The sequence below is a fragment of the Gavia stellata genome, chromosome 3 (assembly GCF_030936135.1).
Source record: "Gavia stellata isolate bGavSte3 chromosome 3, bGavSte3.hap2, whole genome shotgun sequence".
NCBI classification, from domain to species: domain Eukaryota; kingdom Metazoa; phylum Chordata; class Aves; order Gaviiformes; family Gaviidae; genus Gavia; species Gavia stellata.
The window spans coordinates 75384894-75456982 of NC_082596.1; positions in this window are offsets into that span (position 1 = coordinate 75384894).

A 72089-nucleotide genomic window follows, 5' to 3' on the forward strand; every position below is an offset into this window, starting at 1 on the left:
ACTGATCTCTGTGACAGCTCCTGAAACCTTGAGACTTGGTGGGACTTGCTTTGTTGTAATATTCAGGGTACTGTTTCATGATCCTGCACTCAACAAACTGTCAATCATTGTGAGCAATACATAATTATGTATTTCTTAAGAGAAAAAAGTGTTTTTTAACCTTAAGATAATGTAAAACACTTAAAAGTAATTGCTAGGGGTATGACATTTTAAATAGAGATGCTGCCTCAGATGCAAGCAGTTCAACTGTAAAATAAGTAAAAGATAATAATAAGAACAAAGCAAAAGCAAAACTAAGTACTATGGCACTGCCTGACAAAGATACAAAAATATTGCATAATTACAAATCCGTAATTAATGAGAGACTGTGTCATGTCATAATTCTGGAGTCTATACTTTAAATCTGATGACACATCTGACAGAAACTTTGGAGGTCTTAACTGCGAATCATCCTTAAATATCACAAAAGAATATGTTTCATACCCCTACAAGCAGAGTGTCATGAGATGAGCAAAGCAAAGCAGAGTGCATTTATCAATTTTCCCAAAGGAACAAGAATAAGGTAGGAAGTTGACATTGCACTGCTTTTATATTGTAGATGATACAACTCTTTCTGTCACTCTAGTGGTGCAAATGAGACATGAATTATTCCAGCAAAACGTGAAGTTGGGATGTGGTTTTTGCATAGCTGTATGTTTCCTGCTCTGACACTGGCCCTGACCCTGCCATAGGAGGCATTTCGTTATGGGCCAGAGCTGAAGAGGAGTTTCAAGAGACAGCAGTGCACAATATCCCACCTCTCCTGTGGCAAAGTTAGTGCCCGCAGAAGTCTATTATAAGTCAAAGAAGTTCAAAGAAGCCCTGAGGGTGTTAAAAAAAGAGGTTTAAGGATGTTTGCCTCAGAGCTGGACCTGGCTATAAAAAGTATAATTGTGCTTATCTCACCTTCAATGTAAACAAAGTGTTGAAAAGCAATGAAAGCATGTAGGTTTGATTTTGCAATATGAAGAACCATGTTAGGCAAAACACAACTTTTTGCAAAGCATTTCCAGCTGGTCATTTTGGGTACCATTTGTCTCACTTAATTTTAATTGGCAAAAGTGCAGGCATGAATCAGCCGAGGCTCGTTCCACAGCCCGTAGAGAGAGCAAAGCCCACTGTGAGGGTGCTGTTTATTTGAACAATGTAGATCTCTGCATTAGGACGAGATGAAGTGTGCTCTAGACACCACTGATTGGGTCTCAGTGCCGCAAAGGGGCCTTGGGTGACTTCATAAAATGTAGAGAACTGCAATCCAGACATCTTTGTTCAGTAAGATGAATGGGACTCTTGACATCTGGTTATCATATAGATGGGGGGAGAGGGGGGCTGGAGCAACCTCTAATTTACTCCAAGACCTTTTTACAGTTGTATTGTGTTGCTTTCTGCAATAGCCCTATCCTTTCCCTCCCTGGGAAAGGCTAATTTACCCCACTCTGGTTCTCTGTGAGTGCAAGGCTCTGGCCCCTTGCTTTGTTCTCATTGTGCAGTGTTTGTCTTTCAGCCTCTCATGTTCCTGAGGGCCATATTTCCAGCTCTTGAAGTTCTGGCCTCAGTCATTTTTCTGTTTATTGTTCACCCTCTCATAGCACAGACCTTTTATTCAGTGCAGTAAAAATCTATTTCTACAATAATACATTGACCCTGTAACATACAACCTGTTGCACCAGCAGGTATGATTTGGTACTCAGCATAAACTGACACTTCCAACCTCTGTCTTCCAGGAATAACATTGTTAAGGTCTGCAAAAATTTCTCATCTAGCAGTTAAGCTCTGTTCTTACTGTCTGTAAGCCACCACCTACAAAAAGAAATGCTAACTTGGATGAACCTCCTAACTCATAGACAGCAAGCCTAGCCATGAAAGACTGAATGCCAAAGGATACACTCTTTTAGAGGCAAAATTAGTGTAGTCAACTAGTGCTGAGCGATGCCAAAGAAGTCATCCTTATGTTCAAATCAACATGCCATTAAGGGAAAGAAACAAGGCATCTTGCAAGGTGTGGACTATGTCCTTTCTAATCTTTCGCTTTCCTCCACTAGCAAGGAAAAGAGTGGCTCTTGGAACCTGCTGATATGAATACAGGGGTAAAAGTCTTGTTTGAACTTAGCCACAGATAAATTGGTTTTGTGAAGAGATTTTCACGTTTGTGTCTATTGTATTGCCCAGAAAGATGCAAACTCCCCAGAGTTTCATCTGAAAAAAAGAAACTTTCTTCTTTTTTAATTAATTTTTACTTTTTCCATTTTATAAGGTTGTGTTTTGGTTGGTGTTTTTGTTTTTGGGTTTTTTTGGGTTTTTTTTTTTTTGGTCTTATTGGAGCAGTAAAGTAAAAAAAGGGAAAGTAAAAAAAAATAATTATACCATACCAGTTAATACCCAACCCCACAAGATCTGGAACTACTTATTTTCCAACATTTTATTGAATCTTATAAGTGTTAGGTTTCCTTGTTGTCCTTTCACCTACTTTCTTCTTCCCTTTCCTGCCTCTTTCCTACTTCTACTTGAATTATAGCAGCTGAGGGATATAGCCTTATGAGAAGGGAGTAGTGATAAAGTAAAATTGTGAACTGTGAAGGCTATGAAAAACACAGCCAAACTATTCTTCCTGACTGAAAGCCATTATGAGCTTATCACCTTTTCTTTTATGGAGAATTTGTAAACAGTTCCTCTTTTTCATCAGACAAACCCACAGAGGATGTCAACAGAAACTAAGTTAAAAGGAATTGGCCTCTCTAGTCATCGAGTCTTCAGTGAATAATTCAGATAAATAATTTTGAAATCTGAAGTCACTCAAACTATTCACTTGTCTATAGTATTTCTTTCTACTAATTTGGAAAGTGGGGCTGCATATCTAAGTTAAAAGGTGTTATATCTATTCTGCTATTATAGATCAGAGAGAGCTTTAAGAAAACAGAGTGAATACAGAAGTACACCAAAATGCTTGACACATTAATGAATACCTGTTTATTCTCTCCACTGAATGTCTATCTTCAAACTTACAGCTTCTTGAAACAATGTGAAAAACCCTGCTACTGTCCTGAAAACACCACATCTTTGTACCCCCAAATACAGCTTCACTTCCTTCCATTTTTGCCTAACAGACTCCCCCACTCTTCTCTTTCTGCCTTTCTTTCATAAAAATATTATCGTGAAGAACTAAAAGCTCTTTTAATCTAAAATCATATTTTTAATGACATGTCCTAAAAAAAGGCTAGTATAGCTTTTTTTTTTCCCTTGGGGTTTGCCTGTCAGATAACTAGAAGGAAAACTGAGAGCTTTTTGATAACATTAGAACTCTTTCTGAAATGCGGAAAAACACCTCCAATGTTTACCAAAAATCCCCCTATGACGGTAAGTGGTAACCAGCTTTCACTGACGAGCTGTAAACTGGTTCTTGCTCACACTACTTGGAGGTGGCAGTCAGGCCACACTGCTCCATGTAAAGCTCTCTAAGAGATGGTTTATTTCATGAGGAATACCTCTAAGCAGAATGGAAGTTTTGCTATTGACTCATGATATTGCCCAGAAGGACTATAGCAGCGGCTGACAGCTGTGCAGGTGCAAAACAGAAAAGAAGTGGCCTGGGACAATCTGTCCAAGAAAGAAGCAGATATTCCTCAGTATAATTAAATTTATATGAAATTTTCCTGTAGAAAGAGAAGAATTCCCTAGAAATACTTTGCAATTACTGCTCCTGAGCTTTCCGTGTTCGGAAAGGGATTTTGAAGCTGGAAAGAACAGTTAGAGGAAAAGAAAAGAAGAAAGCAATGAAGCTAGGGGCAAAAAGGGAGGAAGCAGACAAGATGCATGTTTGGAAGTGAGTAATAATTTTCCATTGAGTAAGAAGATGCTAGGATTTTATGAGCAGGGTGAAGACTGGTGAGTAACAGAGGGAAAGTATCTTGCAGCCTGGAGAAACACGTTTACTTTGCATCAAACACATGTTGTGTGAAAGCTGCCAAACTTTCAGCCATCATCTATTCCTAGGCTGTAGATTCTGCCTTGTAGAGGAGGTCCTCCTCATGCTATCACCAAAATGATAATTCCTGGCAGATGTGGGCATTTCCCGCGATCCCTCCTCTCACTCTGCAGGAGTGATGGTGGCAGTCCTGCGTGTGTGACGTAGCAGTGGCTCACCAATGGCTCATGTGGTTGTCACCCATACTGATGGTGCCAGGGACAAGGCAGCAGAGTCATGCCAGAACCCCTTTCACTGTAGAGAATGCAGCAAGGAGTTCCTCAAGTTTGACATTACCAAGTCACAGCTGGTGGTTTACTGGTCTGAATGCCAGCCCGAAACTGAGCCCCTGGGAGCCCTTGTCGTTGCTCACTGGTGAACCATTCCTGCAGCTTATACTTGTCTCAGCTCACATAAAGGACTGTGTGTCAGCTACACGAAGATTTCAGCCTGTGGGACAACCTTATAAATTTTTAATAAGGTGAAGGAAGCAGTAAAAATAACAAAAATGTCCCTCCAATATCCATATCCTACACTTTTATATCTATCTAAATCAGCAGTTCCTGTGCGCACATACAACATATTCTGTAACGCAAACAAGCACTTAAATACACCACAAAATAGACAATAAACATTAACACAGTCCTGTTTATAGTTGCCATGCAATTTAGCATAAAACTAGAATTAATTCTTCCACAGTTCCATTTTTTCTTTAAAGATTGGTGACCAGTAAAAAACCCAGTGTTCTGGTGCTTGCTAATATAACAACTACAGTCAGCTGAAAATTTCTGGTTTTCCTGTCCTTCAATTAAAGGCAAAATAAAATGAAATCTGAAAAAAAATCATCAGATTAAAGTAACACTCAGATGTCAAAGGCAAAGCACTTAAAATGTATTTAGGATAAGCAGAGAGTCTGCTGTGAGGCTATGGCTGTCTCCAGGGGAAAAAGAAGCAACAAATGTTTTAAAAAGTCAGTCTGGCACATTACTTCACCTGTAAGAGTCTTATTATGATTATATTAAAGATTGCTTGACTCTTCCCTTATGTCAATCAAAGGTCAACCAAAAGCAAGTTTTCTTCCTGCTTCAAGCTAACTAAGTTTCAATGGCTTGCTTGACTTATCAACCTAAAGAGATGTCTGCTTTCAGGCCAGAAAAAAAAAGACAGTCTTCACTATTTTGTAATTATAAAAATCTATTTCAGAACATCAGCATTTAAGTACAGTCATGGAGAAGGAAGGAAGGAAGCAGGGCAACAGGGGAGACTTGTTGCAACACTTGCAAGGCAAATATACAAAAAGGAACTCTTTAAAAGAAGACAACAAAGAGCAACAATCAATTCAGGAGTCCTTTTTTAAGAATGGTTAAGAAAACATTAATATAGGAATTATGAAACAGAAAGCTAAATTTAAAGAAAGGGAATTATAACTTGCATAGCATGAAAAACAAATATTCTTTTACCCAGGCACGTAATTCATAATATTGTGTTTTCTCTCATATCAAAGATCAATTCTCTCATTGCTCAAAGGGGAATTATATTTTTAAAATTATTTCTGTATCTAGTCAATCTTCTCTTTTGGCAAAGATTGTTGACTGAGAGATCCAAAGTCAAATGCCTAGCCACGCTGAAGTAAATTAAATGTGTTAATTGTTTTTAACAATTCCATTTGCCCTTGTCCCACAGAAAAAATCAACTTTGCACTAGTAGATTATTTTGTTCAGTACAAAATGTGACAGAAATCAAGGGACAGAGTAAGCAAGGCAGAATCGTCACCTTTAAAGTGTTGCACAATATAGAAACCATCTTATGCTAAATTATATTGCGTCATGAGAAATCTATTATATAGATTTGCGTGTTAGCATATATTCCTACAGAAGTCAGTAAATACCTAGTACTCAGCACTTCTCAGTAGATGGTCAGCAAGTTTGAGGATTCAGCCCCTTATTCCCTAACCATGAAAGTATAGCACAAGTCCAGGTCACGCTGGAAGGCACTAGATATTGTGGCTGAATCCCTAGTTGCTGGGATTTGCACTGTTCTAGATAGCTATTGGTATTGGGTTTTTTCCTGATGACTACAGAGATTCTGAGTGCCATCTTCACAACAGCATTTTGAAATTGTGGGATATTTTCTCTCCATACAGAGTTGTAGTGAGCTATCGAGCTGTAAAGGAGATGAATGCAGTGATTTACTTGTGATCCACCTGCTCAGCACCTGGGATCAAACCCAAGCTGCACCTGTCATCATTTTAGTCTGACAGGGGAGTCAGTTGGTCATACCCATACACTTTCACCGCTTTCCATCACATTGATTGTAGGAGGAAGTTCTGGGGTGAATTGCAGGAAAGAATGCTCTCTGGAGTGGAAACATTCATGAGTGAACCCCATACTCACATTTATGAGGGAAAAAACATTTTCTACCAAAATTATGTCCCTTTTTTGAGATGTAAGTATGTCTCAAATCTCTGCTCAAAAATGCTCTTTTCCTGGAATGTGAACAGGGCTTTTGGTGCTATATTTGAGCCTAAGCAGGGCTACGGAGCTGCACTTGTAGCCATTGGCAGTGAGAATCAGATGGGTACTATATCTGTACAGCGGTATGAATTGGGGTTGTGTATGTCTGGCTGAACAGAGCACTGCTGTCACTCCCTGCACACTCCCTTGGAGGAGTGGATGCTTCTTCCTTCTCCCTTTGGCCAGCCACGGTGTCACCCTTGCTTGCAACATATTGCACCCATTCACACACAGAAGGGGTGGAGGCAGAGGCCACACACGCAAGGCTTCTTCCATGGTGATGTGTCTCTGCACTGCTCTCTGGCAAGGGCAGCAGCTCATGAGATTCTGGCTCACCCAGAGTTTGTATTCAATACCTGAGAAAGTATAAGCTGCTTTATTCCCCTCAGTCAGTGGGCTGTAAACCCTATAGTTGCATTTACATGGTGAATGGGAAATTCAAATTGGAAGTGCTCAGCAGTGGTAATTTGTGACTGAGGAATGAACTGGCATGGAGGGCAAGACAGCCCAACTGCAGAAGGGGTTAAACTGGCTGGGAGCAGGGATGCCAGAGACAGAAGGACTCCTTGCAGGTGAGTGAAGTTTCCTTTGGTGATGAGGTAAGAAACAGCCTCAGCATTGTCTTGTGGCCATCCTGGAATGGGAGCACTCAGGGGCCCAAGCTCAGGGGACATCTTTTTGCTGCAGAGCTGGGCTGGGGGATGGAGACAAGGCTGGGCTAAGGTGCCCCATGCAACCTCTCTCAGAATTGGTGCTGGTGCAAGTTTATGTAAGGAATTGGCTCATGACACATCTTTGCCAGCTTCTTGTAGAAGACTGGGATTCTGCCCAATGCATTGTTCATTAATACACTTCTTTTACATTTAAGCACAAACATTTGTTTAATTTGCCTCAAGGGGTAGAATAAAAATTCCTCAGCAACGGAGTCCAGTGTTTTCCTATGATGTTCCTAAGTATAACACTTCCATCATGACCTCAATGATTTTTTCCAATATTGTACCCAATATTGCACCTTCCACTTACCAGCCCTGCAGGCACCTGCTTATAACTCTCAAGAGTTCATATTCTTTGTGCTCTTCCACTGAAGCAAGCAGGCAGCTAGTCCCTGCTCATGCTCCATCCCTTGTCTGCACTGGGGGATGTCCAGTCCTTGCTGGTCTTCTCTCTGTAACCATAGGGATGAGTCACATTCACATTTATTAACACTTAATGAAAGGGAGAACAGACGAATGTGATTGCAACTCCCTGAAACCTGTTTCTAACTTCATACTTTCCATTAGTGATGACAAACTAATCAAAACAAATCAAAATCAAATGAAATCAAACTCCAGAATATCCAGATTGCCACAAAGCCCATAGAAAGAAATAAATTATTTTAGAAAGTACGTAAAAATGCATATCCGTGAAGCTTGTCTGGTAATGTTATCTCTATTGTAAGAGAAGCTTCATTTTCTTCAATCAGAAGGTGGACACAACCTAATCGTCAGTAACTGCATCCTGTCATTGTAATACTTTGCACCACAGGTAGTCTGATTGATTGTGTTGGCTGTTCATAGCTGGCTTTTTTCTTCCGGGATATAATAGAGTAGGCTGAAGCAAATTCACACTTTATATTTTATTATTTTTTAATTTCTTGGAAAATCTAGGAAACAAAGCATAAAATAGTATATATCCCAAGCATTAAAATCAAGTAAAATATATAAATATAACACAAAACTGTACCAAATATTTCCTTCACTCACAAGGCAAAACATTTTAATGAGTGAAAGTATTTCAATCACATTGCGAAAGAGTTTTCAGAGGCTGTTTCTTCCTTGAATGTATTGCCTTAGAGAATATGTAACAATTAGGAGAAGTATTTTTGAAAAAAACCTGGACCTGAATCTGCAAAGTTCATCCAATAAAAAATCATGCAGCCTCCAAAACAGCTCAAATAAGAAGAGCTGCAAAAATAACAAGCAAATGATTCATATCCAGGGGAATGAGTGCTTGGTGGTTTGGGGTTTTTTTTTCCCTTTTTTGATAAAGGTACAAGTGGGAATTGCAGCCAGCACTTTACACTTAGGTTTCAACTTTGCTACAGACCTTCCTGTGATAGTGATGCAATCTCTTAAGAGTGCAGTTAGTGAGCACGTATTTCTTTGCTCAACTACAAAAATGTTTGCAGAACTAGTTACTTCTGGCAACATGGTGCAACTGAGAAATGGAGTTTGTTTTATTTTGTCGGAAGCAAAGGTAGTGGGGGGTTTCAGATGCAAAGAAAATGTTGAGAGCTTTTAGTTTTCTGAAGGTGAAGTTGCTTTTTGGGTTTGGTTTTATTTTAATTTTTTGTTGCAGAAAATAGCTAACAATTTGACAGACATCTCAATAAAACTAAACCAAAAAAAAATCTTTAAGAGATTGGTGCCGAGTTTTAGGAGGGACTGCCAATGTATTAAAAAAGAACTTCACCCCCTCACCCCTGAGGATGAAATGAGTTATTCAGCATGACGTGAAGCACAAAAATTGTAATCCTCACTTTAGGGAATTTGTAATTTAAGACCAGAGACTACAAATTGCAACTTTATTATATTATGCGGTTTTTTTGTTTCTGTCGATCTGAGAAGCCCCAGCTGAAGACCAAGATCTCCGTTTCCCTTGACACTATGTAAACACAGCAAAGCTGTGATGGGCATGATTCAGCCCAGTTCAACTGCACTGGATGTTGAAAAGACATCCATTTCCCGAAGTCTGTTCATAACATGCCTAACCCCCATGGCATGGATATCGATGGGCCAAGACACCTCTGAAACGCATGCAGTACAACCCATTCCCCTTTGCAGCCAAGGGCTCCTTGTGCACCCAGCACAGGCGAGGCAGCACTGGGATGGCGTAAGGTCACTTTAGTTGCCACAACCAGCAGCAATACTTGCCAGCATGCTCGCAGCCCATTGCTGCCGCTTAATGCCAGCTAGACAGTGTGGAGACAAGGTGGACGTGGGTGCCAGAGCACTTTGACCACAGATAAGTGCAATGATGTTCACGTGTTAATGCTATAGCCAGGCAGGTCCAGTGCATGCCAATAACCACACCCAGTTGGTACTGGGTGTTTCTTAGGCATCTAGAAGATGTGTAGGAAGAGTTTTAGGGAAGGATTTGAAGAGTGTAAAATATTTTTCTTTTCCCTAAATATATCATAGGAATGTAAAAAATCACTCGTGTTTTGATTTGCATGTTTGCAAATCTTCCTGTGGCTTTACCAGCCCTCTGTCTCTAACAGAGGTTGTCACAGCTGCTGAATAGCAGGAGTGGAAATCAGCCACTTGACTCTTTTTAAAACTGGGAGCATACACACACGTTTCATCCAGGTTGGTAGAAAACAGGTCAGTAACAAGATTCCTCTTTGATTTATCATTTGCCCAGTGGGTTTCCTCTGACCATGTCTTAAGTCTGACCCGCACATTAGGGAGAAATGCATCCCACTCCAGAGGCAGCACAAGATTAAATCCTACTCCAACATTACTGAAGTCCACAGAGTAGCTTTAAAATGTGAGGGGCTTTTGCTCCACAGTGGTGTCTGTTTCGCTTGGACAATCTCCTTGAGCTCTGGTGGAGCAACAGCTACCATCCCCAACTCTGGAGCTGAAACTGCATGCACTGCTTTCGGCTGCCATCTGCATGCAGCATATTTCAGCTGAAATATTCAGCATCCTGAATACTAATATATAGGCTAACATTGCTGTCCTCTACAAACAGCAAAACCATTTTATTAGGATTATTAATTGGACAGCAAGAGTAGATGACATGCAGGTCTGGTTTATGTGTGGGTTTATTGCATTCTGCATAAGCAGGAATGAATGATGGCTCAAACTGGGTTTACTGGGTGCTGGAAGTTACTACGTGGTAGCTGCTACTTTGGCCCTCCAGGACACATTGGCTGTTGGCTTACAATACCGTTAACAGCTGTTTTGGGGGCGTTGTTAGAAGGCATTTCAAACTTATTATAACTCTGTGAAAGGACAGCAGGAAAAAATAAAAAATATAAAGGCTAAAACACCTTTAAGTGATGCAGAAATTCTTTTCCAAAAGAGAGTTTTTCATTTCTTTCTTCAAATATTTTATAATGCATTTCTCCCTTTCTGGACTCTGCTAATCTTTAGTTGTCCAGCTCTCTCATCTTTCACTGATCTTGGACATCTGTCTTACCTACCATTAATTCTTGGAAGGCTGAAGCAGTGTGTATATTCATCTAGAGCTATTTCACTCCCACTGTTTTACAACTAGTGTCCATCTGCTCCTTCTCTGTCCACATGCCTGTAGAAAGCCCAGTCCTTTGCCTTTTCAAGTAACTGTATTAACTGTCCTGCTGTTTTTCATTTCCAACTCCCTTCACTGAGCTGCCTGGCTCTATCATGTCACGTAATACTTTTGTCTACATACACAAAGTAAATATAGTAATCAGTAAATAGGTGAATAAGTAATCCACAGCATATTAGTGATTAAAGATAGGCATATTTTCAGCAACACAAGAGATAATACTTAATGCCAGAATAAAATGTCAATGTTTTAAAATTACAGACTTTCCTCTTCCCTAGTCTTAATTTCACTTATTTAATGAAATTTGCATTCCAAACTGCTCCATCCTAAAATCACATTTAAGGAGGAATATACTTTTTGCAGGGTGACTTAGTATATCTTCTAGCCAACTTCACCAATGTAAATGATATTCCCAGAAGAGATTCCTCCCCCCACAGAAATCTATCCTTGCTTTTAGTGAACAGATTTTCCTTCTCAAAAAAAGAAAAAATAACCTGTTTCTTGCTCTGCGAGAAAGCAGTTTGACTCACGTTCTGTATAACAATTGATGCTTGGTTTTACAAATTAATGTAATGAATTAATGATAAACCATTACTCAAGTAATTAATATTTCAATCCTTATACCGCATGATTCTACACACAGAGTTGCTCAGATAGCCTGTGACAAAAAGGACATAATTGCAGGTGGCCCTGCTTTGCACTTATCTCAGATACTTCATGGTTTGATCCTAAGAGCCATATTCCTCCTTATATCTTCTTTATATTTTTCTTGAAAATAACGGTTCAGATTTTTGGCCTTTGTTGTTCCATGAGCCTAAGGATTTTTTCATTCTTTCTCTGCAGGCATAAAATGACAGTTCCTTTAATAAAGAAGATTATAAATTAGATTTTGTTTTGGTTTATTTTGTTTTGACAACAAGACATAATGTATGCTGTTGTTTCAATTTTAATCTTCCTTTTGCCCATGGGTGATTAAGCTCTTTTCAGAAGTTTGTTTGTCAAATACATATTTAGCTAATTTAGAAATGAATGGTGGAAATTAATTATATTAACATATCATATATTATTTACCAGAGACATCTATTATCCCATAAATATGTATTTACTAAACACAATTTGTTTCCTCGATAATAGTAATTCTCCGGACAAACTGTAGATAGCATTCATTTTCTCATCTGAGGATCTCAGATTGTCTTTTGTATGAAGAGGCATATGAAGTCTGTTAAAATAATTTTAAACATGCTTATTACTGCGAATGCATGGTTCATTTTTCTTTTGACTCAGCTGTTAAAAAAAACTCAATTTTTTTCTTCAAAAATAACCAAATATGTTTATAGTATGACGAGGTCATGGCCAAATCCGAAGACTTGCTCCTATCTTCTCTGAAAGCAAGGGAGAGATCATGTGTGGCTCCTCCTATGTGTCAAGCATCTATTTGACCACAGTGATTTTTCTTAGCACAGTGAGGTGACAGTTCCTCTGAGTTTTCTCTATGTTTTGTCATTGAGATTCAACTAATTGTGTCACTTACAGGAAAAGTTAGCTAGTCAAAGGTTGTTAAAAGAGACTCTGACTAAACTGACTTGAGAATAATGGTCAGGTACATGTATCCTGTGATATTTTCATTGCCTTCCTTCTATCCCGCCCTTTTGCTTTTTCCTTCCATAGATTTTGTCACTGATGAGCTACCTCTAAAACCTAACAATGTTATATTTTGTTATTTTAGGTAGTACAAATCATTAATAACATCAATGATTACATATTCTTATATCTTGGAAAGATACACCAACTATTTTCTTTATTATTATAATTATCATTATTATATCTTATGTTAGGAAATATCCCAATTACCAAATGGTCATGAGGCCACAAGAAAAAAATGTAACATATTTAAAAAAATTGTCTCTTTAGTCATGATGCTGGATGGATACTTTACATATATTTGGGCCAAACAGTGACAGCAGCAATTTAAAAAATAAAGAAAACTATCCTATCTCCAAATAAGCTTCAGTAAACATTATCATGATCTAAATCCTCCGGACTACATAAATATTATTTTTCTTAGCATCTGAATATTTCATCAAATACCATTTTTTCTGTATTCTAATGAGGTGTGAGAACTGCAGCAAATGAGGTTTTAAAAACTCTGATGACCCTGACTTATCTAAACTGTAATTCTGACTTTTTTCCTCTAGGTCTTTGGGTTTTGGGTATTGTATAAAGCATTTAAAAATCACCTGGAATGTCTCGTGGAAAAAATGCTGAATAAGTCATGACACACAGGCCAGCCAGAAGTCTCAGTCTTGGTTTGACATTAAGATCACATGCAGTAGAAAACTCAATAGATTGTAGGAGAAAATATCCAATTTTAGGTGGAAGACATCTAATTTTAATCTTTAGCAGAATTATTCACTTGCCTAGGCCAAAATTTTGCAAGTAAACTACAAGAATCTATGATACTCTTTGAAAATAAGGTTCCCATTTCCGCATACCGGTTCTACACTGATGCCATTTACCTGACTCTGCAGAGTTATTCCAGGTCACAGCATTCTTCCAAGCTTTTCTTAGAGTATTTTCACTGTTATATGGCCAGATACACAGGGATAGCTGGAAGGCAAGAGAAAAGTAGAAAACTTTCAAACGGAAGACAGAGGCTTTCAAGAATAATTTCAATGAAAAAGAAGGGTGGGTTATATAAATTGGGGGTTCAGGTGTCCTTCTGCACACAGATGTGAGCTGGCAGCTGCCCACGCCATGAACTGATTAGATTTTAACCACCTCTGACTGGCACCTGAGCTTTATAAATGGTGCTTTTCATCTCAGACCAAGTTTATGCCCATCCAGTTCAGAGTGCAGGCAGATTAAGTTCATATCCATCTACAAAGGAGCATTGAGCTAGAAAAATGGAGAGAATATGGCTGTAAAGAAGGTAAGAAGAAGGTAATGGCAATGACTTTGATTTTGCTGTAGATATATCTGACAGATTACTCACTGAATAGTATTAAATTTATTAAATAATTTTTCTGGGTGAAGTTGCCAGAGCAGCACTCTGAAGGGATGCACTGGGAGCTGGATTGGGCCTGTAACCTCATTAAAAAAAATTTAAAAAAGAGAGTTTTCGTGCATATCGCACCTGAAGCTATCATTCAAAGTGATTATAAAAATTAGCATTTTGAAAACAAAACTCAAAAAACAACACAAGAAATTAAGTGATTCCTTACAGTAGTGAGCTCATTGCTTGATTTATGTATTCAGTTATTACTTGTATCTGTCTCCCAGGAGCAGGCCCATTGAGAGATATTTTCTTCGAGACATCCCGGGGCTAACAAGACACAAGGCACACATTTTAACGTCAGAGCATTCACCAGTATATTTTCTTAACAAAATGAAAAGACACATTTCCTGGAGCATTATGGACCTCCAGGGGCTAAGGAAATCCTTGTAGAAGAATAACCAAAGCTAAATTACACATCAAATATCATGATCACTCTTTGTGCAGTAACTTTAATGCCAAAACAATATTAGTTCTTGTTTATATGTATTGTTAGACTTTTCAACGCCATCTGAAATAGATGGAGCCAGAAAATCACAGAGAAGTAATGGATAAAAGACATTCCCCTGGCTTTAATGAATCCCACCACAGCCTTTAGAAAAGTTCACCGTATTGAGTTATTTCGTCCTTATTAGCTACATAGCTAATGAAAACTTGCACACTGCTGGCGTTTGAGTTAGAAAGAAGTCAGATCCTGCAATATTTGGGGGTATTCTGCATATCTGTTTCTTTGTGATCTTCATTAACGCAGCTCTTTAGACCCCAGCAGAACTTTTAAGTAAGGACTAAGTTTAAATAAGGAATAAAACCCAAGCCATCCCTTGGGATTTCCATGTTCTCAGAGTGTTCTCGTCCCTTTCCTAGCCATGCCCCAATATCATGGGTGCAGAAGATAGCTGCTGTAGGAGGAGGTTCTAACACCTTCATCAGAGGAGATTTCATTTTTGTCAATGTTATTCTCCATTGACTATTTCTAGCCACTATAAAAACAGCAAATTTGTCTCCATGGACTGGAAAAGTGACCATATAGGTAAAGGATTCTTAGTGTTATATTCTTTACTTTGTTACATTCCTGCAACTTACCTGTTTCAATTACATTTCCTGGATGTACATGAGATCACGGTTTCCTACTTGATATCTTGAAATTTTACTTATGATCAACAGATTGGACAGAAAAAGGTAATATTGATATTTTCATCAATAATTGATGTTTATTTTCTTTAAACAATGTCTAGATAAAATTCAATCACAGTTACACTGTTCATCATTTATTTAATTTCCTTTTATTAATTTTCCTTATATTATTCCTGAAGGATCAAGCATTTAGACACTCGTGGTATTTTTTTCCTTTTCTATCACAGAAAATCCATGAGTTTTCCTTACCTGCTTTAAAACAAATTTTGTACAAATAAATTTTCTATAAACATTATTACCTAGAAAAATATAAGAGGTTTTATTCCATTAAAAATTCCCATGTATGCCATATTTTTGTAAAATATTAAACAAGAAGGTAATTTCCCACTAATTGATGTGAATTTATCTATGTGCTGTACTCAAAAAAAAGTGGTTTGCTTTGTGAAATAAAATTTAAAAAAAGATAGGAGTCTAAACTATATTTTCAAATCCTTATGTAAAGCTCCCAGTTTCCAGTTCCCTAAAATTGAGGGCAGAGGACTTTCTGAGGGCAGAAATAAGAACACAAAGTAACACTGATATTTTTACCCTACAGTCTTTTGTAGGAAGACACTATACTTATAGAGAAACTCTGTTTTCATTGTGTGTTTATGGTAACAGATTGATTGCTTTTGCATGTCTCACACCATTGTAACAGTCATCTTTTTTAACTCTATGTGAAACATCACAATATTCTCAGTTTTTCTATTAACATGCCAATGCATTAGTATAGCAGCAGCATCCAATCCAGCTAGTCATATGGAATCACACAAAAAAGACTTCCATGCAAATCAATAGCTGTGGGGTGACAACCCAGCATGATTACACTAGCCCTAGCAAGGCCACCCAGTATTAGCCTCTTAAAATCCAGTTTTAATATTAAAAAATGCCCAACATTTTGGCCTGTGTATGACATTAAGTGTCTATTATTTCACAGGAAGGAATGAAAATCGCCGTCAGTCCCGCATCTGCTCAAACATCCCTCATTCACTAATTCCTTATATTATTCTGACATTAAGCTACAATATGCCGTCTATAAAATTTGCATTCAAAAAATCCAAAACAGTCCATGAGCTAGAAGAGTTTACGTTTCCCAAATACATTATTCTGTTAACTCTAAAGCTGGGAGTTCCATCCTGACCCAAAGGCCATTGAAATCAAGGTCACAAATCTCACTGAGTACAAGGGATACTGTGCAAATCTTTCCTAGATAGTGTCCCTTAAATGCTGCTGGCTCATTTACCATCTTTGGAGAAAAATGTGGTGATGGATGAGGCATCAAGATGATGTGCCAGCCCTATTATAAATGTATCTGTAAAGTCATGAGAGTGGTTGCTAGATGATCCATTTTCAGCTTTAAGAGCCGGTACAGACAAAGAAAAGCAAAAGAGGTCCCTCATCTTTCAGACCAAAGACCAGGGAGGGGGATGAAACTGTAATTTTTTAAAATTCTATAAATCATGGCAAGCTCAATTTTTCTATTTATATATTAATGCATTAACATTACATTCTGGGCACAATTCTGTTAATTACACAGAGACCTCTGAAGACAAAGTTCCAGTTTAAAGTTCTAGCACTGAGGGCTTTACCAGAATACTAGCAATTTTTCCTGCAACATCAAACAATGTTAGCATCCATCAACTTCCTTTTGCCAAGAAAAAAGAATAATTTCAGTTGTATTTCTCACATGTCGCTTTTCATTATACCTGTTATATAAGTAAGGGAGTAGCATAAAAATCCCCAGAAACTAAACTAACAATAAAAAGAAAGAAATAAAATTGCAAGCAACATTTTAAGATTCTGCCTTAAAAATAATCACAAAGCTGTTATTTTTATCTCTTTTTTTTTTTCTATAGGTAATATTTTTTTGTTTTTTGTTGAAATTGGCATAACATTTTAAACTCCAAAATTTTTGCCCAGCTCTGCTAGAATGGGAGCAGAGTGACAGAGAAGGTTATTCTCCAGTCTGATGATTGAAAAATGACCGCTGCTAAAAGAAGGAAATTGTCCAAAAATTATTACACAAGTCAGAAGCAAAGACTACATGAAAGTACAAGTGCCATTTTCCAGCCTGACTCTGAAATAATTTTTCCTTCCCTCTTTCTCAGGATTTATCTAACTAACATGTGAAGAAGAAGAAAGCTTAGAAATGCATTTTTTGGTTTTGGTTTTGGTTTTGGTTTTGGTTTACCAACCACAAAACAGAGTTCTTTGAGGAGAAAGAAAGCCTCACTACTTTGAATGTAAATGCTCCTATCCTTAGTATTCAACTTACTGAACTGAATTATTATTGAAATACTGACAAATGCTTTTACCAAAAAGCTACTTCAGTGAATATGTCAGGAGTGGATAGGTTACAAAGTATTTTATTTAAGGCACTGGGGTGCAGCATCTCAACTGCTTTGCACAGTCAAATGTTATATAGAGGTTTAATGTCTAAAATTATCTCTGATTTTTTTTTTTTTTTAACCATTCCTATGTATTTAAAACTTTGAAAGCCACTTTACCAAGCCATTGAAGTCCAGATTCCACTATGAATCCCAGAGGCTACTGTGTTGGTGATGCCAATTGATACATGACAACTTTAAAGTCACCACCATGCGTTACTTACTCGTTTGCAATACCCTTTGCAGCCTGAGGAAAATCTAACCTTTTTTTTCTGCGCCATCTGGTGGCCCCATCTACAACCTAACTGTCATTTTATCCTGGGGCAGATCCTCCCACAGCCCTGGTTCATGGGATGCACTCCCTCACCTTTGTTCTGTATCAAAGTACGGATTGTCCTCAGTTTCCTTTGGAAGAAAACTAGGTGGCAAATGAGAACGAGCCTACCTAATGGAGCAGGTGCTTGCCAAATCATGAATACTGAGCACAGTGGCCTTGCACTGAAGAAACAGTGCAAAAGCTCCTAGTAAACATTGGAAATTGGAGCAGGCTTCCTGCTTCTCTGTAGTACACTAGAAAAATGACCTAATGAATGTGTTAGCATATAAATCTAATTTTAGACTCAGTCATATTAACACATGAAAACATCATATGTTCCCAGATGTTAAACAGGAGAAGCAGACTTGTCTGAAAAAAGAGGAAGCAGGGCTTGTTGGAAAGCCCTTATGATGCTTCACTGAAAACAAAATCTTGCAGAAAATGTAACCAATTTCGATGCTACTAGTTAGAATTAAATCACCAATGGAAAATATATTTACATAATGAGAAAGCCCTGCCCACCAACATTTTGAAAATAAACATTTTTGCTTGATTTCTGGTTTTCATTTTTTTGTTGTAGTGGTTAGCTTTGAGATAATTTTTCATTTTCAAAATTAATGTGCCAAAAATAATGAAAAAAACAAAACAAAGAACACAGTTTGACTAACCTTAAATGATTCACATTTAATGTTCATAATCAGATTTTTTTTTTAATTAAAAAAAAATTTCATTCAGGGAAGTGTATTTCAAAGTCTCATCATTTTTTTACTGAACCAAAAGTCTGTTTTACATTCACCTCTACAACAAATCTAACCCTTTCTTTGGAAGTTATTGTTTCTAGCACCTGAATCAGGAAGAAAGCAGAATTATTTTAAATACATTTAAATGAGAGAGTCTGTAGAAAATTTAAGAAATATCATGCATAATGCTTCTCCTTTCAGAGAAAACTCTTTTCAAAACACTGAAGCTAAAAATCAATCATGAGATTAAATGCATGCTAAAGAAAGAGAGGATATAAACAGCTAATGGAGTAAAAGTGGAAAGAAATGGTACACAAAGTTCACATAAATAAAAACAAACAAAAAAAAAATAAAAACAATGATTAAATATAAACTCATGCATCTATGCAACTGAAGAAAATCAAGCCGACCATTGCTGAATTTCTTTGACTATTAAATAGTGTGTAATTAGGAAAGAAACAAATAGATGAGGAAATTGCATTTTAATGCCTTTCTGTGTTAATAAATAATAGATATGACAGTCAGAGTGACTGACTATGGAGCTCAGACACATGGGAAAATGAAAGGCGATGACAGGAATGAAGCAGTGATGCCCTCATTATTAGCAGCGATTGTGCATATTAGCATGACTATGTGGGAAAGCTATACATTCTTTTTCTTTCAGCAGTGCACTTTAAAAAAAGTGAGTCTGATTAGTGATTTTGTTTCAAAGTCAAGTGGAATAAAAAAGATTGAAAATTCTTCCTGATTTTTCTCCCCTTGTAAGAGAAGCCTTATATTTTTACAGCAGTGGAACACGAGATTCCAGGAGCTCGTAGGTTGAAGGGAGGTTTTGATAGTGCCTAACTTCAGGCACCTAACTTTGGCGTGATAGGCTTCCTAGATTCCCTGTGTAATTAATTGAGCTAGACGGGCTCCTCCAGAGGGTGATTCAGAGCAAGAACCTAACCGAGGTGACCTGAATTGTTCTCCACAGGAGCATCTCTGACTACAGAGGGAGTTCAGGTCATTTCCCAGTCAACTTCTCTGGATCATTACGGTGCCTAAAGTTAAGATCCTTGAATATCTCCCCCTCCCCACCCTAGATGACCAGACACCAGGCTGTAGGACACAGAGAGGCAGCATGTACCTGCCTGCAAACACACAAAAAGGAGCAAGAGGGCAAGGCTAGGGAAGGGATTGGAGCAAAACTTTCTGCAGGGGACCAAGTGAATTCCCAGACTAAATTCTGTTTTCTTTGGGTCTTATCTTCATCTAGGAAGGAACAAACCGGAGAGATTAATTGGGAGTTGCCTTGAGATTCCTGTTGTCAGGGGGCAAGAGGAGAGGGACTGTGTTGGAAGTCAGATGCTCTACGGGGATGCCTGGGATTCCTGGGGACAGGCGGCATCTGGGGGCCCAGCTGAGTGCTCCCAGCTTGCTTTGCCAAACCATCCGTGAAAGAGAGATTCCTACAAAAAATTTTCCCTTGGTCCATTAAATAAAATCTATGTACCGGACAAGGGTCTCAGGCACTGTAGAATCTATTTGCTTGTGTACCCGTTTAAAACACACGTGTTTCTCATAGTTGTAACCAAGAGCGAGGACATTTAATTTGGTAAACAAGCTTAGACTAGATGCATTCTCTGAAACTGTTTATAGTTTGTTCCTGTAACTATTGCAGCACTGTGTTTAACTTACGGCATCTTTAGATGCAACTGAAGACATCCTAAAAGGACCTGGGGATTTTCTTCCCTGGGAAGTATTTAGAATTTACTTGCCAAGTGCTGCAATCAGCAGCATTTGCTTTGCTCATATATTGCTATGAAACACAGGGATAAACCAGTTCTGGCAGGGATGATGGAGCATTCTCTAGAGAAGGCATAAAATAGAAAAATCTGCTCAAATCTCGCCCACCATTCCCTTTCAGTTCAATTGCAGAAGCTCCCTAGAGCACTGTAGGCCAATTCTATACTGCTACTTCAGCAGCAGTGCCAAGTTCAGATCCAGCTTTGCCAGCTAAGCAGCTTGAGACAGTTGCATCTGCATTGCCTTAGCCCATCTCTGGCTCTCATAAGCTGTGCACCCACTGTGCTACAGTTGGAGCAACTTGACCTCTCCAGATATCCTACAATCCGTGTCCTCTACCTGTCTGACAGGCTCTCCTAGCAGATATATGTTCCAATCTGCCTGCCTCAGGCTTTTAGCATCCACACAAAATATGCTGCTCGGGAAGCCTCATATCTGCAGAAATGTGAGGCAGGTTCATGACAGTCATTTTAGAGCACACGGTTCCTTCTGTGCTCAGGTCTGACACACCAGGAGTTGGAGGTCCCTTGGCTCTTTCTCTGGTTTTGCCACCAAGAATGACTGTAGTGTCCCTGGGTGGGAGACATCCTATTTAAACCAGTGACAAGCCTTTAGGAAATTGCTCCGTATGACCAGATTATAGCCAGTCTTCTCTTAGCAGTGAGAAGGGACCGGCCTCTGCAGTCTGATCTAGCTTCCACCACTGGCAAAGCACCAGCTTGTCAATGTCACAGTAACAGAAGGAGGCAATCAGTCATGTGCTCTTCCTATACAGAGAACATCAAATGTGTTGTCATTTGTTCAGTGTGCCTGGCCTGAGGGTTGCTGCATCTCTGACAGATCTTCTTGGAGACGGGAGGAGCGTGCTGAAGTGATTCTAAAGGATCCTGACCATCTGGCAGCTTTGTGGGCCTTCGCTAGGTATGTGGTGTCTTTGGTGCCCAACGCAGCTGTCCAGCTCCTATAAAACTAGAGTGGTCCCTGAGAAACAAAAGGCCTGGCCCCTAAAGGTGGCAGAGGATGAAGTAGCTGAGCAGTGGAGGAGGACATGCAAGGACAGTGGCATTTAGTAGGACTGCATGGCTGCAGGGGTATCTTTGGAGGAGAAAGAAGCTAGTAGGGTACCAGTCACCTCTGTATTGCTGATGAGGAGAAGACTCTGAATCAAGAGTACCTGCCAAGGGAACCAGCTTCCTCACTCCAGAGTGAAAGGGTAACACAACACATGACTAAGTTAATGTGATTACATAGCTATGCCAACAGGTGTCCTTCCTGGCTGCCACCCCAAGAGGCCTGCTTGTTAACTTCAGTTTTGAAATGTCAGAGGAAAACACTTTTCCACTGTGACTGTCTATTGACTAAGGTGATCACTCTTTTGGATGTCACATTATTAGCTTACCTCCACTCTCTTACAACATAAGCCCTTCATAGCAGAGAACTGCCTACCTTTTATTTCTTCTTCCCTTTTTTGTTCCCCCTGCATTTTTCCCACTACAGGTGAGAGAGAAACAAGACAGATAATTGTGGTGGGTTAGCCTTTGCAAACAGTCAAATGCACACCCAGCTGCTCACTCACTCCCCTTTCTCAGTGGGGTAGGAGGACAAAAAAGGATAAGAAAGCTCATGGGTTTAGATAACAACAGGAATATCACTTACCAATTACCATCATGGGATAAACAGACTCAACTTGTGGAAAAATAATTCAATTTATTGCCAACTTAAACTGGGTTCATTGTGGAGGCAGCTGGAACTGGCTGTGTCCGCCACAGGGCAGCCTGTAACCTCCTCCCACAGAAGTCATCCCTGCAGCCCCTCTGGTACCAAAACCTTGCCACATAAACCCCATACAATAATACTAAAATAATAAACAGCACTTCAACTTGCATATCAAGCTGAAGGCATTCAGATCTAATATACCTACCTAGGTGCACCTACCTTAGGGTTTTAATTTGGATCATCTGCTGATCTAAGAAAATCTCCATCTGGTTCCCATGCTATCTTTTGGTTTGCATCACAGGCTGGTCTCAGAGCACATGAACTGTATTCCTTTTCGATGAGGCTAAACTGGAATATGGTTTTTAGCAGCAAAACAAATACACTCCAGTTGCAAATGGGCATTCAGTCCATGCAAACAGTCCAGCACTGGTCTGAAGAAAAAATGTCTTGAAAAAAGTGTCGTGCAGGAATCAGATCCCCAGCATCAACTCTCTTGCCCTCCATATCTGCTCTTACTGGTCTACACTACTTGACAATATAGGTATAGCCTATGTTGTGTGACATGTGTAATATTATTTTTATTTAAAAATTTAGTTCTAACTAATCTTTTGGTTTTAGCTTTTCCATTATCACAGTATTTTCAGACTGTTATTTTCCTCTCTCACCTAAATAAACAGAACAGCCTCTATGAGTTTACTCAAGAGTCACACTGCAGGAAATTTAAATAGGATGCTTCCTTCTTCTTTGTTTGTAATACATGTCATGGTCACACCTGTGTCCACCAGGCATATACATTGGAGGTTAGGAAATGGAGATACTAGGGAATCTGTAATACAGCTTAAATTATGTTTCCTAATCAATACTGTAGGAGAGAGATAGACTCTGCTGAGGAAGGAAATTTCCTTCTGCACTAGAAATGCACTAGAAATCCCTATAAATCTTTCCCTAAAGCTATAGCATAGTGTAACATTCAGGGAGTGATGGATCAATATTCTTATTATGCTCCACATGTCTGTACAGGAGGCATCCACAGTCCATGGAAGAGACTAAATTAGTTTGCTAAGTAAATGAGTGTTTATAATACAATAGCACCTGGAGGTCTCAATTAATTATCTCACTGTAAAACACAGTTCTTACCCTAAATACCTTAAAGGAAGATTCTGAAGCATCTTTTTAATTGTCTTAATTTCTCTTCCACTCAAGCTGGAAGGCATAAGAAGAAAGCCAAAGCTAAATTCTGAAAATCTGACCCTGTGTCTTTTCTAATAAAAAGAAAAAAAGTGCAAAAATTATCAAAATTGTCAGAAGCCCTTGTGTCCTGTCTCCCAGTACTAATACCGTAGCCATTAACTCAGAGTAGGGTATTTCACAATAAGAAAAGTGGTATGAATACTTTGTAGGCAGAGATTTCCTGAGAAGGCTTTTCAAAGACTTTTTCATTTGAAACAGTCTTTGGCTTTCCTGGTTAAAAAGAAATTTATGTTACAGAAGCATTTTAATGAATTGCAGATACTTCATCACTGGAAGAGACTGTTTAGCAATGTCCAAAAGTGCTGGGAACTAGGTGTGAGATAGAGAAATGATCCGAATTCTGTTTTGTATAGTGACAGGTTTTGTTCAAGGGATACCTAGAAACCCCTGAAAGCACTGCTGCTGCTGCTCCTGTCAGTGAAACAACCAAACCAACTGAAACCAAAACAAGTTGCCTACAGGAGAAAAATAAATGTGAAGTACATGAATGCATAATGAAATATATGGCAAGAACTACCTGACTATCTAAAGATAAGAAAGAAAAAGTATTCAGAGCTGCAGATGCTGACAAATCTAGTCAAAACAAATTCAAATCATCATTGTCTGTAATGGACTCATCGCTAGCCTCAAATTAAGCCTTTTATTATCCCAGTTTCTATTTCACATTTAAACTCATTTATGAAACCTGGTATATTCTGACACTTTCCCCACACTAAACCAGTAACCTACTCTGCCTGTAGCCCTTGCTGTAAGCTTTCCTCCCCTGCCAGGTGTTTGGCAGCCCTGGGCTCCCAGAGAGGCCAGGAGCCTTTCAGGAGCAGCATAATTGGAAGATGGGTCACTTCAGCACGGCTGCTGGTGGCTGCTGAGGCCACCAGGAAGTCTCAGGAGTGCTGAGCAATTTTCCAGTTCTCAGTGTATGGGATTTTCTTCACAGTGAAGGGATTTTCTGTGCATGGTGATCCCCAGGCTGGAGATAGAAAAAGGACTCGAACTTTTGTTGGGAAGTCATGCAAGAGAAGGTTTTCACATTTTAAGGCACCTTAATTTTAGTCAAAAGGAAAAGAAGGGGAAAATGGTCATCTCTGTCTACTACCTTGTGTAGAACCCCATTTTCAGAGAGGCTTCTTAAAGAGCTCACTCTTCCCATCAGAAATTTGACTCCAAGGTTAAATAACATTCTAATTTTAAAAAGGACTTTACTGTCTTACTAAGGCAGGCAGCCTTTCTTGGCCTATGTTTTTGAGCAGTATAGCCCTTAGTGGCTTCAGACAGAACACTTCCATTAGTCTCCAGCTCTGAAGTATCCCAATTAGACCTAGAAGTTAGGCAAAAATTAAAAGGAATACTGCTCCTCCCTTTGCAGAAACCCTCTCTTTAAGATCCTCTGCTAAGAATATAAATACACTTGGATTTCCTGATAATTAAGGCTTTTCTCTTTTTTTTTTTTTTTTTTTTTTAAACTAAAGGGCTGCAACACACCGCTGTCTGCTCCCTTTCTTCTTACAGCAAGCATTTTACTTTTTCTTAAGTCAAAATAAAAACCAGGGAGATCTGGACCACAACCTCAAAGACAGGGCCTATAACTTCCCACAAATATGGATGATTTATGTCCAGACCTGTACCAAGCATGTACATTTCAAAGCAGTTGGTGAGACTTTGTGAGCTTAAGCACAAAGATAGAGGCCCAGGCTACCAAGTCTTTCTCACACAGAAAAAAAAAAAAAAAATTGCTGAAATTCAAGTAGAGAAGGTTGGTCATTATGTAGAATCTTTACAGGAGATATGAATATGAGAATATGAGAAGAGCCATTAACACACTCCACACATTAATTATTCCACAATGTAATTCAGTATAATATAGTTAATTTCAGCAGAGGTATGCTAGGTTATGACAGCTGCAGAGTCAGCCCTGCACGTTGGCTTACCGACCCGGTGCAAATGATAAACTTATCAGAAATATAATAATGCATTTAGAGAGATATAATAATCATTTAGAGACATGGTGCTTCTCTCCTCCAGTGAACAAAATGCAAGTCCTGGGAGCTTTCTGAAGCAAGGATATTGCAGGGAGGGCAGCAGGGCCAGTGTGAAGGAAAGCAGAGAGATGGCACTGGTGTCACCATAGCATTAACATTTTGTGTTAGCTTACAGTAACAAAACAATTGTCAGTCAGTGTATAAAGGCTTGGGCAGACTGCTAAGAATTGTGCCTTTATATTAGCCATTGCATTTGTCAGATAGCAAGTGTCCAAGATCTTTGCTATTTTGGGAGTAAGTAGAAACATAATGATGGGCAAATGGGACACTAGTACAGCATGGATATGGTATACCAGAGCTTTATTTTGACGTACTTATTCATCTTCTATCTTTGGGATATTACTGGAAACAAGCAAGACAGTGATACGCATCATGGTATATCATAGCAGCACAGGAGAAAAGAGTTCACTGCAGGTTGCAGATTGATGACTGGGGAAAGGGAGAAGAACAAATGTGTATCACTCACACAACTGACAGAGCAGAAACGCAGACCTTAGCCAAAACTTGAAGGCAAGACCAAGTAGGTCAGTCAGTATAGTGTAATCTGAGCACAGCATATGCTGATGTCCTCTGGATTCTTTGGAGGTGGCAGATGTCTTTTCTCTAGGTCAAGCAAATACCACTACGGCAACAAAAAAAGACTCAGATGGAAAAAAGGTAAAATTTAGTTATGTTTTATTTCTTATGCACTTTTTCTTTGTTTTACAGATTTTCTCTGCACCTCAGTATTCCTTCGTGTTTTCCTTTGTGTACCATAGCAAATAACCCATGTACTTCAAAATGCTTAGATTTCCTTCTCTGTATGGTTTATTTTGTGATCTAAAGTGAAGAGAAAGCATTAAAGTATCACTGCTGCATGCAATCTTTCAATGATAAAAAATGATAAATTAGAAAAATGGCAAAATCACTGCTTCAGAGAAAAAAACATTCAGAAATACAAAACCACTGAGGATGGAAGAATTTACTTTAAGCTCATGGCTATCTATATTCTGTAAGACATCATCTTCACTCCAAAATCAAGTCATCAGTGGTGCCTGGTGCAGCACTGCTACTCCCATGTAGTAGTAAATGATGTTGCCTTACAAAAAAATCATTCCCCATCCCCTATAAGTCATCTGTGCATCCTCAAAAAGGGATAAGAATGTATTCTATGACATTGTTATATGGAATTTAGAACCTCTTATTGATGAAATGCATGAACTATGATGCTTGCAGCTATGATAGAGAATAGAAACTGTATGACTAAAAGGGAAAATGAACTAAAGGCTACTACAAACTTATTGCAAATAAGTTGCAACATATTCTATCCCATCTTGTTTTGAAAACTTGATAAGGGTTTCTACAAAGGAAGCAGAGTGCATAAAGGACATCTGATTGTTCAAACCTGAACAGTGTTTTCCATGAGGAAAAAAAAGGTCAACGTTTTGCACACACTTTTGGGATGTGTGTATCATTGTCCAATCAAATACCCAGAACCTGATAAACATGTATACGGCCTTTGGCCCAATTTCCCAGAAAAACAAACCAAAGTGAACCAAACCAAACCGAACAGCTTCCTTTTTCCCCCAAAAACAACAACAACAATCAAGACAGTTTTTTTGGCAAAATAATCAAAGTGCCAAAAATGACAATAGAACATATTGATGTTCTGGTAGTTTTAAAGAATTTCTTTCAGATTTCAGTTTATGCTAAACATGTTTTGGCAATACATTATAGGTTAGCTTTGGAAATATTTAAGCATCTGAATGCATCTACCTGAATTACTATAAGAAGAGGAATTATCAGGAGACCGCACACTTGAAAGTACTGTGCAGATGACTAGGCAGGCCTATCATGTACCTGACGCGTTAACTGCTGTTAGTTGAATCAGATTATAGACTATGACATAGGCAATCGTCACTTCTCCTGAGTGGTAAAGGTCAATAAGTATACAAAATTAGTGTCTCTTGAAACTTGTGTGGTCAGCAGTGGCAACTAAAGAACATGTCAAAAGTTGCCTATCGAATGGAAGTCTCCTGTACGTGCTTCATATAGACGCAGCTAACAATTCAATGAAGGCATTCAAGAAGCAGACCCAAAATGCTGGATTTTACAAAATGTATAGTAAATTGAATCCCATTTAGAAAAAGTTGCTAAAGAACCCACTATCATCACTACTTTAACTAGTATTGTTAGCTATCTTTACAATATTTCAGAGTACCCCATCAAGTGCTGGTGTACTGGTGGAGAGAAGTAGTTATATACCAGATAATATTACTGTCACCTGATGTGGCACTTGGAGTTAACAACATGCCACCAGATGGCATGGGACAAAACATACAGGTGTGGTTTTGATAACTTTGGTTGCAGAACTCAAGATGGTCTGTGCACACACTTTTTCTCCGTTATCAGACATTGGTGAAGCTCAGAGGTTGTTAGACGTTTGGAGAACTGTTTTGTTTTGATTTCTGCAGTTGTGAAGGCAGCAATCTCAATCCAATTCTGTTGGTGAAATTATTATAAAAATACAACAACAAACTAAAAGACTTGGCTCTGCAAAGAAAATCATCCACTTTGTTAAAACTGAATCTCCAAATGTTCTGAGTCTATTGCTTCTCTATTTCTCTTGCAGAGGGATGAATGAAGCACACAAGTAGTGATGATTGGCTGGACTTGTTTGCAACAGCTGCAGGAGGAGTTGCCAAATCTGGTTTCATATAAGATAGCCTAAGTGCCTGATAAGCATTAAAATTCATTTCCATTCTTTAGCACACATAAAAGTACACTATTGCCATAGAAAATATGACTAAATCCTTAAATGCAGTATGCTTTTCTTGGTCAAGTCACTTCATTCTGTAGCAAAGGCTTAATTGAGAAATGACACCTCCTACATGGCTCACTTGACTTCACTGTCAGATATTTTCCATGAACAATTGCCAATATTTTTTTTTCATAATATGCTGCTAGAATCCTTCAAAAGCTCAGTGGCAAATACATCTAAATGTGTATGGTAGTGGAATAATAACTTCTTTTGAAAACAATCTTCCATAGAAATCCCTCTCAGAATTATAACTGAAAAAAAAAAAGAAAACCCACCTCAAACTAAATGCTCAGCTAAGAGGAAGACTGTATCGCAGCTGTTATTTCCCCGTTTTATTCACTGTTGCTTTTCTCCCTTCAGTCGACTGCTCTTTCATTAGCGTAGAAAAATCTACTATTGAAAGATGGCCATTTCTGCCTTTGAAACTGAGGGCCAAACAACAGTACTTAACCCTTTGGCAGGAAGCCCATGAGCTGCTGTCTATTAAGACGTAGGAGCCAGAGCCATTGTTCTTTGTTCTTGCTCTATAAAAAGAAAGACAACGCAGGCTGTGTAACACTTTGCATGACGCAGCCTTCTCCCACCTAAGTGCCAATACAATCCGCTGTTCTTTTCTCACATGCTTCAAAGTACATTGTATTTTGAGGTCATTCAGAGCAAGCAAAGTTGTCAGGTGGTAAAGTTGTTTGAGGACTCTTTATGTCCTATCCTGAGTCTTTCACTGCTTTTTCCATAGTAGCAGCTGAACGCTTCCCACTATTGTATGAAGAGATAGGACGAACATGTTTTCTACTCTTATCCAGTGTATAAAGCGTGCTGGATTTTTCTTCTAACATGATGTGTACACACACCTACATCCACCCACATGTATGATATCAGAGAAGATAAAATCAAGGAAATGTGCCTTACACTTAAAGTAGAAGATAAACTGTAGAAGTCCTTATTTCTTGCAGAAGGCCTTTGCAGTCACCCACAAAGTAAAAATCCCTACTGTAGAAAGTTTCTTTCTTCTGGGGGAAAGAACTTTGTCACTGTAGTTGTCTATCCTGGTTAACTATTTTGGCACCTTAGTTCTTCAGTTAGGCAATCTAAACATAAAGTTTTGAGTGTTTTGAATGAGTGAAGGGCTGGGTGTAACGTGGTGCTCTGTAGGATGCTGTGCTGGGAGGCAGAAGACAAAACCTCCGTGTCTGAGCTCCTGAGAAGAGCTACATATTTCCTATGCTCTGGGCTTCCTGCCTGGATATACTGGAGTCATTCTGTTCTCCAATGCTACCTACTCAAATGCCGTTAATTCAGAGAGAATTCCGTTTTGCCTGTTTCTCTATCACTAGCTCCCTGGATATTTCTATGAAAGTTGAACTGCTGTTGCTAGGGAGATAATCCATTTCTGCTGATTAGTCACCCTCTGTCGTCATAAGTGACTTTAGAGCTAAACAGTTCACCTGGCCGCTGGTTCTGATGTCACAAGGACTGGGGGCCCATGGCAGAGCAAGTGGAAATCAAGCTAAACAGTGCCCATAAAAACAAGACAATTCTTTCAAAACTATGGTGAATACTTTGGGAAAATCAGTGTAGAAATAAAAAACCGTGATTTTTTAAAAAATCTTTGAGTCATTTAACAACTTTTTAAACTAAATCCAACCTTCACTGACATTTGAAAACACTAAGGAAATGAATTAATTTTTTGGATGGGTAGAAGCCTTTCTATGGCACAAATTATTTTTCAGAGTGATTTTCTATTAAGACACTCTCACAAAATGAATTTCTAGTTTTATTTTAAAATCTATTCAGTTTTGAATGAGTCACTCAGTGCCTATACATAAGGGAATCTTGCAGTCCAAATACTATTTAAGACTCGAAATGAAACCATGTTTTATGTCTGAATAGTGAACTATAATTACCTCAGTTTATAACTGTCAAAAAAAAAAAAAAAAGGGAAAGGAAAAGAAAGCAAGGCAAAACAGCAGATTTTATTCATCCACACAGCAAATACTATTCACCCTTTATTTGGAAATCTACAGACTGATCCCCAAAACTAAACAGAAAATCCAGAATTCAGGAATGACAAGACATCAGAAGATGGAAGCACATTCTTCCTCCCACAAACGACATCATTCATGCTTTTTTGACCTCATTTAACAAGTTTAGCTATAGGGTAAATGTCACTCTCTGTGTTAGTCTGTATATCTGGATTTCTGTCTCATTTAGACAGACAGAACAAGGTGACCTGTAAACTAAGAAATAATTTTTCTCTAAATCAGACAACTTAATTTCAATAACCTGACAGCAATGTGTTTATACAGTGTAGAGTTTTACAAGAATCCAAATGTGCATGGTGAGTAGAAGGTAAATAGAAACATGATAAATCTCAGGGCATAACTATTGCTTTGGCCAAGAGTAAAGTATTTTCCTTTTACCTTTTTTGTAATTCTAGGAATTTTCAGTTCAAGCCCATTTTACAAACTAAAAAATGTGGGTTTATTAATTTTATTATTTGTAATCCCATCACAACTTTCTGTTCTTCTTGCACTCCTAAGACAAAGGGCAGCAGAATATAACCCTCACTGTAAAGGTGCTGCTATATTAAGCAGAAATATTCATTTGCTAGGTGAAGGACAGGATTCTTCACAGTACTGAGAATGTTGCCCTAAGATTTCTAGATTGATCTATTTTATCCATCTTTTTGGTATTTTATGAAAAGTTCACAGGGATCAGCATCTACCAGCAGGTAAGATGTTTAGGAGTTTAGCGTATGTGGTTTTGTTCTAAAGCCATCTTACAGTCCCTGGAAAGCAATATGCATATCACTTTCCTCTCTCTATTGATCTGATGTTCAACTCCATTGACAGCAACAGGAATAGCTACAGAAATATCTGCTCTTCTGCTTTATTTAGGTGTCCTTGCACTGACATTTAATCTTAGTCAGTCAAATGGGATAAGGAAAAATTTCATATGGAAGACACTTGTGACAATTGTCCCACAATGAGGTTAAAGCAAAACAGATGACACATTTTCCCAGCAAAGCATGATGCCATGTTTTATGATAATCCATTTTGCCACATAATACAGTCAATGAAAAGTTTCTTTTTCACAAGGAACAGTATGAATAGAAAGTCTTAATTTTTTAATCTCCTTCCACTGTAGCCATGTAGACTGACAGAAAGAAGTACATTTGATGATTTTTTACAAAATAATAATTAAGCAAGAGGGAAAATGTGTCTATATTTTTATGCCTAGTCTGAGAAAGCCAGTTAGATAAAGTCAACATTTAAAGTTTCAGTAAGCGTGTATGTGAGATATCAAGAACACATTTGCTGACAGGCATGTCAGTTTGCAGAGTTAGTAATGATTGCAGTATTTCTTCAGAGTGAGGAAAAAAAATTGTGAAAGGAAAAGAGAACACTTCATTAAACATTAGAGGATGAGGAGGTATGACAAAGCTTAGGACGTCTGTGTAGTAGTGACACACTACAAACAAGAATGAGTTAATTCCAATAAAATACAAATAATAGAGCCTTATCGCCTGCCAGTAATTCTAGTCCTGTTAAGAAGATGCTGGAATTGTTTTTTAACCCTTTGACTTTATCTGCCATTTCCAAGTGTATGTATATAACAGGCTGGAAGAATGATCTAGCTTATTTCTATACATTTTGCCAGAACAGGACAAACATAAAGGGATTACTTGAAGGAACAGAAGGAAATATCTGCTATGTAAGTCATAAAGGATATTTTTTCTGATTAAAAAGAAAAAAAGACTGAAAAAGACTGGCAGGGGAAGATGCATTCAAGTAATGCGTTTAATTTCTGTTTCCCCTGCGCAAACGACTGTGCATTTTAAACACTGTTAGGAGGTCCATCAGCCTGACGTCGGAGTTCAGTGTAATGAGTAAAGGTTTCCACTGCTGTCCCCATGAATGACCTCCATTATCACCTTAGGCAAGTTCCCACCTCCCATCATTTATCTGGCCAATTAATAAACCATACAGGCCAGGGACCATCTCTCACTCTGTGTGCCTACTACAAGGGGGCCCTGTCTCAGTGGGAGGCAATATATCCTACTGGAATAAAAAAGACAATAATTCAATAAAATACAGTTGAAGAAGCAAAGGGGAAAACTTATCTGACATGACTGTGAACAGATTCTTGAAGGGTTTATTTGCAAAAAAGCCACTTTACATCAGGTAAACTGCTGGCAAATTTAGATCAAATTTAACAGATAGTACCAGTCAATTATTGAAAAAGAAGAAACTATACTGAAATTTTCAAGTATTGGGAACACTTCATTTACTGGGAAAACTGTCAGGGAAATTCATATGTCATTCACAAGTAAAGGGGAAATTCATCCTCTTCACTAGCTTGTGAATTCACAATGGATGTGGGAGGCCCCAATTCCAATATATACATTTCCAGAGTCAATGTACAGCAACTTGAACCACAAACACTAGTCTTGCATGAAGTAACAAGATGCTCCTTAAGGGAGTTATGGACAATACTTGTGAATCTATGTATGTGCTCTTATTTAAAAGGGACAAAAATAAAATGAAAAGTTGTTTTCTTGAAAAAAGAAGTGTTGCTTATCAATGTACCATTCAAAATTTGTTGATTTTCAAATTGAAAAGCTATCAATTTTTATTTGTTTATTGCTGTTGTTATTGTTTTTTAACAGGGACACTAGGAAATCCCCAAGAACAAAATATTTCCCAATTTTTTCAAACACATACAAAAATAAAAAGATTGACAGAAAGAATCTTTGAATTTGTGATCAATTTTAATTGCAGGTCAAAGACTTACAGGTGGGTGATTTCTGCTCTTTTCATGGAAATCATACTGTCTTTTGCATTTTTGTATAACTTTGTAAAGTAGTGACAGTGACAATTTTTATTGACTTCACTTTCTGTTTTAAAATGGACTATGTTTAAAGTTTTCCCTTAATCATCCCAACTTATTCCACTTTGGTTCATATAATGCAAAGACGTTGGAGCATGCAACAGGATTAATTTTGGATGAAATTGTACCTGAAGATGTGTCCCTGGAGCACGCTCACTTCTGCTTAGCAATCCCATCCATGGAATCAGACTAGAGCTAGTCCGAAACTAAGCACCAAAGCACACGTAGTACCGATGTTGTGTTCTCAGCACTGACTGTTTTCCGATCCTAGTAGGTAACATGACTTGTCACTGTAAACATAAGCATAGATGATCATTACAAATAAATAACCCTAAATCATAAGGTTGTAATATCGCTGACACAGTTATGAATAACTACGAAGGCTGCTGGAGAAAAATATGAAACATGAGGTCCTACTACAATATGTAGTGCTAATCACAGCTGCAATAATGGTACAACTGCAATAGCATACTTACAGTGTTAACTTCAACAAAGTATTTGCAATCATAATAAAAAAAATTAAAATTACTAATATCTGCATGGATTCTAACATTTTTTGTGATATTTTCATAAATACAGATTGAAATGAATACTGTAGTGACTTACACGGAGTGTCTACCACAGTTCTTTTCCATCTGCTAAACCTGACAACACTAGTTTATGCAAGAATTGCAGCTCTAGTTATTCACAGTCCTTTATGAAATCGTAATTTGGGGTTTGGATTCACAACAGGAAGTATGAATAAAAATGCAGGAGTGTGTTCTACTACACATTAGTAGGAGTGCTTGACTCACTAATTAAATTCAAAAACTTTAACCTACAGATACCATCTCTGCCAGTCTGGAGGTGGAAACCTATCAAACACAAAACACTAGCTTCAGATACATTTCTCAGATAGTAGAGACTGTAGAATAGGTGACAACCTGAAACTGAAAGTGAAAGTTTACTCAAAACCCCAAGAAATTAGTCTGCTGAATGTCTTGAGGCTTCCCTTTCCATATCTCAGTGGATGAAACTAGTCTCCCTTTAAAATGTCAATAGTGCAACTCTCCCCTGTCTTCAGCTTTGTGAAGTCTTTATATCTCCACAAAGTGGAAAGGACACTTAAGCCTGTCATGACTCATTTGTGCAGCTCTAGCAGTGCAGAAATGCCATAAAGGATTCCCCTTTTTCCAGTACAGTTTAGAAGTTTTGATGTTCCCCAACACATTCATTTGAACCTTTCCAGTTCTTCCTTGTAGGTTTACTTTTGTGAAACCTTAAAAATTATGGACTTGCCCTCACAGTATGAAGGGGGTCTGAGTTATACACTGTATTATGCCATCTGGGACTTTGTCTCTCTCTTCTGTTCCCAGCCATGCATGTAAAAGAAGCAGGGAGCAAGAGACTCTGTAAAATGTTACAGATTATACCTGTTTGACAAAGTACCTGTTTGAATGGACGCACATAGCTAACATAACAACTATCAGCGTATGACATCACGCCAGGCTATGTTATAGATAGAGATTGTTGTTAACCTTAAGAATCCTGCAACATCAGAGCAAAAGCTACATGAAATGTCTTTGAACTTGCCTGTAATTAGCTAAAGGGCACAGATGAGTACCCAGAAGAATAACTACTTGGTCGTTTTTTAACATCTGGTAATTAAGTGGAGAAAAGCAGTGGTTTCTTGTGGGAAAATAATTTACCCATTAATCTGAAACACAGTAACCTAGTCATAGCATTTGGATCAAATTGCAGAAAGGATAAAAAGCACTGGCAGCATTTTATTTCACATACTGATATCCAATCTGCATTTATTTTTCTTCATAATGTTCTTCATAGCCTCATGAGGGCTTTAATACAGAGAGAGAATAGGGTTACAAAGACAGAATGCATTGCAAGGACATACGGTAAACGCATACTCACTTACACTGAGACTGGAAGAGGGGGAAACTGAACTGGAACTCACAATCTTATTAAAAACCCACTTGTGAAATTTTACTCTTCTGCTGCTTTTTTTGTTTTTTCTCTTATTTTTTTCCCTCCAGGGCAATACAAAACCATTTGTTTCAGCTATGCCTCACTTTTAACTTAGAAGTCAAATTCTTAGCCCTACGAAATACTCATATGGTTTTATTCGTTCTATAAAAAGAAATGCTAGGGCATTAAATACAGTATATACATGTATAGACTGGGTTTTACCACTATAATAGGCAGTTAGGTGGTAAAAGACTGAAATTAAGATAGTTGCATCAGCATGAAGCTGGTATAATATACAGGGAAACAATCCCATTCTGGATTCATGTTAATGCACAATATGAAAAAGAGACAAGAATAAAGGCATGTTTATGGCTTGCTGATATAACCAGCACCTCCTATTGCATAGAACTTCATTTTAGCAAATGCAAATGATTTATTCAGATACAGTACCTACATCTTTCTAGCAAATTCTTTTACAGTAATTCCATTTGAATGCAGACATCTGCTGAGAAACCATAAAGTATCAATTAAGCTTTCTCTATGTGTCATTTAACTGAAGTGTTTTCATCATGGACATGACCATTGCCTAATTCAGGATCAATTTGTATGCAAACCAAACCAATTTTTAAGTATTTGGAATCAATCACTTGAATATTGAAAGCTCCCCATATTTGAAATATTGAAGTTACCCATTCAGTGAGCTCCATTTATGCGGTGCACTGAATAAGGCAGGAGTTTTGTGAAAAAATGCTGTATGATTATGTAATTAATTCCAATGCAGATGTACAAAGGGAGCACTGGTGATCTTCATTACAGCTTTTCCTTACTCTGAGCAGCTGGCTTTGCAATCTTACCTTTCATTTAGCAAAGCAATGCTGCTAGTTTAATACAATCGCCTAGGGTTGTCTTTTTTTTTTTTAACGAGAAAAATAATAACTAAAAATTCGAGTATGTGGATACATATGGTCTCCCATGTTGATCAACAGCAAGTTTTATCCTGGAACAAGTTGGAAAACTTTTTTCTTCTATATTTTCTCTGCACAGAAAATGTCCATTTTTTCATTAGACTCCCCAATAGATTTTTTTTTCCAAAGCCAACGGACATTTCCTGTGACCCTTTTTATTTTCCACGTGAAATGCACAGGACCCTGTCACTTGAGCTAAAATGCTTGCAAATCATCCTTTGGCTACACCTGCCTATGGAAGAGACAGTGGAGAGAGAGGTAATGCAGTGCTCTGCTGGACCACCGTGTGGTCCCTCAGCTCTCGTTCACACCAATGCGTTACTTATGTATCTACGACAGTTGTGCTCCCAGCCTCTGCACATCAGCCTGACCCAGCCTAGAAGACAAGTCGCCCTGAGTATGGTTTTATCCTATAGGTAATATATCCTGTGACTTTATAGCTTCTGTATTAAACCTGGCTTCACACAAAAGCACCGACAACATACAATGTCTGCACTTGTTTGTATGTGTAGGCATGTGTGATTCCTATGCTTTGCTATACGCTATGCAAATTATACCTTGCTAATGCATTTCACAGCAGTTTGTGACAGTGGAGTAAAACAGATCCAAGCCTTCTCTGTTGCGCCCTAATGTTCAGAAAAGGAAAATGCTCTACTAATTATAAACTTCTCTATTATTCTCCACAACTGTTTTTTGTTTTCTTCTCCTTTTCGTTCACAGCTGAAGTCCTGTCATGTTCTCCTTCTGCTCCTGTGTATCTTCAGATCACGCCTTCTCAGACGTGACTTTGTCTCTCCATTGCCATTCCCTTCATCCCTCTCCTCTCTTTTCTCCTAAAAAATGCCCAAGTATGAATTTAAACATTTAAACCTGATTTTAAACATCTAGATTTCAAGTATGATTTTCAGAAGCTTATGACTTTGATCTTCTGAAGCAGAGTTTTACAGGAATTTTTCTCTCCCATATAAGCTTTCCATCTAATAAGACAGGCACTGAGTGCCGAGAAGGTCCTATGCACTGAAGTAAAACATTTGTGGCTGGCTTGCAGGGCTGACTCATCCTGTCCTTGCAACCTCCCTCTCACTCAAGTGTCCATGTCCCAGCCAGTGGTTTCAGAGGAACCACTTCTGTTGGAAAGCGAACAAAGACATATAGCTGCAATATACCAGCAGTTCTGGGAAGATCCCAAGCTGTTTCTTCCACTTTTCCTTTCTTTTGGCAGCATTTATGCTTCACTCCCTTTCCCTGTGGAGTGTGAGACGGTGGGGATTTGCAGAAGACTCATGTAAAATACACAGGATGATACTGAGAGAAAGTCTTTCTGGTTGGTTTGGCTGCTAATCTCCTGCTCTGACTGGGGCTAGGTGGGGGAAGAAGGAGCCATGAGTAATCTTCATGCCTAATACCTGAAGCATAGAACTGCCTGTTTAAAATTAAACAATTTCTCAGCAACATGTCCAACGATGTTCCTACCACTAAGGAGTTGCTTAAGTGTTTAGCTGAAAGGACAGGTATTTTATAGAAATGGCATTTGAACCAGAATAATTTTCTGGGTAATTTAGTATAACATTTCACATTTTGAAACAGATTAATATTCTACCAAGTGGCTTTTAGCAGGATTTGCAAAGCTAGGCTGCGAGTGCTTCCTGTCAAGCTGCCACACAAAAAAAGACTGGACTTTTTCCCATTTAGAACCACTCCTCTGAAACACAGCTTTTGGATGATAAGCAAATGTTTTTCTATTACTCACATGTGTTCTGAATTTCATCCAAATAAAACAGACATTATCACAGAGAATTGGAATATTTCACACATCATACCTATGTTCTCACTGCATCAGACTGCAGTCTGGTTATGATAATCACATTCAGGGATGAAGAGGTGCTCCGGCTTCCTTAGCATTTCCCTGCAAGCTGCTTGTTGGGATGACGGGTGGGTGCAGAGCTGCTGCTCTCTTCTCAGCAAGTAGCTGTGGTGAGCTGGAAGGCAGCTTGCCCCCAGGCTGACACTTCAGGAGAGCAAACTTTCTGGGTGACCACCCCTGTGTTTCTGAAGCAGATCAGCAACATGCTGGGTTTGAGACCAAAGCACATTGTCAAAGTCTATATTCTCTCCCTCTGTCAAGAGATTAAAAGTACTTATTTAATGGATCATTGAGTTCAGAGACTATGCAAGATGCTTCTTTCACATCTTCATCTATAGAGTAAGAGTAGCTTCTGGTAATAAGAGTTGTAAAACATGTAAAATTGATGAACAAGCATCTTTTTTTTGCTAGAGAAAGTAGATCTATTTTTAAACAAAGTATACATCTGCTTTTCCTAAGAGAATGAGTCTGGAGTTCTACTAGTTTATTGTTTTGTCTTCTAAAACAATTACATGATAGGCTGAAGACCTCAGATTTGTAATGTTGTTCTGAAAATGTAAGTCATATCTTTTAGATCTGACAACTTGCACTTTCTTCAAAAATTTTTAAAGCAATTGAGACTCAGCCTTACCAAAACAACTTGTATCTGATTCACCAAGTTGTTTGTTTTCAATAAAAGTGCTTAAAAGCTCCACCAGTCTTACTTAGACTTTTAAAATTAAGTATTTTGTTTTAAAATAAAAAATAAACTTGTTCTTTTAAAGAACATTGAAGTTGCTTGAAACTGAATTAAAAGTTTTATTTCCAGCTGAAATTCTAACAAAATAACTAATGTTTTCTTCTGCTGACTTAGCTCTTCTCAGAAGTTTAGCTTGTAGAAACCTCAGATTAAATATGTTCAGCATTAGTTTATCTCTGCTTCTACTGAATTGGTAGAAATTTTACAATCAACATTAGTGGGAAAAGAGCAACCTTTTAAAAATCATTTAATCTGAACATGTTAATTTTAACTCTGTTCCACTAGAAATCCAACAGATCAAAAATTTTTGGAGAGTGAGATTTTTTTCCTCAGGGCATAAGAATAAGCTTTTAATTTTCATGCCAAACCTGGGTAACATTTATTCTGCTGTATTGCAGAGAAGGGAAGGAACTGACCTCAACGGCATGATTATGTGTACTCAGTAGATATTTTCTTAAAGTATATATCACCTCAGTTCTTTTGGATAAAAGGCAATACCTGATAAGAAAGTACAGTCCAGAAAACTGCTGTTGTTCTGAATGAGCATTAAAAGCCATGAAGATTTTATTTTCCATATTTATATTCTCTTCTGTGATCTTTTATGTACTTATGTTAGTTCTATTTTATGGAAGAATTCTGTAAAGAAATACCCTCACACTAATTCCAAGGAAGCTCCAGAGCTTCAGGCCTGTGCCTAAACTGATATAATGGATACAGAGGATACAATGCAAAATATGGACTGTATAGTGATGGTAACAAGAAAGACCATAATGTATTATGGAAGATTGCATTAGAGCCAGCCAGAGACTCATCCAGCCTGCATTGGCAGGAGAAGGTGGGACATGAAAAACAGAGAACTGCAGAGGCCATCATGTACCTCAGCAGCTAGCAAGACACCAAACCTGACACAAAATGAAATAGTTCATGCTACAATCAAAGTTCATTTTATTACTAAAAAAAGAAAGAAAAAGATATAAAACTTGTGACACTACTGAATTTTTTTTTCCTGATTTTTTTTTTGTTCTAGCCATTACTTCTTCAATGAGTCTATAAATGTATTTATAACTTGCTTTTTTATCCTGAGTAAGCATAGAAGACATGCTGAAATATCCAAGTGACCAAATATTCATTGCTTACTAAGACCTTTTTTTTTTTGGCTTAACTAATTTAATTTGGTGCAGAGACACAAATCCAGATTCTCTGGATCAGCTCTGCCTCTCCTAATTTGCTTCAGTTGGAATATATCTATTTTTTTTAGCCACTTGTCCTTCTTACCAGTCATTGATTATACGGCAAGTACAGCAATACTAACTTCCTAACTGGGCCACAAAATTTAGACACTTGAAATCTAGATGTTTAAAATCAGGTGGTGTGGCTAATGCACTAGTCTCAGTTTGGATAAAAAAAGGAACAAGTGTTACTACAGGATGGACTTTATCACAGAAAACTGTGTACCTGTTTAGAAAATCGTAAGTTCTATCTGATGGTCTCCTACTCAAGCTACATGCTATTTTTGCTTTTATCCCCTCTGTGGAAGGTATAGACAAGCATAACAAAATGAGTGAACAGGAAGACTTTTCTGACCACAGCTGTAATGATCTTTCTGCATTTTAAACTCAAAAGCCAATAGTCCTCAAAGTCATAAGTATATTTTGAATATAGCAAGGCTGGTAAAGATAGAAACTATATAAAAGCAGCCAAGGGGCTTGCTAAGAGACACAAGGGAGGAGAAGCAAAAGAGAATACAACATAATAGGATTAAGAGGGAAAAGCTGATTTCCGACAGAAATGTAAGAATTGAAATTCAGACTTGAGTGCTGTGATCATGGTTTCACGTGCGTTTAGTGTGTCTGAGGAGTATATCATAAAAGCCTGTGATTATAATGTAAGGGGGATCATATCCATTACCACCACCCCTAGACAGTAAGTTGGTAGCAATTTCACTGCTGATTGCCTCAGCAAGAGACTCTGAACTAAGCAGAAGGACAAACTAGAAAATCAGTCCCTCCACCACGTGTAGTGTTTAAGTAAGCACGTGGGTGTCCGCATGTGTAAAAACAATGTTTCCACATTGGAGAAAGGCTGTGGTAGTATTCTCTCTGCTTTACTATCCCTTGAAGGAAAACTCAGTCACCAGGACTGACAATCTGACACTTCGCATTTAATTTAATGGCCACAAAATCAAATCAAGTTTTGTCATCAGTGATGCAACTTCAAGTGTAGACATATTTTTTTCCCCCTCACTCTCTTCTGAAAACAGATGTACATATGACTGTAAATTGCTAATAAGCTGTGGAAGTTCCTTATACCCATGAGCAGAACAGAGGCACTTGGGATGTGCATTAATATGAATAACATACTGAGTGCCTCCTGTATAAATTCAAGCATAACCCTGCAGCGATGAAGGGATAAAACTCCCTTAGGTGGCTGGTTGTCTTTGCACAAGGTGCCCCTTGTGACATACCCAGAGGTACTGCCATCACCAGCAGCACCTTGGAGTGATGTAGGCCCGCTGTGGTTATCAGCAGCATAACATCCGTCAGCCTCTAAAGAAGCACTTCTAGAAAATGCATAATCAACACTAACTTTGCCTAGAGGTAGGAAAGGAAGTTGTTACATGAAGCATGAGATTGTTTCATGCTCTAACCTATGCTGCTCTGAGAAGAAGAGGCAGCTTTTTTACATAATCAACAGTAACTAAAAGTGAAAGGGTTTTTCCCCCTCCTAGGTATTTGCGAACGGAGCTCCCCTCTCTACACTTGGTGAACAGTCAGTCCACTTCAAGACAAATAATTTACGGTTATCCCTTCTGATTTAGGGTGCTGAGCTTGAGAGCACTGAAGCCCTACATTCCCTACATGAGCTGTGGAAAGAAAAGGGACACTGCCAGGGAAAATTCAGGCCACTGTGACTCTGACCTAATTTCCAGCAGAGCTTAGCTTTCTACTGTCTAAATAAGGCTGGAGGCAATTGCACGCTAAGTCTGGTGCTTCTGCTGGGTGGGATATATGGAGGCCCAGCCATTTGAACATTCACAGGAAAAATCTGGGAGTTAATCACAAAGTCAGGGTCCAGTTTCAAGTCACATAGTGTTAACCACCTTTAAGTCCTGTTATACTTCACAGCATCTGAAAGTCCTCGGAAGCTCAGAGGAAGGAAATGCTATGCGCCTTGCAGAGCAGGGTGTGCTATTGCATTAAAGAAATGTTCTGTGAAGATGTTTTGGTTTCTCTATAATGTTTCTCCCTTGTAAAATAATCCCTAGCAGTTATCCTGAACTATGACAACCAAAAGCAGCCTGTTTTAGAAGATTTCTTGTCACAGTTTTGGCTTGACAGTACTTCTTCATAAAGAGTTAATGGTTTACAAGCCATTCGAACATGTGAGGCTTTTTTTCTTTCTTTTATTTAACAATGGAATAAAAGGCAGGCTGATTCAGTGTAACATCTCATATTGCACCATGGCATCTTGACTTTTCAATCATCCTTTAATGCTGTAATTTGCTTGCCTTGACTCATATTTAAAATCTATAAAAATGTAAATGCTAAGTTTTTTCTCAGATATTTGATACTGAGATTATTGCACTGATAACCTTGTAATTTAAACACAGCCAGGTGGGGGAAGAGGTGAAAAAAGAAAAATCTCCAGTTATTGTGATGCCCTCTTTGTATATAGACACAAACATTAAATCAGAATCCCCAACATTTAGTTTAGTCTACTGTGATGTATATCCCATTATATAATCAAATCTTTCAAACCTAATTAAACAAACATTCCGCCATTCCTAGCAATATTATTTCTTATGCCTTGCAAAGGCTCCTGAAACGGACCTGTAGTCTGTGTACGCAAACTGACGAGATTGTACAAAACATGGCATAATTTAAGCAGGCTCAGCTTCTTGCAGTTTCCTTGATCATTCAACTGTCCTGCTGAGCTCTGTTTGTCTGGCAGTATTGCATCTCTTTTAAACTGCAGATGCAAATAACTAAAACTGAATTTTCTATATCATTTTCTGGTGCCAAATCTCCTTTCTAGCTCTTGAATCTATAAGGATGCAAAGTTTCCTCCTTACATTTTTTTTTTGGAAGCATTTTTCTGTCTGGGTTTTGTAAGTGTAGCACGGAGCCCCTTTGGAAATTAGTTTATGCATACAAAATCATTCCCCAGTACTCAGTTGGGTGCAAAATATGGAAATGCTACAGCTTATTTATCTTCCAGATACCTCTTAGCCCCTTTTGTGACATCCAAAATATTTTAGAAAAGCATGCAGTTCAGTCCAGAAACACTGAATTTTGCCTTCGCTTTCAGTGGAAGCAGAATCAGCCCCACTATCATAACTGAAAGCATGTACCCTGTACGGTAACTGAACAACAATTTTCTAAATCTTAAGCTTGAGTCACCACCACTGAATAAGTTTCTGTTTAATATCAGTGTAACTCCATTGATATGAATAAAATCAGACATCGAAGGTGGATATTGAAAAAGCCTGGAATAAGCATGCCCGCTGCTTTATGTAATGATGCATCTCAGTGCCACCAGTCCATTCCTACTGAATGGACACAAAATCCTACCTCCTTGTGCTAATGCTACTTCATTCTAGCTCATTTCTTGTTCAATGCAATCATACTGTTAATCTTATTAATGATGCCAGATCTTATACATAGCTTCTTACCAATTGATCTTAAAATTCCTTACAAGGAGGTCAGTGCCACAGTTTACAAAAGGAGACATGGGAAAGGTGGAGGAGTGAGGATAGGGAGGAAGGATAGTGAAGCACATAATTCCCACCAAAACCCTTTCAAATATAGTTGAGGGTGACGTTCCCAATATTACATTGCAGGATACCAGGAGAAAAGGGGACAGAATCCACATTTCTAGTGTCCAAGAGCAGTGCTCCCACCATAAAACTTCTTGCTTGCAAATTTTAAATGATCTTTATTCCTTAGGAGGTAACTGCCATGTGCTGGCATTGACAAATCTATATACAAGGAGAAGAAGAGCTTTAAATAAGGGATGATGAACAATGACTATTTTTCTTTTTGCTATATTAAAGAAAAAATACTTTTCCATATGGAAATGCCAATAACTATGTGGCACTGCACATTTATTAGCAGTGTCCTGGCAGTTTTCAACAAAGCATGAACTCAGTCTCTTATCCACAGCTGTACTCTTCAATGCCAGTGATAAATTTTTTAAATAAACATTATTGTATTGCCAATAATGACACAGATACTGGATACTTTGTTAAAATTATGAAAGAGTAGATACTCAGGGGTCACACACAAGAGTTAGCTTTCATATGGTACATGAATGACAAGTTATAAAACTCTTTTTAAAGTTAATAAGAGTTGAATCTTCTTTAAAATCTCAAGCTGTGCACTGAAAATTTACTCTCTGTTGTCAAAAATGTAAACAAAATACTCAATAGAAAGATATTTCTGCTTAGATTTTATGGAAAAGCTTATTTATGTTCTTGAACTTCTATTCTAATATTTTGTGAAGAGGAGAACTTTCAGAGCACAAAGAAAATTGTGCTTTCATTATTTACAGTTTTAAGAGGCTCACTGTCACAAAAGAAATGAAACTCAGTGGGACAGATGAGTTCTCAACAACAAAAGTTAAAAATACCCACCATTAAAAGTATTTCAGCAGCCGCATACTGCCTTCAAAGATTTCTCCGCAGGTAGCTGAGGCAGGCGCTCTGCTACATGCCTTTGTTGTTTACAGTTTGCCTTTCTTCTGCCCCACAGATGCCAGGCAGCCATCCTCAGAGTTTGAGCTGTGTTCAGACTCCGGTTGCATCCCTGAAAGGCATTTAAATTATGGCTTAATCAGGTGCAAATTCTTTAAGCGCATTTATTTAAGCTATTTTACAGCGTTAAGGACAGAAGAATATAGAACGAGTAATCCTTTGCTCTCATCATGTAAAGGACTGGACTTACTTAGGCCTGATCTTTTGTTGTTGAAAAGGGAAAGCCCAATATACGTTCATTGCAACATACATCTCTGTAGAGGACAGGAAGATCAGCCAGAAGCATCTGGGGGTAATACTTGCCTTAAAAGGGGAACTAGATTTCCAGCACATAGTGACTGATCATCAGAGCATCTTGGAATGAGGATGCTTTTTGTAATATTAAATATTAAAAACGTGTTATATTTTTTATCACCTCTTCCATCTCTTTAGAGGCCCTCTTATGAGATTTCACAGGCAGGAGATCCAGGTATACAGGTCAAATGTAGTTTACTCAAGTTCAAACTTAGAAAAGACAAACTTAGAAATGGTCTAGGAAGGGCAAGTATAGGACCTGAATCTCTAGATTCAAGGAGAGCAGGAGGTTGTCCTGAGTGAGATTGACAGAGGAGATCTCTTTTGACAGTTCACAAGAGGATATCTTGCAATAGCTCTTTGCCACTATTAACGTCTATGAATAAAATCTTATTTGTTTAAAAAAAAAAAAAGGGAGTCTTGAATGCACTATGCTGACTATACTTTTACATGAGATAATGGATTCTCAATTACAAATTCATAAGAAAACAACTAAGCTTTTTGAATTATGAAAAATTACAGGAAATCTGAAGAGGCATTTCCCTTCCCTCCCTCCTCCCAAAGTATTACTTTATTAATTAGGAAAAGCATCAGTGCCTATTTCTTATACAGTGCGGTTCACAGATGACTGTTAGATGGAACTTAACAAGGATTTAACTAATTGACATTAGCTTTCATTAGTCTCTAATGACTCAAATAAGGTAATATGAGAGTGAAATAATTTTAGACTAATGTAATATCCAATTAGGATATAATCCAAGGTAGATATGTCACTATTTGAATATTCTTTCCTTCATTGATCCCTCCTGATGATATCTGCCTCGCATTCCTCAGCAGTATATTAGGAGGATAGCACTCTTTAACAGGAAGAACAGGAGAATTTCACCAGGCAGAATGAGGTGCCATGTTTATTTAATCAGACCAGTATGATCAACAGCCCCATGAGATGTATTTTTTTTATTTAACATGAGATGTCTTTATTTTTGCATAGCTCAGATGCTACTTCTCTCTTTTCATCTTTAAAATTCCTCTTCCACCATTATTTCAGTGGAACCAGAGCCACAGCAAGATGAATATAATTTGACTAATCTCTTCGTCTCACAATAAGTATCACTCATGTATGCTCAGGCAAATAAACTTTCTTTAACTTTGCAGGTTCCCTCACTGATTTTTTCTGTTTCCAGGCCCACACAGACAACGAACACAAATACAGTCGAGTTCTACTGACCTGTCTCAGCTACATTTGTTGCAATATCCAAGATCTCATGCAGCATTCAGAGAGAAGTTTAAAAACTAATTTTTATAATTCAAAAGCAGTTGGCATAACGTGTCTCCAACTTAAATGGAAATGACAATGACACCGCCTGCATATCAGTGAAGATACAGAAGATTTATGGCAGTACATTTTGAAGGAACATGTAGCTGAGCATATTTAAGCCAAAAAATATTTGTTTATGTATTGCACAGGATAGAAATATGTATTAAATTCTAAAGCACATAAGTTATTTTACAAACACCATTCATGGTCCATTTAGTTCTACTTATTTTATCTAGAGGCGGTATCAGACTTCTTAAAGTTCTTAAACCAGAACTTCAGAGATTCTACTGTACAATTCAGTCTCCTGTTCTAAGCAAGAATAATAATAAAAAATATCTTATTTCCACAATTCATTTTTTTAATCCAATGGGACAAATGCAAACTTGTTCTTACTCCAAGGACCAGAAGGAAGTTATTCTGAGAATGGTACAATCTATTTGCCTGTCTTATGCTGTCCTACAGAGTTAATCTATTTTGTAAAAGTCATACCCAGAACATTGTTTTGTTTTTCTGTCAGTAATACTGTTGATACAGTCTTAAATTAATATCTTGTTTTTTTCCAGAATCAAAACTTGTTTGAAACTGCAGTACAGCAAGAGGTAGTGGTCCTTGATTTCAAAGTCTGTGGAAAGATTGGGAATGGAGACCACACTTGAGCTTTGGCATTACACAGTCCATTGACTCAGAAGCTATCTCCCTTCTATAAGGTCAGGATGCAGAATACTAAATTCAGATGCAACAGAGGCTCAAAGTCTATGTGTAGAATAGAAAAAGCAGGGATAAACTAAGGAAAGCTTTCAGAAATAAAATGTAGGGCAAAGCTCTCTCTTAGCATAGGCAGGATTTCCATGACATACACTTTCTTTTTTTCCTAGGTTAAATTTTACCCCCAAACTTAAGTAAGGAATTAAGCAGTGTCCTTTTTGAAATAAGAAAAAAAAGTAGCACAACAGATACGTCCATAATAAAGACAGCAGTACTTGCAGTCATTAATTATTTTTTGCAAATTGACTTTATCAACTAGGGTGCACCTTGACATTTTAGAAAAATATAAAATAACTGAATTGGTCTTAATTTAAAATGTCAGTGGATTTACTGGTTGTGTAGTCTAATATCTTAGCCTTATGCTACTCTTCTCATACTCTTCCCATTTATCTCCTCTAATTCCCTCTTCCTGTTAGTTTTTAATCCCTATTTACTCTTCTTCATTTGTGCATGGTTTCCCACTCTTCTTCTCAACATGCTCCCCTCTTTTTTCCACACTTCTCCAGTTATTTTCAGGCTGTGATCTTTGCTTCTTTCTTTTAAACCTGTGGGGCTTGATTATTCCACCCAGGCATACAAAGGGCAGTGCAGATCCACTGCCACCCCTGGGGCGTGGGGTATGGGCTAAGGGGTGTTCTACCTAAGACTGTTCTGTTCAACTTCCTGCAGCTCAGCATTGAAAACTTAATCTTGCCCAACATCTCTGGTCAAGAAAGGGCAAAAAAGGAAACTTTCTTCTCAGACTTCCTGTATTTACGAATAGATGTATCACAGAAAATTATTTTTGTGATTGCACCATCATAACTGTTATTAAGTTTCACCATTAATGTCTATTATACTTAAAAAGACACAGAAATGAATTAATAAAACAATTAATGGCACTGTCATTTGCACTGTAGTATTTTAATGCTGTTAACCTTTACTAGTCATTACCTTACTTCACATGGGCAGGGTGTGTGAAAGGAAGTTTAGTAACTGAAGAGCACATTGCTGTTCACTAAGTGTTTCCCTTTTTCCAAAATGCTTATAGTTGTATTTTCTTTACAGTGTGATTAAATCAAATTAAATTAAAACATTACTGGTGATGTTCTTTCAGATCCAGAATTATTAATTATAGCTTATGCTGTCATAGTTTGGAGTAAATCCTGTAGATTTTATCTGTGAATAACTTCTATATGGATAATTTCTAAGCCAGCCAATAGCACATTTTAGACAGGATGCTCTTAGGTGACCTTCTGTGGGTTTCTAGAATAAGTACTATAAAATTACACCTTTAGAAGAGCTTCTGAAAGTTGTATGTTTTTCCAAGTTTTATTGAATGGTCTAATAAAAGATGTTACCTTTACCTTCTAGCTTTGTCTTACTAATAAGATTTGCTTAATCCTTAATACATTCTATAGGTCTTTTCCAGAAAACTGTTTCTATGGAGCTAGATTCCCACAGGAAACTTAGGCTCAGCTTCACATTGCCTTGTTTCTTTCTGGGATTCACGCCCTCAGGCGCAGCACCTACATTCTGTGTAAAATATCTGGTGATCTTTAGTTGTTTTAACTGTAGGACTCATTGGGGCTGCACTGCTAAAAGGGAGATACCAAGTAAGAGACTGGAAAATGCTGAGAAGATGCTTATACTCCATCCATCAATTATGGTTCAATCCAAGCAAAAAGTCACTGTACCCCACCACACGCCTGAGAATAACATGCACTTTTCATTACGATGTAATTGCCATCGGGACAGCTTTTAACCATGAAGGTTGTGACTGCACCAACAAGTTCTAGACACATCAAAGGAATCACACGTGCACATTTGTCTGTGTGGGTATGGATTATGGTTTGCAGCTATAGAAGGTGACGATGCTATGCTGGAATTCTCCCATTTTGTTCAAATGCAATTAGTACAGATGATTGTTTGCCTACCTTTGATTCCAGGTCTTGTAAATAAACAAGTGTCCTAAAAATACAGTATGTGGTACCACCCAGTTCTCTTGCTAAAGCTGCTTTGCTTCCCAATATGATTGGTTCCCAACATAAAAAGGAAGGTTGAAACTCTGGTGTAAAGCCTTAGAGAATACGACAAGGTCCAGAAACAGCTGAAGCAGGCAAACCGTAGCCCAGTAAAATATAATTTTGCTATTATTTCTTAAAGACCACAAGTTTGTTGTTGGTCTGACAAGTGCATGGTCTCTGGACTTGTCTAGGCTTCTCTTGTTCAACTGTGAGCAATTTATCTAGCAATTAGATAACTATTGTCCAAATTTATTTTAGTTTAGGTTCGATTTATAGCTCAATTTTTAGCATCTATTTATAACAAGTGTTTAATCTGTGTGCATTGAATGACTCTAGAATAAAGTGTGGTGTGGAAGAGTACAGACACACGGTGATACTAAAGGTCCTGTACTGAAAATACAAATCACAATGGTCAAAGGTCACTACAGGAGTACAACTTGGAATTGTTCAGGTAAAAACAAGCTTTTAGAGATAAGAAAAAGAATAAATAAACTGAATAATTGGAAACGGGTGAAGAGAAAGAGCATATAGGCAGACCAAGTCAACAGAATGTATAATAATCAACCAAAGCAGATCCAAGACTGAGGAAGAAGATGCCATCTACATCAACATCATGTGATTTTTGGCAAAGAGGAGAAAGAAACCCCAACCCTAATGTCACCTTCCTCCAAGTGGAGACCTCAGGACGTTGACCTAACGTCCCCAAATTCTTCTTGCGTTATAACAAAGCACTCACTCTTAGGACCCAGAGAAACTTTGGAAAGTTGAGTATAACACCAAAGAAACAGGGATAAATTTTTTGCTTTAGAATGTAACTGTAGTATTGAAGTTTTTATGTATTAATCTGGAACACAAATGTATATTATTATACCCAAAGTAATAATTTGCAATATTAGGTCTCTTCTCCCAAGTGATGAGTGACAGGACAAGAGGAAATGGCCTCAAGTTGCACCAAGGGAGGTTTAGACTGGATATTAGGAAAAATTTCTTTACTAAGAGAGTGGTGACACACAGGAATAAACTGCCCAGGGAAGTGGTGGAGTCACCATCACTGGAGGTGTTCAAGGAATGTGTGGATAAGGCATTGTGGGACATGGTTTAATGGGCATGGTGGTGTTAGTTGATGATTGGACTTGATGATCTTACAGGTCTTTTCTGACCTTAGTGATTCTGTGATTCTCTGTCTGTCTGACTGCTAAGGGGTGCTGCTGAAGGATGTTCCAGTGGGTCTTTTGGTCATTTTGAAGCCCTTCCTGTTATTGCTGATCCATTGTGGCTAAGGGAATTCCTTCTGGCTTTCACATCATCCATCATCCATCCTAAAAGAACAAGGAAAACCATTGGGATCTGTACTCATCCCCTTTCTGTGTGCTGCTACTTCTGATGGCCAAAGACATTCAAATCCATTGGAATGTTTTAAGAGGTGAAAAACATGCAGAATTTGAATGAAACTGAAAAGGGAAGGTGCATGTTCTCAGCATCTCGGGGAAAAAAGCCAACAAAAAGACCAAAACCCACCTATCGTATTTCTTTGGCTTGACAGATACAGAGATAACTATTTAAAATGTAAGCTGAAGATGTTTGACACCTGGTAAAAGAAACTGCACCTCATAAGGTGAGGCTCTTAGTTTGTATGCTTGCAGCACAGTGCATCACTATTAAGAAGCACACTGATTTAAAATTTTACTGTCAAAAAGAAGTGGCAATTTAAGAATATTAAAACATAGCTAAATCTTGTATTGGAGGGTTGTCATAGTACTCTCAGTGGCAGGATTTAGTGGAATATTACAGCTTTTGAGAACCTTATACCCCCTCTGCCTCAAATGCATAACTAAAATTAAGAATGGAAGAAAACAGATGCTGTAAACCACAGCCATTGTGCATCTGCACTAGAAAACTCTGCCAAGCATGAAAGGGTAAGTTAACACCACATCGTGTTCTAAGCAGTCAATACTTTTCTGCTTGAAATAGGATATCTTGTATGGACAGAATACTCTTTTGTCACTTGCCCCTCTTCTGTTCCTATGCTCATCTCTAGTTTAGATGAGGCCATAGAGTTTAAAGACACGTGCTGGAAGAAGTGACCATATTTTACTGAAAATTGTATATGGCAAAGTCTGAAAATGCCTTCTAGAGATTAAAGTTAATGCAGAGATTAAGAAGTAAATTTAAAAACAACATACTTCTTATCCATCTTGAATTAAAATATTTACAAGAAGCATTACTGAGATTCCACTTTTTTGTTTTTTTATAAGGAGGCTTTAGATTTAATATTGCTTAATCTTTATTTCTAGATAAAGAAATAGATCCAGATTTAAAAAGACGTTCAGTGGCCTTGATAAGAAGATAGGTACCTAGTGATATTTTTAAAGACCTATATGCTGTGGCCTTTCCTATAAAATCTTACAGGATGCCTGTATTCTTCACTAGATGCAGAAATACCTCTAGCTGCTGCAGCCAAAATGATTTTCCACATTGGGTGCTTCCTCTACACTTCTCTTACCTTTCACAAACAGAACTGAGCAGCTTCATTGTAAACTGGAGAAGTTTGGAAAGATTAGACATTTTCCAATTAGAACAATGTTAGTATTTTTCAGATTAAAAACTCTGCTATGACACTGTCGGTCTTCTGCCAGTTAATCTCAAAATAATTCTACGTACAACAGTACCGTCTGCAATAGCTGCACTAAGGTCTTTTTTCCATTCAAATGGCTCTCATCAGTCAGGGAAAATGGACATGCCTTGACTTTTAATTGCACTTGATGTTTTACCAAAAGTAACTTCAAAAACTGCTTAAAATTATGGATCAAACTCTAAATTACTTAGCAGCTACCGTTCAAATTATTTAACTGTATTCAGCACAGTTTTAGGCACAGCAAAACTCTTTTTGCTGGAGAAATACATGATCTTCATGTAGAGGGGTTTTCATTATATACATTCATTAGCAGATGGCTAATTTTACTATAAGAATTTTTCCTACATTAGATGTCAGAACAACAAACACTTTTGTACACAAAGAATTTTAGGCATGTGTGCAATCTTAGCGACACCATTCTAATACAAGACCAAATGGAGATGCACATATTTATGGTTGCTAGATAGTAGCTAGTCCATGTTATTTCTAGGTCTTCCTATTTCATAGTTTAAAAAGCTAAAATGTTCATTATGGTGATAAGATCAGAATTATGACAGGCAGAGGAATGAGGGCATTGCATAATTTGTAAATTCCCATTACAAAATGGTCAGCAATTAGTAGAATGGCAATTGGCAGGCACTTTAAGAAGTAGAAATCACTTGCAAAGGTTATCCTAATGTCACTATTTTGACAGTTCCACACATTTTAAAATAATTCATTCCTACGATGATCTTTAGTGTTGAAATAGGTATGCAGCAGCAAACAGATTCACAGCGAAATAGCTCTTGACTGAGTAAACTTTAGTCATATCATTGGAATATTTGTTAAACCTGAACATTGCTAGTAGTAGTGACGTAACTTCTCTGTTTCCAATTTGTAGAAAAGAGAATGCTCTGAATAAAAAACTGAAAAATACATCACTTTAAAGATCTTGTGTGCTGGCCAGGAAGAACAGGGTCTATACAAAAGCAAAGGCAAAATCTAAAGTAAAACAAACAGGGAAAACTGTTAACTGGCCCTTGTATATCCAGACCAGGATTCTATTTTGGTGTTTCAAAGAAAATGCCTTTATAATATATGTTAATGAGTAATCCTCTGCAGTATCTCTAGGATTTTATGTCTCTGTCTTGCCCATATTTTTCCTTAGATTATCATGTCAACTGTAGGTGGTTCTTAGACCCTTCAAAAGAATAACTCTTTTACAAACTCTGAAACATTTACATTATCAAGCACTGATGTACTTCTACATCAATCAATATCAATTAAAATTCAAAAATATGTGACTCTCTGAGACATCCTAAAAATTTATCATGTGGTGGTAAAGATGTGTGGCCAGACTAAGTATGGAATATCCTTTCAACTTTTTTTTCCCCTATGGGCAAAGGAGAATACTGCTTTCAAAGGTTACTTTAAGGTCAGAATTTCAGTATGTGATAAAAGGAGCTCATTCTTTATCTTGTAATGAGCTCAGTAGGCCCATTTGATGTAGACCAAATGGTCAAAATGAAATCTTTCATCTCTTTGACATTCATGCAGATTTTCTCAGTTTAGTTTTTAGCTATTTCCACTTTTCTTTTTACCCAAATGAGCACCAATAATATGAAATACACATTTTGCTTTGAGGTATTTAGCTATTATTCCCAGCATTTACCAGATACCTGCTATGGTTTCCCAAGTAGTGACTTGATTAAAAAGTAGCATTTGTGTTGTTAAAGCTGTTTCACTTGGTGCATGAATATAGTCCACTGTTTTGGTGATCAAAAATCTATTATGATATATTAAGTTAATAATAGGTCTGTGTTTAACACCTGTTATTTCCGCATGTTGGTTTCTAACATCAGCCAGTTGATATTTCTGTCATGAGACACATCTTTTCCTCCTTCCACCTCTTTATATACGCAGATAACTCTGCATCGTATGCCTTCCTGAAAAAAGTTATCCACTCAAATGCTAACAGGCAAAATGTTGTACACATAATCAACATAGGACAGTGAGAGCGGCATTTCCCTGAACAAAATGAACTCTTCATTCTTCTACCACTCTTTCAACACTATTCATTTCTTAATGCTGATGCACTTCTGTCAATCCTTATTTGGCACACATCATATTGTTCACATCACTGGCCTCCAAATTTAACATACAGGCAAGAATTTTTGTGTTGGAAGCTTTACCCTTTCCAAATCTGATTGGACTTTGCCGACACTGTTGAATAATGATTAGTCTCAAGAGCATTGTCCAATATAGATGTAATTAAAATTCTCTAATCCCACACAGCAGCTAGCAAAGCTTTCTCAGAGTTTGAGCATTTCTCATCTTTCAGTCATTCAATTGTTTACTGCTCTGAGCTGTAACTCGGTTTTTATTCCTGTGACTGCTTTGTGCACTCAGTGTTATGAGCTAGGCCATCTTGAACACAGAAGAATTTTCACTTTATGCAGAAAGGATAGGCAAGAAGATTTACACCACTCATTTTTCACTTGACTTACTTCACCCTTCAACTTTCAAAACTGTAGCCAGTCTCACTGTCTGAATTTAATTCAATGGCTGTGCCATTCCAGACTACCTCAGGATCAGTTAAACACATCTTTTTTTTTTTTTCTTTTCCTCTTCTTTTCTCTTATTTCAATTCTATGCCTGATCTTTAAACACAGATGGTTTGAACCATTCACCTTAACTTATGCTCTCCTTGGCAAATTCTGAACAATACTTTTAAAAAACTACTCAGAGTTTTGGCCTTTTCTATTCTATTTGTACAGTGACATTTCCTGAGCAATTTTGAAATCTGTAGAACAAAATTAAAAGGAGAGGAGAAGGTGAAATCTCTATTCTCTGTTCTGAAATATCAGTTATCCTATTACCTAGTATTTATTTGGGATTGTCTCTTTGCATCTTTTCAAACAGCCTTGGCTCTGGACCTTTTATTTTCCTACTTGTACCAGAAAACTATTTAATTTGGGAAAAAAAAAGACATTTGTAAGATGAAAATTTATAGTGGCTTCCACATTATTTACAAAATCTAAACTGCAACAAGGTGCTTTTGCAGTGTTAGAGACACAAAAGCAAACTCACATAAGTCATTTGTCAGCACATCACCAGTTTCAACATAAGCATGAATAGGAATTAGTTTCAGTAGAAACTTTTCTTCAGAAAGAAGAGAAAAGATCTGCCTAGGGTTTGCCAAAATGAGTTAAAACTGGACATCTGTTTATTTGCCATAAAATTCCTGTTTAGAAACTTTTGAAGTCTTCTGATTTACTGTAACACTAAAAAAAAAAAAAAAAAAAGTAGAGCTGAAATAGCAATGTAAGACATGGTACCCACATATTCAGATCCAGTGTGCTGACTCTTCCTTTTGCTTTTATGCTCAGAACATGAATCATCAACTTTTAAGGTAGAACAAGTCTTCATCTCAAAAAATTCACTGTAGTAACAGTCTCATTACACATACACAATTTTCTCAATCAGCCTATCAGAATCCTAATCAATGAACAGAGATGGTTAAAGCACTTGCCATGTTTTCTCAATGGAATAGATGCTATCATCTTGATTTCAGTTTCTGCCCATGCTGTTCAAATACAGAGGCTGAGGCCAAAAAGCACCCTTCTTAAACAAACAAACAAACAATCCCCCAAATCCCAAGCTAAATCAATCTTAAATTTCAGCAAAACATTTGGAAAAGGTGAAATTACATCACCTTCCATATGGCCATAAAATTTAGTACCAGTTTGGCAGAAAACAGCATTGTTCTGACAACAGAATGGCCACAAATAAAACAAAATCTGAGCTAACCATATGATCATACAATATTGTATTTAAACTGATCATCTTTACCTTATTACCAAGAACACAGCCCAAACTGGCAGGCTCAGCCCCTTTTATTTTTTCTTCTTTATGAGATCTGCAAAAGCATGCAAAACATTCATAAATCATAGAGCTGTCAAGGCGGTCCCCACTTTTTCTTTCACTTTCTCCCCAATGGTCTTCTAGCAACCCCTGAGAGCATGTTTTCCCTGCATCCCTTTTCCAAAGCAAATGGAAACTCGTACTTCTATTATACCACTGCTAACTCCTTATTCAAGTATCATCCAAGGCTGTGTTCAATTTAGCAAATCACATATGTAAGACTGACTCCTTCAATACATCACAAGAGTATGCAACAGCATAGGAACCAAGGGTCAGTTGTTATTGACATATGGTATCAATAGAAAGCATTGATCTAGCACATACTGTGTGCACACCATGCCTTAAACCCTGTAATTGTTTTGAGGATGTGAAGGGGCAATCCAAAGACAAAATATTTCCCCAGTATCTTGATACGGAAAACACTCATAGTCACACTGACCAGATATGTAGGAACTATGCAGTCCCTTTGGTATGTAAAGATGGATGACCTAGCCAAATCTTTGAAAGCTTTGTTCCTTTCCTGACAAGCCTCAGCAAAACTCTTCTGAATCTGGTTCTGCCACCTAGATTTCTCCCATTTACCACAAGCGATCCCCAACTGGGATAATCTACTGTTCATTAAATGAATCATTCTACAAGGATTGAGCTTTGGGGAAGAAGGAATGTTTCTTGTCTATGTCTTTTTGAATGGAAAACTGATGGAGCACCTCCACTACAGAATTTCCTAAATACCCAACAAAGACTCCAGATGGTCATCTACTCTGCCACTCTTCCTGAAGATGAATTAGGGTTAGGATATTTCTGATAGTAAAGAAATCTTATGCTACGGACTAAAAGCAAGGGAATGAACCATGTTAAGACAAATCATGTATCTGTGAAAAAGTTAATGTTGGCAAAATGACCAATGGGAATAAAACAGCCATGAAAGCATTGATGATGGAAATTAGGAGGTTTCAGCCATCAGAAAACATCATGTTGGAGTAGTTTCCCAATAGGAATAGTGTGGGGAAAAAAATGAACTAGTTTTAAGCTTGATCAGTTTGGGAAATGGATTATATTCCCAGGCTGCCAGCATTAGCAGCAGGTGGAGCTGAGGAACCAAATGGTTCCTTTCCATCTATGCTCTATAGAGTAAATTTGGCTCAAACAACTGGTATTTTTACTTAGTAAAATGAACTGAAGGAAACACAGCCCCTAAGAGACTTAGAATTCAAACCACTTTTGTTATAGAAGCCAAGACAAAGGCATGGAAGGATTTTAACTGTAACATCTAGAAAAGAAGTATATCAAACATTTAAGTAGGTTTCATCTAGCACAACTTAGACGTCTAAATTTATGTTCTTGAACCTGTTTCAGGCAACTTGAACTCTCCCTTTTTAATCAAGGGGGAGAAAAATGTAGTGCTAGAAAGTGATTTATTGGATCTATCTTAAATGTCTATCTTAGTGCAAATTCCAATTTTTATCACCTTTTTGAGGTATCAGATTGTCAATGTCACAATTTTATTTAGAAGTTATCTACTTTATAGACAACCATCATTTCAGGTTACTTTTATTCATCTCACACAAGCTTCTTTATGAAAATAATAGGTTGAACTCTCCTTTATTAAATGGTGGCCACAATGAAATTCATCAGAAAACACAAATTTGCCATTATAAGAATGTAAAACATGATTTAAACAAATTTGTGATTTCTTTATTAGTAAGAAAGAAACCATGTATCCTCATGCTGACCCAAGACTAGTGAAAAAAATTTCTTCAAAATAAATGAAAGTCAGAAAACTAAAAAGATCAGAAAGGTGTGAAATGATTGTTCTGTTACCCTCAGGCATGGTGGTACCTCTGTTATATCAGGTTAAGATTACATTAATCTATAGATAGGCAGAGCACTTCACTGAATGGTCATGTCAGATTATGAACTTGCAAACTGGTGATGAAGTAAATTCAGTAGATGGCTTTTCTCTTTGCTTTACTGACAGAATCCAATTAACAGCACAAAATATACTGCCAGTGTCTAATGCATTGCTAAAACATGCCTTTAAAATTCAAAAGATCTATTTACCTTAATTTAAGTGAGCTCAGTACTTAGTAAAAGCACAGCTTAACACAGGAAATAAGAAATACAAAAGTATACGTCTAAAAGGCCACTCAACCAAACCCATCAGAACAGTTAGACTTTCCGAAGAAAATACCTAGACATCCTGTTATATGTTCTTTGTAAACAGTTTCTACGCCTACCAACTGTGAATTGAGAGAAGGAAAGGGAGAAAGGGAGAAAGAGAGAAAGAGAGAAAGAGAGAAAAACTAGATAGGGCTCTCAGAAAAAAAAATTTTTAACAGACTGAAAGAAAATGAAAATCCCTGACAAACTGTAGTATTCCAGCCCTAACACACTGCATTTTTTTCCATACAGCCTGTTTACACCAGGAAGAGTAACTAGTTTAATTAGCCAGATGATCCAGGTATGCTAGTGGCTATTGATCAGACGTGTGGTGAATTAAAGTCCAAATTGTTTAGCTTTCACTGACAACTTGCAAACAGTTACTCACACAGGTAGCTCAGCTGAATTAATTAGGACTCTTCATGTGAACAATAGTTGTAAGAGATTAATATTCTGGTCTGAGGTTGGTTTTTGTTGCCTGGAGAGTATGCATGCCCTAGTCTACCCTCTGCAACAGGAGGCAGAGCTCAGGAGAAGAAGGGGGCAAACAAGTTGTACCATTCTTGCGGAATTCTGCAAGAAACATAGCCAGGTGGAGCAATTTGGGCTAATCTCACATGGTTTTCACAGGTGGTTGCCCAAGATGGGAGAACAAGAGAGCTTTTTGGCTCACAGTACCTTGTAGGCACTGTGTTTATAACTGGCTGAGAGGCTCCAGTCCATCAGTACCCTGTTACAACAATACGCTTAGAATTTGCCTTTGAACTGGACTGTGTTCCCTTTCAGGACTCACAGGGCTTCCTTTTGTTACTGTGTCTGCAATATTATTTACCAAGCTCTAGCTGTTATCTGTCTGACCCTTTATACTTTCTTCTTTTCACACCAGGAAAGTACTCAGATTTGTTCCTAATGTTATTTGTATGCTGTGTTTATGAGAATATTAAAATCTTGGAGAAGAGACTGGATCTAGCTCTTACCAAACAAATGCAACCATGACTCTTTCCTTATCAGAGTGATTAGTCCCTTAATTTAGTGACTTCTACTGGAAGGTTTTAAGCATTTTCCACAAGGTTGGGCCCTGCATTCCACTAACATCGATAGGAACTCTGCAACCTGGGCTCCTCCAGTATTAAACTAGATGTTTTACTTGATTAGTTGCATGTTGTTCCTGAGTCGCAAAACTCAATATTTGGAGTGCTGATATTCTAGCAACATAGATTAGCTTTAATTAGATAGTTTTTTCTTGCATTGATTCATAGGAAGATTTAAACACACAGCTTCCAGCAATACTAAAAAGACGTGCATTTCTTAATCCTTTGGTCTTCAGTGGGAGAACAAGCCACTAAGAAAGCAAAAGCCACTACGCAGCATTTGAGGAAGCAAAGTGATTCTGAACAAAAATTTAAGCAGTACAGGACAGTCTTCCTGATACCATTTGCTTGCCTAGAACCTGCTCCATCATGGATTTTATACTGGCCACTGAAATAATAAAAGGAGTAAATAGTAGGAATTAAATCATTGCCTTTTCTTACCCTTGAGACAAATATTTTTAAAAAATATATATACAGTAAAAATAATGCCATTCCTAATGTAGACAGCAAAAAAGGATATACTTTTCAATGTTATGTCAGCTAAGGTTTCCAGGAGCAACACTTATCACTGTAAAGTAAAGAAAAAAAGCTGGAGGCCTGGCTAACATTACAGCTTCCAATATTTCTAAAATGGGTGGAGACTTGCTAACTCTTGTTCAGCTCTATTATATTCAGTTCAGTTATATTTTGTATAAGCAAATGTGGGAGGGCAAAACAGTAGTAGTAGCAGAGATATAGCACAAAAGTCGTTGAGATAACACAACAGCACATTAAGACACATTGACTGACACAGTTTGTTTTAAAAATATTAAGACAAAATAGAGGGGTTTATATTCTTTGGCACATCTCTGACATTGCCTTCTGTTTTTTTTGCTAGTGCTGTTTGTTTAATCTATTATAAATGTTTATTTTACTCTTCAAAGGGAATAGCTTTCTGAGAAATTTACTGGACTTTGATTTCACTTTACTAACTAAAAACTCCATCTAGAAATAGAGCTCTCAATGAGATTGCATTTGATAAAGCCATATTGGTCTAGACCCTGTCCTGAGTTACTATTTGAATTCAGTGGGGTTACAAAGGTATAACTGAGGCCTGAATGCAGTCCTGCATATCATTTCAAGAGCATGAGATCCTACTGTTAAAAATACAGCTGTGAAAGCTGACACTAAATAAAAAATACCCAAGTTTTCCCATGGTGCCAATGGATAGAACAGATACACCGATTTCAGCTCCCTGTACCCACTGTCTCAGTGGGGCTGCCCCATGTGCTCCACACCTGACCTGGTCCCTGGACACTGATAGGAATTGATACAGACTCTCTCGCCGCATCTCAGAAGTTTTCTATGGCTACTTTCAGCACTCCTCAGGTAAAAATGATAACCACGTAATTACCAACAACTTTGTTTCTCTATTAGTCTGCATTCGCCCTCTTCATATTTTATCCATAATGGGATTTTAAGGCAAAAACTTTTCCACAGCCTGCAGCTGGTGCGCTGTTATCCTTCTACCACTAGAAACACAGACTTCATGCTGCTTCATGATGCTTTCTGTCTTATACAGGATTAAGAGAAGACCCATTAGAGTCCCCGTGTTTTATCAGATACCTATATACTACCCTGTGTCACAGCAGTATTAATCACTGTGTGAAATTACATGGGCACATAAGCTTTGTTTCCGTCCTCCCTTCTTGTCTCCTTTATTTTGTGCTAGTGTGATCCTGGCCAAGAAAAGGGCTAGAAGATGTTGAGGAGCAGAATAGGCTCTCATGAAGCAGCTGAAGTGACATTACAAGTTGAACACAACACACACAAATCTGGCTAGGTACTGAAAGGCACTGTCACTAAAATCCAAATCGAAGATGTTTTTGTATTGCCACAGTTTCTATAGCCTGGTGTTAAAACTGGAGTTAAAACTGATAGCTGGGACTTGATATTACAGATGTTAGGGTTTCCTGCTGTACTTAAGGAAGCCCAATGGCATAATGTTCTTTCTCATCACTTCTCAGGAAAGAAGATATTGCAGCTGCCTGTAGAAAGGATGCTTATACTGTGGCCTTTTGCTAGCACAGTTAAACAAAGTTCAGAATATGGTTGTCAGAAATTAGAAGAAAAAATAAAATTAAAAGAATCTATCCACAGCAGAGGCAGTCTCATTCTGAGTGGCATTATTTGAGGTTTATTCCTATTGCCCTCTCCTTGCTTTTCAGATTCATTAACATTGCAAAGCACAGAAGAGCTGCTTTTGTGTCCACATTAAAATCATTATCCCAATAAGCACTAATTAGCACCTTTGGGCTCAATCATGTTCCCACTGCAATCAATGCCAAAAAAAGTATTGATTTCAATAGAAAAAGAATAAGGTCTTTTGTCAGTAGGTTCAGAGAGGTCAAAGAGAGGTTGATCTACCTTCCTATATCTGGAGCCTTCACTGTTTATATTGCTAACTTTCACTCAAACTTACCAACAGCAGCAAAGCTGAGATCCCTAGAGGCTCAAACCTTACTGACATTTTAAGACTAGGAGTTAACATTCTCAAATATGCTAAAACATCTTTGGAATGTCAGCTCTGGCAAATTTCAAGCAGCCCAGACTTCTATATCTCAGATTTTTAAATGCATTTAAGTGACCAAAGACACTTTACTTTGCCCAGGTTTCCCAGTTAGAAGTAGTGTCTTCTTGTACAGCTCAACCACTTATACTGAAATTTCCATCTGCAGTTGGTTGTAGCTATAACCTTTAAATGCTCACAGACAAAGAGGCCAAAAGAAAATAGTACAGGAGGTCTGTAGGTTTTTATCTGGATGGTTTACATGAAATAGGGACAGACCTAAGCTCTGGTCCCTGGTCTTTGAATGTCATATGCATTAATGCTTCAGTAATGAAAACCCAGAAATACTACTAAGAATGGGACTGGAAACAAAGCCTGGAACCCTTTTCTGCTAGAAATACCCTTAATTTATTTGGAACTAAAAAAAAAAAAGCCCCCTCTCAACCCCTTAGACTATGAACATGTCATTTGTCTATACTTCAAAAATGATGTTAGATATCTAAGTTGCTTTAAAAATTGAGATACGGGTTCTTGAGTCACATGGGCTCAGAGGAATCAGGTCCTACATAGGTCCTCTTTTCTTCCTATTTTTGACAGAAAATTAGGAACCTTGATGGTTATGGAAAATGTAGTAGCCATACATCCAACTTTTTAGCACTCCTGAAACTTTCCTGAAAGGATTAGCTAACGTAATGCTTTAAAACGCTGGATTGCCTATGCAATGGTATAGGAGAGCTTCAAAGGCAGTACTGTTCCAGAGAACATCCACTTGTACAAATATACAGCCCCTGTGACTGGGACAAAGAAACTTGTGCCTGTACTTTGGACAAATAAAGGGCTGTAGTCAATATCAGTCAGATAATTGTTGTAAAGCTCTGGTGGCACTTATGTTATCTTTCTTGAGTCAAAAACTTGCTTTCTGTCTCACATTTGCTGCTAGCCTTAATAACAAACAAGTGAGGCAACACAGAATACTTCTGATTTTAAATCTATTCACTAATGATGCTCTACTGAATTACTCTGTTAAAGCCTCATCAACAGGTAGCAATACTGTCATTCTTTTTAGTTCCTTGCAATAAATAATAATTAAAAGTCCTTGCTTAAAGATCTGATGCATACAACAAAACAGATTTATAGTCTATTAAATTGCTGTGGGTATTAATGTTGCATTTCAGCTGGGTCTGCCCCTTTTTAATTGCACAACCTTGGGAGTTTGAGATAAAGAGAGAATTTAGTACTGAAATCACTGGTAGTATACAGTACTTATTCCTCAGTTAAAAGATACTTTATTGCACTGCATTTATATGAGTAGGACCTATTTCTAGGACATAATTTATTCAACAAGCTTATGCACATTTTTCTTGCTCATGAATTAACTGCAGGTTTTTTATGAATTTGCTCATCCTATGAAAATATGTGATGAGCTCTCAGGACCATGACTGTGTCATTTCACAACTCTTGTGGGAGCAGGGCTGCACAATCTTGCCTTGAAACTTACTGTAGTATTGAACTGTAATAAAAAAAAAACATTGCTGTACAAGTTAGCTGCTTGCTCTCTAGCCTTCTCTCACTGCAAATCAGTAGAGAAGGACCACTCACTGCTTTCCTGTCCATTTTCTTCCCAAGACTCAGTAAGAGGTTATCAATGTTTTCAAGAAAATTGGAAGGAACAGTTCAATTTAAGCCATCTAAGCCAAGAAATGGCAGTTATTAACAGAAAAGCTTCAGTCAGGCACTATGAAAGGATTTGAGGTTTCCAGAGAGCTAATATTGTCCCATTCTAATCTCACTTCAAATGTTTGTCTACTCCAGTCACAACATATCTGCTGACATAGAAACACAACTCTGGATCAGAATCCTTGAGCAACTGACTCAAGGCTCTTGACATCACAGGTAACAAAGTCCTAAAATTTTCTTAATCAGAGATTGAGCTCTGCCTTACACTACCTACTTTTTCTTCTTGAAAAGTAGATCTAGAATTTACCATCACTGATGGTAAGGGATTATTTCATTTCCAAAGAATTCACTTTTAGTTTACATTTTTCTTGTGTTAATTGATCTCTCTCCTCACATTTATTTCAATGCAATATTTGTACAGAGGGGGTGATCATATCCTCTACAATTCACCTTCTGTGACAATAAACAAAAAGTCCTTTTTTTTTTTCCTCTTATGAAGTAGTTTCTCCATTCCTCTGATTATTTCAGGAAATTTTTTGCATGCCTGCTTAATTTTGTGCTCATGTCTTTTTGAGCATGGGTGATGAGAACTGAACATTGTGTTTCCAAGCAATGCCTTACCAATGCCTTGCATGATGACACTAATATTTCACTGTTTCTAGTGGAATTATTTCCTCTGACTGAGGGCCTCCAAAAACCACAGTTGCCTTCTGCAGCTGCTAATGATTGATGGATGCACCCAAATCTTTAGCCTCTGTCATTTCCAACTGATGAACTCCCAATTCAGAGCATAAATTCTTGTTAGTTCTCAAGTGAGCAGCCTTGCTTTCTGCATTATTACATTTCATCCCAGAGCTGTGACTCCAGTTCTCAGGGTCAGACTACTTGTAGAATATTTACATCTTCCTCTGTAGCAATAAAACATCCTACCTTATTGTCATCAGATTTCACTGGCCTAGTCCTATACATGTGCCAAGCTTGCCAGTGGACATACTAAATAAAATTACTTTCCAGACCCGTCCTTGATGAACTCTTCTATCCATGCATGAGATGCTCCTGCATGAGATGATCTGAATGTTATCCATGGCCATTTCTTCTCCACTTTTTCCTTAATATCCCCATTTACTTTACAATATTAAAAGAGCTATGAAATCCAGGTGAATTAGATCTTGTAACTAGGCAATCTGCTATCTCATCAGGGAAAAATAGGTGATTAGTCTGTTCCAATGTAGCTTTTATAAAGACTTTTCCTTACTTTCTAACAGAACAAAAGAACACTCAGAGAGAGTCTGACTAAAAGCCTGTCTAGCTCATGACCTTCTCACTGACAGCTGTCAAAAGCAGGTGTCTGGCAAAGCGCATAAAATTAGGACACGGAAGCAGTAATACTTCTGTACGTTGTTACCCTAACCTCCCAAGATTTGTGAGTCAGGAATTCCCTGTTGCACAGGGGGTGCAATACCCTTGGGAAAGTTATTGAAATGTATCAGCTGTTTAACACTTCTTCTCCTGCTTTGTTTTGATTGCTTCCACTTACACATCGTAACTCTTTCTTAAATAGAAATACAGCATGCACCATTTCCTCTTCGTGTGTGACTGGCCTGAAATGTTTGTGAACTAGATTTCATGTACCAGAGTTCTTCCAGAATTGTAGGTGATGATTATGAAATTTACCCTGATGTCTTTATTATCCAAGTTCTGCTTCCACAGTTTTTCCACATTGCCGTTTCATCCTTCCCATCTGTCACTGCACATTTGCCCCTGTGTTCAGCATCATCATTTGTACTGAAGCCTAAGGAGCACCCATTTAGTTTTGAGTATTATTTGGATTGCTACTCCTTGCTCTTTTTTACTGTACCTTTGGCTGTTAGCTTTAGTTTACAATATCTATCTCAACTTGACTTTTGCCAATTCTCACCTTGTCCATTAAGTTTCTGCGTTCTGAGAAAGAGCTTTCTTTGATGGCAAATCCTCTACTAAATTCCACACCAGCACTTTGCTCCTAATATCCTCTGCGAAATCATTATTCATCCAGTCCTGACTGGAGCAGTTCCCCACAAGTTTTCTCCTATGTCTATTTGGGATACAAGGTCCAGATACCTTTCAGACCTTTGATTTAGTGAAATTTCAAAGTCTACTCAGATCATCTGTCTTTGCTAACTGCACCTATTAGTTTCTAAAACTCTCAAAGGCAGAGAAATCAAGAACCTTAGTAACAGACCAACTTATTTATATATTCTGTATAACCTGGAGCTGGAGACACATGTCGACTTCCAGTTGAAACAGTATCAGATAAATGGCTATCATCCCCGTCCCTTTCTTGGTTGTTTATAACTGCCTGCTTCTCAAAAATTACGGTCCTTTCAAGTATTTTCAAGTGATTGCTCCATTCCGGACAAAACAAGCCAGGCTAATTTAAACAGTCTCAAAGGTGATCTTTGCTAACCTGGCACTTTTTGTTTGAAAAAGATTAGAAAGTGATCACAGGAGCAGCTCATCCAGCAAAACCCATAAAGCAGCAACCGTCAAGAGGATGTGGCAGTGACAGTGCAGGATGAGCTTGAGGGTGGTAGACTTCTGTCCACCTCACCTACAGACAGAAGATGACGGGCATGTACAACCTAACTCTGTCACAACGCGAAGTCAAACAGGCTACCTCAGCGCACCTTTCACAGCAGTCGAGATGCATTTGCTTGAAACCGCGAAGGCGAAAGCGCAGAGGGAGAGAGGGCGCCCCAGCCCGCCCCCCCCCCCCCCCCCCCGAGCCGGCAGCGCGAGCTCCTGACGAGCGGCAGCTCTGACTCAGCGTGGGCGGGGACGAGGGCGGCGGCGGCGGCAGTTTAAAGCCCGCTGTGCCCGCCATTTCGGCGAAGCCGCCGAGGCGAAGGGCTTCGGGGCGGGGGATCGCGACGGGGGACCCTTCCTGGGGCGGCAAACCGCGAAGGCGAAAGCGCAGGGAGAGAGAGGGTGCCCCAGTCCGCTCCCCACCCCCGAGCCGGCAGCGCGAGCTCCTCACGAGGGGCGGCTCTGACTCAGTGTGGGCGGGGACGAGGGCGGCGGCCGAAGCCCCCCGCGTACAAGAGCAGCCCCCGGGGAGCGCGGCGCGTCAGTTCGCGCAGGGAAGGCGTGCGGGCGGGGCGCCGTCCTCCCTCCCTGGCTCTAGAGGCTCTCTCGACGAGTGGACATCGCCCTCCTAGCAGAGGCCCAGTTATGGTCTCCACTCGGCTGAAAGCCATCGCCAGAAGGAATGTGGCGACCCAGACGGAGCTACCCCTCAAGCACGCGGCTGTCCAGGCCTCCGGCTGCCAGGAGTGCCTGAGCCTGTCACTCGTGCTGGAGACCAGGGGAGACAACGCCTGTGTGTGGTGTGACCAGGTGAACGATCTGCTCGGCCTGGTGGCAGAGCTGAAAGAGGAAGTGGAGAGGCTGAGGAGTATCAGGGAGTGCGAGAGGGAGATAGACTGGTGGAGCTGTTCCCTACCGTCCCTGAGGCAAAGGCAGCAGATGGAGGCTCCAGGAGAAGCAGCGCACCCCTTACCCTCTTGCTGCCAGGCAGAAGGAGGGGACCGAAGAGATGAAGGGGAATGGAAACAGGTCCCTGCTCAGGGCAGCAGGCGAATCCCCTCCTGGCCTCCCTCACCTTCCCAGCTGCCCCTACACAACAGATATGGGGCTCTGGAACTTGAGGGCCAGGCTAATGAGGGTATGGATGAAAGTCCATCCAGGGGGTTGCCTAGGGTGAGTCAGTCAGCCCCGCGCATCGCAACTACAACTGCCTCTACTAAGACAAAAAGGGGGGTGATTGTCATGGGTGATTACCTTCTGAGGGGAACAGAGGGCCTAATATGCCAGCCAGACCCAACCCACAGGGAAGTCTGCTGCATCCCTGGGGCCCAGGTGAGAGAGGTCCCTAGGAAACTCCATGGTCTGTTACAGCCCACTGACTGCTACCCGCTGTTGGTTTTGCAGGTTGGCAGCGATGAGGTTGTGCAAAGAAGCCTAAAAAAGTGAGCGCTGGGGCGACTGGTTGAAGGATCAGGAGCACAAACAGTGTTTTCTGCAATCCCTTCAGTGGCAGGGAGGAACACTGAAAGGAACAGGAAAAAGCACCTGGTTAACACGTGGCTCAGAGGCTGGTGCTGTCAGTGGAATTTTGGTTTTTTTGACCATGGGGTGGTTTACACGGCACCGGGCTTGCTGGCAGCAGATGGAGTTCAACTACCCCCAAGGGGGAGAATGTTTCTCGCTTATAAGTTGGCAAACCTCATCGAGAGGGCTTTAAACTACATTCGATGGGGGAAGGGGAAGAAACCAGGCTGCCTAGAGATGAGCCTAGGGGTGGCGTGCCAGTGTTGGGGGCGAAATCGATAGCCCAGCTCAAGTGCATCTGTGCCAATGCACGCAGCATGGGCAGCAAACAGGAGGAGCTGGAAGCCATTGTGCAGCAGGACAGCTATGATGTAGCTGCCATCACAGAAACGTGGTGGGATGACTTGCATGACTGGAGTGGTGCGATGGATGGCTATAAGCTCTTCAGGAGGGATAGGCAAGGAAGGAGAGGCGGTGGGGTGGCTCTGTATGTTAGGGAGTGTTTTGATTGTATAGAGCTCAACAATTGTGACGACAAGGTCAAGTGCTTATGGGCAACGGTGAGGGGGAAGGCAAACAAGGCAGATATCCTTCTGGGTGTCTGTTATAGACCACCCAACCAGGATGAAGAGGCAAAGTGTTCTACAAGCGACTGGCAGAAGTCTCGCAGTCGCAAGCCCTTGTTCTGGTGGGGGACTTCAACTTACTGGGTGTCTGCTGGAAATATAACACAGCAGAGGGGGAAACAGTCCCGGAGGTTCCTGGAGTATGTGGAAGATAACTTCCTGACACAGCTGGTAAGGGAGCCTACCAGGGGAGGTGCCCTGCTTGACCTGCTGTTTACAAACAGAGAAGGAGGACTGGTGGGAGAAGTGAAGGTCGGAGGCCATCTTGGGCTTAGCAACCATGAAATGATAGAATTCTTAATTCTTGTCCAAGTAAGGAGGGGGGTCAGCAAAACCACTACCATGGGCTTATGGAGGGCAGACTTTGGCCTGTTCAGGACACTGGTTGAGAGGGTCTCTTGGGAGAGGGTCCTGAAGGGCAAAGGGGTCCAGGAAGGCTGGACCTTCTTCAAGAAGGAAATCTTGAAGGCACAGGAGCAGGCAGTCCCCATGTGCCGTAAGAAGAGTTGGTGGGGAAGACGACCAGCCTGGCTGAACAAGGAGCTTTTGCTGAGACTCAGGGAAAAAAGGAGAGTTTATCACCTTTGGAAGAAGGTGCAGGCAACTGAGGAAGAGTACAAGGATCTCGTTAGGTCATGCAGAGAGGGAATTAGAAAGGCAGAAGCTCAGCTAGAGCTCAAACTGGCCACGGTTGTAAGGGGTAACAAAAAATGTTTTTACAAATATATAATCAAATCAAATATAATCAAGAGCATGCTAAGCCTTTGAGCTTTACTGAAGCCAGTTTTGGGTGTAAAACCGTACAGAGGAAAACTCCACCACCTACCCAGGGAGGTGGTGGAGTCACCGTCAGTGGAGGTGTTCAAGGAACATGTGGACGTGGCTTTGTGAGACATTGTTTAGTGCGCATGGTGGTGATGGGTTGATGGTTGGACTTGATGATCTTGGTCTTTTCCAACCTTAGTGATTCTGTTAAAACATTACAAAATGATAAAATAAGATTTTTGCATATTACTGTATGAGATTAGTTTTTTAAGGGTAACTCATGTTTAGACATGATTTTTTGTATAGTAAATTTTCAAACTTACCTAGGTGTCAGTGACTAATTAAAGAAATGATTTTTTTAACACCATAGCTATTCACAATCCCCTTCAGAACAGAGTTAGCACCCAAAATTCTGGTATCAAGATAGCAAAACACAGCAAGTATGATATCCTCACAGAATAAACAAGTTAAACACGTTTTATTTTCAGAAAATGTAACACTGGTCAAAACACCAACAATTTCTTCATTTCTTTAGAAAAAGGAGTCAACAAACATTTAACTTGGAGAGCACCAGGTACCCAGGATCCCATTGTTACAATGTGGAGGAATGGCAGCTGTACAATCCTGCCTTGGGTATAAAACTAGGACCTTGAACTTGCATGCCAAAGGATGGCCAGTTGAAGCATACTGCTTCCTAAGAACGATTCATACTATTGCTACGCTTAAAAATAATTTATCCATCTACAGCTGCTGTTAGCCTTGGAATATGCAAATCCATTAAATCAGAAACAACAACTTCCACGTCAGTGCACACCTCATTTGCTGGTGAATAACACTCCCTTTCCTGCTAAATTATGCTGAATTGTATGTGGGCTTGCGTGAGCACCCGTCTTTTTAGATCTCCCCAATCCACTTTCAATGTTGATGGTCTCTTGTGCTCTGATTTTATTAAAAAAAATAATAATCATAGTTTATATGCTAGTTTAATTTGTTTGGAACAGTAATGGGATACGAGAGGTAACGACAAGGCATAGGTATTTCTCAAAGTGTGTTGTACCTACATTTTCCTTAACCCAAAGAGTTGTCAGAGCATTTGAAAAGTGGATAGCTTACTTGGGGCTCAAACACTAAAATTTCTGTATGTACTTAAATTTAGCATGGGAGAAATTACTTTGAAACCTAAGAAACTAAACATTCATGTACAAAGAAGTGTGTAACATTGCCATGATTATCCAAACTACGAACACATAGGTGCTTAACTCCCCATTTTATTTTAATGGAAATTAGATGCCAAAATCAGAAAAATATTGTGCACATTATAAAGCTACTTAACTGTAAAATGTAGTGGCATATAATAAGATGGTTATTATAGTCTACTGTATTTGTTCTTTGTTGTTTTGCGTAGGAAGATATCCTTGCACAGAGACCAACAACTGTCACAAAAGCAGCTTGTCAATTACAAATAAGGTGAGTATTGAATATAATCTTCCTAACAGAGAAGAGTGAAGCTGATCCACTATCTTTTGTCTTAACTACTGTGCAAAACTATTGTTTACATAGGTTTAGCACTAGAAAATCAACTCCTCCCCCCTCGATGTTTTGGTTTTGAATAGTTCACACATTTTAGGAATGGATTATTTTTAAAAAATTCCTTCTGTTGTAAAGCTTTTTGTACCACATTTCAGTGTGGTTTATTAGAAACAAAAAATAAGTAAAATGGAGGGGGGAGTAATGGGCTAGCTACTGCACTAATAGACATTAGCACTGATAGGAATCAGATATGCAGGAGTTTATTTGTACTGTTCAATGAAGTTGAAGCTTATAAATACAGGAATATCTGCAGAGGTTTTAGCTTCCCCTAAGTTTTTCAGAAAAAGAGGAAGAAAAAAATACTAAAAAAATAGCATCCTCTTACTCAAAATCTAACAATAGTCCATAAAACAGAAAGCAGAACAGCAACGTCTTATCTCTTGGAACATATGAAGAGCATTGGCAATGTTTGTCTTAGTGATGACTTGCATTGCTTCCTGTTCAGACACTTTTCACTGAAGCTTAAAGACACATACTGTTTGCCACTTACTGGAAAATTAGACTGGATGAAGTCCAGAATCAATTCTGTTTCTCAGTGTAAAAGTGCAATAGAATAGGTACAGTGATAAAGACCTTTGAGCACGTGTTAATTGTTTTGGAAGGTCTGCAATGAAATACCCAACTAAAATATTACTAGTAATATTCTGAGTTTACCCACAGAGCAGAACTGTCTAGTTTTCTTAATATTTTTCATTATTAAAAGTTAAAATGGAAAAAAAAAGGAAACAAAGAATTGCAGATAGTTAATGTAGTAAGTAAACTTCTAATCTTTCAATCCTCTTATTTATGTAGTTGATATTTCCATAACATCTCAAGTATGATAATTTTTCTTTGTTAATAGTAAGGAAGCACAGCTAGTCTTTCTCAAAATAGAGTCATATAGTTAAGAAACAGAGCTGCAAAAGAAAATACTAAATTGAGCTGGAAAGAATCTGGGTATGTCTAGCTTCAGCATAACATAAATGACTAAATGATAAGGCAGGGATCACATTATTGAGCTAGTAGGTTATCCTTCCAGCACTGCCACCGGAATCAACAAAGATTTTCAGCAGATGAGGTGATCTGGAGATGACAGTGCTACTCAATGTGAACAGCAATCCTTGGTATCGGAGTGATACCACAAGTGTGATTGCAGACGCAGATTTGGGAAAAAGTACCTCCTGAAATGCAGTGCTGCCTAAACCGAGTATCAGCTTTCTGAGCCACATGAAGTTATTAACCGAAATACTGACAGGCAGGTTTCTTTTCTTTTTAATTATTTGTCCAGATTTCCCAGAGTGATTCACATTCCTTAAGCAATGAATTAACAGGATTTTCTGGCATGTGTTTTTTGTTTATTTTTTTTTCCCTGGAGGGATGAAACATCCTCACAGCTTCCATGTCAGGGAAATTACTTACTTGTCCTTCATTTCTGACATTTTTCTGAAGATTTTAAGTTGCTAATATTTTTTTATACAAAACCCAAATACATTAATAGAAAATAATGACAGAAGTAGTTACTTCCCTCGCAGTAACCAGATGTTTCCAAAGTCGATTGTTGATTGGGAATGTTTTCCACACTGCTCAGGTAATCAATTTCCAGTCCTGGGCAACAGACCAAAATCTGCTAAGGACCGGAGTCCATTGCCCTTGGCCAGACCCGTTTATCTTTTTTTCACACAAATAAGATCTGCATCCATTAGTAAGAAGAAACAGGAAATAGGTAGAAACTGCCTTAATAAAGTTAGTGTCAAGAGACATGAAAGGCTTTTTATAAATGGAAAAAACACTGAGCTTGGTGATCCTGAACTTTTGTTTTATCTATCGATTCTGACCAGAGAAGGAAAAATTAAGGTAGACTTCTACAAGTGGCCTAAAGAAATTAGAAACCCACTTCCAGTGACTTTCTGCTGTAGAAGTCTACAGATTTGATTTTAACTAGCCAGTTAGAATTAACAGTGATAAGGGGCAGAAAAATGTGGGTGCATCAAACTCCATATTTCTCCTTCCCATTCCTCTTCACTGGCTGTCCATGTTGTTGCTGGTACACCAAATTTGTCAATCCACTGCAGAATCATGAAGTACTCAACATTTTCAGGTTCAGTAAAGGCCTCCCAGCCAGACCAAATAACTGAAACCTGAGTAGAATTAAGACAGATCTCCTCACTTCTGATTGAGAATAATTCAGCCTATCAAATATGACTATGAAAGGGTACAGAAAGTTTGCTAACCAACATATTCATTTTTTTCACAACTGATTGGATTTTTTTGTATGTAGCATTACAAATAGACGCAGCTTCAAAGTGGGCTAAGAGCATGAGATGTAAGCGTATCACATTTACTGTCAATTCAATGGCATAGGTGGAGGTTATCTTCCTGGGTGTTTTCAAAAGCATCTAA